The sequence below is a fragment of the Magnolia sinica genome, chromosome 14 (genome assembly GCF_029962835.1).
Source record: "Magnolia sinica isolate HGM2019 chromosome 14, MsV1, whole genome shotgun sequence".
Taxonomy (NCBI): Eukaryota; Viridiplantae; Streptophyta; class Magnoliopsida; order Magnoliales; family Magnoliaceae; genus Magnolia; species Magnolia sinica.
In genome coordinates this window covers 1,859,293-1,931,381 of record NC_080586.1, presented here as the reverse complement: position 1 = coordinate 1,931,381, position 72,089 = coordinate 1,859,293, and the positions used below count along the sequence as shown (strand labels likewise).

General features: G+C 41.2%; 4 protein-coding genes and 1 long non-coding RNA gene across 8 annotated transcripts in view; 2 read left to right on the top strand and 3 right to left on the bottom strand.

The window, feature by feature from the left end:
- Positions 1-8,151, bottom strand: part of LOC131225412 (guanosine deaminase-like) — an 11,619-nt gene extending 3,468 nt beyond the window's left edge. The window contains exons 1-3 of one of the 2 annotated variants that reach the window (XM_058220947.1): positions 7,944-8,151; positions 4,278-4,337; positions 3,512-3,702 (exon numbers count right to left, since the gene is read on the bottom strand). In XM_058220947.1, coding sequence (XP_058076930.1) covers positions 3,512-3,702; positions 4,278-4,337; positions 7,944-7,959 — 267 coding nt within the window. In that variant the 5' untranslated portion in view covers positions 7,960-8,151. Of the gene's footprint in view, positions 1-3,511; positions 3,703-4,277; positions 4,338-5,518; positions 5,553-7,943 lie in introns of those variants that run through there. The other variant, XM_058220946.1, reaches the window with a different exon arrangement.
- A 20,425-nt stretch (positions 8,152-28,576) lies between these two features.
- Positions 28,577-35,054, top strand: LOC131225548 (uncharacterized). 3 transcript variants are annotated; one of them, XM_058221087.1, is made up of 5 exons: positions 28,577-28,910; positions 32,092-32,142; positions 32,237-32,370; positions 32,458-32,561; positions 34,231-35,054. In XM_058221087.1, the coding sequence occupies exons 1-4, from the start codon at positions 28,629-28,631 to the stop codon at positions 32,546-32,548; spliced, it is 558 nt and encodes a 185-aa protein (XP_058077070.1). In that variant the 5' UTR covers positions 28,577-28,628; the 3' UTR covers positions 32,549-32,561; positions 34,231-35,054. The 3 variants fall into 3 exon arrangements, with proteins under 3 accessions (XP_058077070.1, XP_058077069.1, XP_058077068.1); XM_058221086.1 differs by having other exon boundaries at positions 28,578-28,910; positions 34,299-35,054; XM_058221085.1 differs by lacking the exon at positions 34,231-35,054 and having other exon boundaries at positions 28,578-28,910; positions 32,458-32,781.
- Positions 34,084-34,778, bottom strand: LOC131225549 (uncharacterized). The gene is made up of 2 exons (XR_009161394.1): positions 34,543-34,778; positions 34,084-34,494 (listed from the first exon to the last, which is right to left on the bottom strand). It is a non-coding gene; the product is annotated as an uncharacterized LOC131225549 (long non-coding RNA).
- Positions 35,055-40,286: 5,232 nt separating the features above from the next.
- On the bottom strand, positions 40,287-44,866 carry LOC131225798 (1,4-dihydroxy-2-naphthoyl-CoA thioesterase 1-like). Its single transcript, XM_058221392.1, has 3 exons — positions 44,553-44,866; positions 44,260-44,451; positions 40,287-40,974 (listed from the first exon to the last, which is right to left on the bottom strand). The coding sequence occupies exons 1-3, from the start codon at positions 44,673-44,675 to the stop codon at positions 40,822-40,824; spliced, it is 468 nt and encodes a 155-aa protein (XP_058077375.1). The 5' UTR covers positions 44,676-44,866; the 3' UTR covers positions 40,287-40,821.
- A 14,171-nt stretch (positions 44,867-59,037) lies between these two features.
- On the top strand, positions 59,038-59,940 carry LOC131225947 (uncharacterized). Its single transcript, XM_058221568.1, has one exon. The coding sequence runs from the start codon at positions 59,038-59,040 to the stop codon at positions 59,938-59,940; it is 903 nt and encodes a 300-aa protein (XP_058077551.1).
- The last annotated feature ends 12,149 nt before the right edge of the window (positions 59,941-72,089 follow it).

The following is a 72,089-nucleotide window of genomic DNA, read 5'->3' as shown; positions in this document are numbered from 1 at the left end:
GGCAGCTAAAATTAAAGGAATGGCCATTTCGGGGAATGGCATGGTTACATCCAAACACAACCTTAGTGATGTTTCTAAGTATTCATGCTGAGGAAGCAGTCCTCAAATCACCATTATGTTGCTTTTAAGTTCACCTTGCTTTCAAGTCCCAACTTGAAAGCAACGCAATTGCAATTTGGATCCCAGACACTCAGTACGGATGCTAAGGAGATTACAATCTGGTTATTTCCACTTTGATCAGACTAATAGTTGCAATTCAATTCCCATCCAACACACTCATAATGTCCTTCGAAATCTCTTGTTTTTCCTCATGCAGCCAAATTCTTGGCACCAGTTTGCTGTTTAGACAAATGAATCCTAGTCAGCACTGCAAGTTTGGTAGCCATGGCCAAAACATTTTGGTGTCAAGATTTCCATGGGGCAACAGCTTGTTTATGCATGCTCATCATAGATTTACAACCTCTTTAGACGTTTGTGTATGAAGTAACAAAATGAAGGGTCCATTTGTATCTCTGTTCTGAATTAGTCACTAAGCTGAGCTGGTTATCACGATTATTGGAATCACTTCCATCAATTGATGACCATAGCTGTCAATATCATTTGGTGGGCCATTTTGGTTTGCCAGTGAAAGATGTTTCTGAAATATCCACACTAGATTAGTCGCTAAGTTAAGCTGGTTATCACGGTTATTGGAATCACTCCGTCAATTGATGACCATAGCTGTCAATATCATTTGGTGGGCCATTTTGGTTTGCCAGTGAAAGATGTTTCTGAAATATCCACACTAAGAATATTAGAAAAGAAATTTTGAAGGGGTAGTTCAAGACAGTGTTGGAAATATCGATATCGCGTTACATATCGCACCCTTAGGATATGGATACGTATCGGTTATCGCATGGGATATATTGGTTGTATCGCGTGATGTATCGCTGTTGTTGGAAACATGGGGAAACATTAGAAATTGGTTGATTTTTTCAATGAAATTTCAATGATTGTTAAAAAAAAGATATCAATACACACTTACAAATCAAAACATTACAAAAAACAAGTGCACATAATAGATTTTCTTTATATGGGGTCCTAATTTATGCGTTGTCTAACTGAATTGATGCAAGCATATTCAAAGTTTATTCATATAATTTATAAATGTAAGAAGGCGTGTGGAAACACAAGCAATACATTCAAAAGCAAAAGAAAAATCACTAAATCAGGTTACATACATGTTTGATTTTATGTTTGGACACAGATTGCAACCAATTTGCGAGAAGTTGGGAAGATTTATTTTTTTTTTTCAAATTTCTGCAACTTGGTCCTTCTCCAAATCTCAAAATCGAAGCTCCCAATCCATGATTTTTCATGCAAAACATGACAAAACATGGATTTGTAACAATTTGACACTAATTTAACATGATTTACAGAAAAAAAAAAATTGATCGAAAATAAAAAAATGCTCATCGAATCAACCATGTGGGATATATCCCACTATTTGTATGTTTCGTATCGCATAGGTGGGATACAAGAAATATCATGGGATATATCGGCTGATATTGTCGATATTTAAAACACTGGTTCAGGATATTGGAGAGAAGAAAATTTCTTTTTCTTTCTTTCCCTGTTTTTTTTTTTTTTTTTTAATTGATGAAGAAACTCTTTTTCTTGAAAGAGAGATTCCATTCTTCCCATCTTCCACACTCAATTGGATGGCAGTGGCAGTATTCGAAATATCGGTATCGCATTCTTGGGATACGAATACATATCGGTTATCGCATGGGATATATTGGTTGTATCGTGTAATGTATCGCTATTGTTGGAAACATGGGGAAACATTGGAAAATTGGTTGAATTTTTTGATGAAACTTTGGTGATTGTTAAAAAAGACATCAATACATACTTATAAATCAAAACATTACATAAAACAAGTACACATAATAGGTTTTCTTTGTACGGGGTCCTAATCTATGCGTTGTCTAACTGAATTGATGTAAGTATATTCAATGTCTATTCATATAATTTATAAATGTAAAAAAAACGTGTGGAAACACAAGTAATACATTCAAAAGAAAAAGAAAAATCACTAGATTAGGTTACAGACATGTTTGATGTGATGTTTGAACACAAAGATTGCAAACAATTTGCAAGAAATTGGGAAATTTTGATTTATTTTTTTTTTCAATTTTTCCCAACTCGGCTCATCTCCTCCAAATCTCAAAATCGAAGCTCTCAATCCATGATTTTTCATGCAAAACATGAAAAATCATAAATTTGTAACAATTTGACACTAATTTAACATGATTTACAGAAAATAAGAGTGTCGAAATTCGAAAATGCTCACTAGATCAAACATGTCGGATTTATCGCACTACTTGTGCGTTTCGTATCGCACTGGTGGAATACAAGATATATCATGGGATATATTGGCCGATATCATCGTTATTTAAAACAGTGGGCGGTGGGCGGTGGTGAAGATCCCAAAAGAAATAATCGGCACATAGATTATCACAAAGCAAGTCAGCTTCGGTTGAAATGGATCGGAACGAAATGAAAAGGCAGAAGCTGATAGAAAGATACAGGATTCATTGGTATGTTTCAGGTCCCTTTTTTTTTTGGTTTATGTAGTCTAATACTGCTACAAAATCTTTCAGCTAAAATGGAATGACATTGATAGGTATGTTCTCAACAAGTTCAGCTATATTGCCTTTTCTTCCAAACTTTTACAATCAATCTACGAATTTTGGTCCAAGATAGTATGTTATGCACATGGGATCTCTGGTGCAGCTTCAAAGGATTTAAGGTCATAGAAAACCAACTATAGCATGTGAACTCAAAAGTTGTTACACATACTTCTACAAACACAGATTTATTTTGACGAATATTCCACAGAAAATGGCATAATTCGTACAAGCCACTTCCTAATTCCAAAAATAAATCTGAATTTCAAAACAAAAGAGAATCTCCCAAATAACGAAGATTAATCAAAGACAAAGGAACATGGTAATGTGAACACCTAATTGGAGATCAGATTATGGGAGGCCTTTCCATGTCCAACAGATAACTATATCCATCCTTTCTACCTTTAGTCATACAATATTACAAAAGATACTGTTGTGAAAAACCAAAAGTGAAAAGGATGGATGTATTCATTAGTCAGAACAGGTGTAGATAGCAGGTCCCAAGATTAATCACGGCAGAACCATAGGGCATGCTAGAGACTAGAGAGAGTGAAACATTGACTTCAAATGAACTTCAAGGATCAGAATAGATGATTTCCTTCTTTTAATATATAATATTAAAAAAAAAAAAAAACAAATCTTAAAAGCCAAAGCTGCAATTAGTATGAGGAATGAGAAAAGAATCCGACCATTTAGAATAACTCAAAGGATATATCAGTGGGCCCTAATATTGAAAAAAAGTTGTACATGCCCCAAACAGGAGATGAATAAACAATGAAAACCGTTTAAAAGAGCAACAAGTATCAAAATATTCACGTGACAAACTACTTTCACACTTTTACCTCTCTTATTGCTGTCACCTCCGCATGGGCTGTAGGATCTGTGTGCTTCAAGACCATGTTATGACAGCTCACAATTACTTCATCATTCCAAACAACAACTGCACCAAAAGGGCCTCCATCACCACAATTGACCCCATTATATGCTTCTTCAACAGCTCTTGACAGGAACTTCTGATCTCTATCCTGAACAGCTGATTGGCCCAAAGACCAAATCAAGCAGTCAACAACCACAAATTTCAATGTCATTCATCCTAGAATATACCAGGACAAAAAATAAAATGGAGAAACCACAACAGATATTTGTGGGAGGGCAATTGCAGGTTTTCTTCCTGGCACACATGCAAACATGACACATGAGTATGAGATCAGGCCATTCACTAGGTGGCACCCACCATGCCCTGGCCCAAAATCAGCAGACCACATGCATATGTATGATATGAACCCTCGGTCTTGTCTTCCAACCAACCATTTTTCTCATACATGTGTGGCTAATCTAATGAGTTGGCTGCCCTGATTTTCAGGCCAGGACTTGTTTAAATTCGACCCTGCCTGATGAATGACCCAGGTCTTGCATGTTTTCTATGAAGAAAGCCCTCAATCATCTGCAATGAATCTCCTCAGCATTTCTCGTTTAAAAGGCAGTGCATGATAATCCACAAAGAAAGCAGTGGACAAAGTATACCACAACCATATGCAAAGGTTTATTTTTCCCCTTCTTCATTCTCAACCTAGATACAAAATCAAACCCATAAGTTACATAGCTTACCTTCTTGATGACCAGGAAATGCGGAAGCCACAGCAATAGTTCCATCCTTGGACTCCAACACTGAAAGAAAGAACATGTCAACATAACATAAAGATGATTTGGCAAAACCAGAGACAATACGAGCGGACCCATTTGAAAAATCTCACTATAATACAACTCTCATTGCAAACCTATACACGCCATTAGGGTTGTACACGAACCAGGTTAGCTCGCTTGACTTGACTTGAAAAAGCTCAATTTGACTCGGTTCAAAATTGAGTTCGCGCCGAGTCGAGCTGATTTTTTGAGCTCGAAAAAATTTCGAACCGAGTTTGAGCTTGCCCAAGCTTGACTCGACTCGGATCGAACCAATTCGGTGACTCGATTACTTTGATATTGCTATTGCTCACCAAGCGTTTCATGAAATGACTCAATGAAGTGTGGCTGGTGGCAAGGAAGGTACATTTATGAAACAAATACTCTCTTTTTTTCTTGATTTTTATGTTGCTTACAAGGTGTTCGATGAAATACCTGTAAAACCACTGCTGCTGTTTTACATACAGTGACATTTTGAAGGTGCAGTCCATGTGTTTGTGAAAATGCTGTATAGGTGAATTGGGCTCGATCTTGGCTCAAACTCGGCTCGAACTGGCCCGAGCTGCTGACTGAACCAAGCCGAGCTAGCCAGTCAGGCTCGAGGACTGAGCCGAGTCGAGTTCAAGCTGGGGTCAGCAAGTGGCCGAGCCGAGTCGAGTTGTGCCATGCTCCACTCGGTTCGACTCGTGTACACCTCTACATGCCATAGAAATGAAAACAAGAACGGTTAAGATCAATTATAACAGTCGAAAAGAATCTGACCAAAATGAGACTCCCACAGTCCCACTCCTTAATTTACTAATAATAAGGCATCGTCTAGCTCCTTAGAATTTTAAAGGGCTTAAAGAATTTGTTTCCATGAAAGGGGAAAAAAAATCCCTAAGAAACAAGTTCTGTTTGTCATGTTTGCGTACTGGGCCTTTAATTCTGTGGAATCAAAAAACTGCATTTGGATACTAGGAAAAAATTGTCAGGTATTCTACTGTGCATTCACAAGAGAGGAAATTAGCAAAAAAAAAAAAAAACAACAACAAGGTGGCTGTTGGGAGGGAATCCATTTCCTTGGAATTTGCAAGCCAGCCACTGGCCAGGAATAAAAAAGAGTCCTTTAGCTGGATTTAGTGTACAAGTGGAAGTTGTCCAGGGTTCCAAAAAAGGAAACTCACCCATACTTATGGATTCCATTTCCAGATGGATATTTTCCCAGGGACCCCTATAATGTAGCTCTACTCTACAAAGCGCATCAACCCAAAAATTAATAGTAAGAAAGCTTCAAAACAAAAAAGGACAAATGGCAACATATAGATTCAAGATCATCTGAAAATTTCAATTCCTGATACTGTACACAGTCACTCCAACTTCTCGAATTGCAAAAGTAAAAATGCTTAATTAGAAATGCTTAGGCAATTTAGGTGAGGATGGATTGAAGAGCTGATTTGGGATAATGTGCTAACCTTAAACACATGCAGGAGCCAGGGCAATTCATCAGGTGGGACCCAATGTGACCATGCTCTGGCCCAAAAAACAGGTTGGTCCACTCATCAGGCAGGCAACACATGCAATTGGACCTAGACAGCTGGTCACATTTTTACTAACCAGCCATTTTTTTTTCTCAAACTCGTGTGTCCCAGTCGATGAGTGGGGACAGACATGCTTTTCGGTCCAAGGCTTGTTCAAAGAGGACCCCACCTGATGAATGGCCCAGATGATCATGTCCTACAAATTGCCTCTTCAATCTAATCCTAACGGAACCATCATAGCATTTCTCTAAGGGCCCGTTTGGCCAGGCAGATTGGAAGGGATTGGATAGTATTGGAAGGGATTGAAAGTTAAATCCCAGGATTGGCCGGGCGTGCCAAACAGACTGGGTGACCTAATCCCAGGATATAGCAATCCCATGGATCTTAAGACAATCCACTGACAACACCATCATTACCTTTAAATCCCATCCAATCCACCCTGATCCGTTCAAATTTGCCTGGGACGTGTTTGGTTTGAGGAATTGGAAGGGATGGAAAGGTTTAATCGCGGGATTGGCCAGGCATGCCAAACAGACTCGATATAGTAATCCCATGGATCTTAAGACAATCCATTGACAACACCATCATTACCTTGAAATCCATGCCATCCACCCTAATACCATTCAATCCCTTCTAATCCACCCGGCCAAACAGGCCCGAAGGTGTCATTGGCAACCTCTATTTGGGTGTATTCGGAGGTAATTGGGTGTGAATGCACCTTTTTGGTGTAATTGGAGGTAAATGGAATCGATGGTAAATGAAATGTCAGTCTTTGGTGTGTTTTAAAATCCCTTTGTTTTGCTGTGAATTCAGTGTAATTGGTGTGAAATGCCTTTTTGGTTCCCTTTTAAAGGCAGGAGAGTTGCACAAGTGACTAACGTGTCACTAGGCTACTAATCCTCCATACGTGTGGCATGCTTATATATATATATATATACACACACACACACACACGCACTCACACCCCACACACACCCACGCACTCACACCACAGTGGTTTTTCACCAGAATGGGTACTCGAACCCATGACCTCTGTGAGTCTACCACTGAGGCATGAGTAAGGACCCATACACATGGCACACTGATGATACCCTAAAACAATCAAAATTATCAACCGCATCACTAAAATCACACCAATAGAATGATCCAAACTGTCCAAATGTTGGCCATGTAAATGGACAATTAAAAATCGTAGGCAAGCCTCTCACTTGTAATCCTTACATTTGGGCCCACCTGAAGCTCGGAATTTCCTCATAGTTGGGCAAATTATATATTACAATGGGCTTATCACAATCATCCTGTCAAATATCACATACGTACACTAATTTGGGACATTACACCTGACTTAATCAAATTCAAGTTCTCGTGAATATCATAAAGAATTACAATGCATTCCAATTATAGTCATCCAAACACAATTTTTGGACTCTAATGCACTCCAATTGCAAGCTACCAAACACAACTGATGATTCTAATAAACATTGATTCCACAGTAATTGTGATTTGGATTCCAATTCATTTCAAATGCAAGCTCCCAAACAAGCTCTAATTGCAATTAGAAGCACGCCAATTTAAGAAGGAAAATAAAGAAAAACATAATCCTACCCATAGAAATAAGAGAACTGTTCCCCTACAGCAGGATGTATGCTACCTTAGCATCCAGCCCCATCTTTCCCGCCAACATACCACTTGCATAGTACATCCCATCCATGCAAACTGTGGGCCCCACATTGAAGATCACCTGGTGCAAGATCCACTCATCAGGCAGGCTACACCATCGAAATCAAAGGATAGCCGATGGTCTCACCAATCATACAGGTACGACCCACCTAACGCACGGATCGGCCTGATTTTCGAGAGAGGCGATCTTCACGGTGGGTCCCACAACTTACATGGCTCGGATGTCCTAAAAAACTAACATTTCAGCGGGAACAAAAAAAAGGATGAATCTGCATGCCAAACAGTACCTTTCCATGCAAAAAAAAAAACCAGTACTATACTATCAAAATCTTGTAATACTGAAAGAAAAGAGTAATAAAAGAAAAGGCGAGAGAAAATTCAAGAATCTGACCCTTGGCCTCTTCCATGGTGGAATCTGAGACGGATCTGTTTGTCCGAATCGAGGAATCGATAGATTTTCCGAAAAGGGGTAGTATTGGAAATGAGAAGGAAAGCGGGTCGGATAAAGAGATATGGGAGAGAGGAAACTGGTCCACAGAATATATAAAAGGAGATGAAAAGTACAAAAAGATAGGTCGGAAAATGGCAAGATTTCCGTTTCCGTTTCTTTCTCCGGAGGTCAGTATCCATCGACTCCAATAGTATTGGGAGTTGTTTGATACTCTGGCAGAGTTAGTATCTACACGCACGCATGCAGTTGATGAGCACGTGGAGTACGTGTGAACAATCAGAACCGTCCAAATATTGACGATAGCTGTGGATTAAGTATGCTTGAAAATAAAAGTGGAAGGATGATCTTAGCCTTTGGATTGGTGGCTCAGATCATCCTTTGGTTGTTGGATTTATATTTGAAGTTGGTTTTGATAAATGAGAAGATTATTTTTTGTAGTATGCCTCTACCAACAGTGGGGCTGCTATTTGGAGGGTTTAGATTAAGACACGTATAAACAACTAAACTACATGTCCGAGTGTTCGTGGGACGCGGATTGCCTACGAAAGCCTTTTCATGAACTTCCTGCCACATGAACTAGGTAGGCCCCCGAAAGTGTATCGCATGAACTCCCTATCACAGGAAGTTAGGTAAGCCCACCGTGATGTTCGTGAGAAATCTGCTCCTATACTTGTCTTGCCCAGTCATGTAAAGACAGGCGTTAAAAATGAGGTAGATTCAAAACTTAAGTATGCTGCACAACTGTGTCCTTACCCTTTCTCCAATGGTAAACTATGATGAGTTTCAACACCCAGTCAAGGGCTCCAGTACCTGCAGGTAGGGCTGAAAGTTGGGTCGGGTTGGCCCGTGACTGACCCGTCATTGGGTTGAGCTCGCACAGGATATATCGAGTCCAATCTTGGGCTTGGGCTATGCAAACACCAACTTGATAAAACTTGAGTCAGGCTCAGATTGAGGCCTTGAGTTGCCCGACCCAACCCGAACCCAATCAATATATAAGTTACTAATAAATTATAATTGAGTGTGGAACATCCGTGTTAAAGGCATAGGAAATTCCAGTGTTCGCGGGTCCATTAGTCCATATCATTTCTGATGACTTAAGCTAATGAGATATGCCAGATTTCTCTCGCCGAAATAGATTGCGTGCTACACAACAACACTACATTTAAAGAAATAGTTGTCCTATATTTTAGCTTATTTGTTTAGAAATAAAAATGAAGTTCTTTATAGTAAATAGTTACATATATAATTAAAAAAATCATAGATACAAAAAATAAGATGTGTATTGAAATACAATAAACTAATATAATAATGAAAATATTGACATGTATTCACTTGACCAACCCGACCAAGCCTCCTTGGGTTGGGCTTGGGTTAAGAATTCTCAACCCAAGGTTGGGTTGGGTTGGGTTGGGGTTGAGGTACAGGAACCTTAGATTGGGCTAGGATTGAGCACCAACCCGACCCGATCCGACCCAACCCGACCGACTTTCAGCCCTACATGTACGTGGTGAAATTCCATTGAGGCGTAAGTGTGTGGGGGTATGTATGCTTGTGTTAAAAAAAATTTAAAAATAAAAATTAAATAAACTAAATAAAAATTAAAATTAATAAAAAATTAAAAAATAAAAAATAAAAAAGAAAAAGAAAAAAAGAAGAAGAAGTAGGCCACACAACAGAAACCATGAGGATTGAATTAAAACATTCATAGGGTCACATAAGTTAGACGTGAGTAATACATTTGTATTTTCAGTTCATCCTAGTAGGAATGACATTATGAACTGCATGGATAACATATATAAGCAATACAGTAGACTTAGCAAAGGTATCAATAGTAGACTTACTAACTTGCTTTTTCATTGATGCGTCATTTTGTGACATGTACCTATTTTCATTTTGTGACATGTACCTGTTTTGTTTTTAAACCTATATATTAACATTATTTAATAAAACAGTTGAATGAGGTGAATTTTTCACAAACATCATGAAGAAAATTCTTGTAAAGTCCTTAATTTGGTAGAAATCCAGCCATTTGGATCAGAGAATTCCCTATCAAAGCCTTTAGCATGAACTTCTTGCTATGAGGAAACTCAGGTGAGCCGAAAACCACAAAGGTTGAACGTCCACTGGTGAAACATTCATAATATTTTTCTGTTTTAAGTTCATTCAATAAGAATTCATTAGAGTGAACTTGGCTGCAATCTCAAACCAATAATTGAGTGCAACCCTAAATGTAGTATTCACTTCAGTATCATCATTGTCCATCTGTTTTTCTAGATTATTTTATGACATGGCCAAAAAAATGAAGTAGATAAAATTTTCAGGTGGACCATACCACATAAAACTAATTATTTATCATTAAAAACCTTCGGTGGACCATAAAAGTTTTGGATAAGCTGTTTTTTTATTTTTTCTTTCATCAAGGTTTATGTTGCCTTTTCAACAGGTTGGATGGTCAATAAACATTAATAGTAGACCATAGGAAGCTTTTAGTGAGTGTTCAATTATCAATATTTCTTGTGTTGTTTCTATCTAATCTATTTTTTGAAACATTTCCTAAAATGATCTGTAAAAACAGATGAGCTGCGTGTGTATGGAATGCATACATCCAGTTGGGAACTAAGGTCAGGGTCGCAGTCAAGTCATACACATGGAGGGTGGAATCAATATTTTTTTATGGAAGGGGATTGGCTGGTGTACCACACATCAGCTATATCCGTGTCGTGCGAAGACGAGCGCTGACGCTACTCGAGCTACGAGTTGCACGAACGGTTCAAAGGAGATCAAAGTTACATGCCCCCACAATGATGTATTTGTTACATCCACACTGTTCATCCATTTTTCGAGATCATTTTAAAGTACCATGCAAAAATGAATCACATCCAAAAGTGAACTGGACCACACCAAAAATAGCAGCTGAGATAATGATTTTCACCGTTAAAATTTTCGTAGGGCCTACCACAACGTTTATTTTCCATCCAATCTGTTAATAACGTCACCAAAAACCTGGATGAAGAGGAAAAACAAATTTCATATTGATCCAAAACTTCTATGAACCCCAAAATGTTTTCAATGGAAGACGTTCAATCCCCCGCTGCTTTTTTCAGTGTGGTCCACTTGAATATTAAATCTATTTTATTTTTTGTCCCAAGCTTACGAGGAGCTCGCAAAATGGATGGACGGTTTGGATATAACACATACATCATTATGGGACCCACAGAACTTGCTGACGTCAATACACCAAGCTGATTTGTGGCACACCAGCCAATCCGCTTCCTTTGTTTATTGAAACGGACAAAGCTACGGTTGACCACCGTTTTCTTAGTTGTGGTGTCTTGTCCACGGTCGCAAGTCTAAGCCCGAATGTCCGCGAGATCCAAATCACAGGGCCATCCTAATGAGATTTGGCACGTGAATTGCATGCAAAGGCGGATTCCGATTGGCTAGTGTAGCACACATCACCAACTTTAGTACCGTGTGCTGCCGGAGAAGCTGGGCTTCTCTATAATATATGGGTTTTATCCATGCTATGTCAATTTCCCCTTATGGCATGAGCAAAGAAATGAGGAAGATCCAAATCTTAAGTGGACCATACTACAGGAACCAGTGCTGATTGAATGCCTTTAAAAACTTCTCTCAGGCGACAAAAGTTTTGGGTGAAGTATGTTTTGGTTCATTCTTGCCCGCGTGACTTAATCAACAGGTTGGATGACATACAGATATTATAATGAGTCTTAAAAAGTTTTTAATGGTGGGTGTTCAATCACCACTTTTTCCTATAGTTTGGTCCATCTGAGATTTAGATCTACCTCATTTTTAGGTGTTGGTACTCAATTTGTTTTTGTCGTGTGTGGTGTGTGGTATCTATAATTGATATTGTTGATGCAAAAAACCTGGTGCGCCCTCTTCCCACGTCCTACCACCTGCACAAGGGAGATGTAAAGGAGATAAGAGAGACCCTGGCTCAAGCCGAGGAACCTTCGATGCTTAAGTCAGTGACTGGATGAGAAAAAATGACCTTTTGAGATGTTTTCACCATACCTTTCATCTTGGAGATGTCCTTTTACAGGGATGAGAGGTCCCATCGTGCAGGGATTCTCTGCCGATAATTTCGGAGATTTGATTTGATTGCAATCTGTTTTACGAATACTTTTCGGGATCGGGAATCCTTTTACAAGATTTTCAGGATGGTATTTATGTTTATACCGTCTTTCTATAGCTTAGCTCGGCCTTAACCAAATCTAGTAAAAGATGAGTCTCGGCTGGCTTCAAAGATAGGGTTTTTCGCCTTCTGTCGGATGAAACAGAGTCGGTCTGTAACCGATTCCCCTTCTTACTCCGATAACCGATACTATAATCGACCTAATACGAGTCGATTTTATGATTGGTCAGGTGACTTCTAGCCTTCAGACTTTAATTAGTCCCCTTTAAACGTGGCTGGCTCGTAATTCGAGCCAACTTTATGCGTCTTATATATTTTATCTATGGCTCTTGACTCTTTAAATCTCGGTCAGGATTCATTTCCTACAATCCGAGCTAAGTCTCTCCTTTAGGATTCGTCTTGTCTCGGTCCGACTCGTTGCCCCGGATCCCCGGGCAGTGTTAGTAGAGTTGGTCCATTCCATAACCGGGTCTCCGGACTTGTCGTATTTTTTCCTAACAGTAAGCTCACTTACTCCTTGTGTCAATCGTGTTGACGTTGAGGAGTAACAAGTCTCTAAGTCGGTTTGTATTGGAGATAGGGGTTATGATGGAGCATTTAATATTCTTTAGGTCGTCCTTAACGCGCGTCGGTTCTTTACCCGAGGCCTAACGAGCGAACAGCCGTCAAAGCATTTTTTCCGCTTATCAGCGCTGGATGCGTGGCGATGGTGATGATGGCGTTAGTCGGCGTGCAACACGTGTCGGGTGGGGGAGTCGAAACAGGCGTCGATTCGACTTCTCCGTAAATGCCTCTGCCACGTGGCAGGGCTATAAAAGGAGGAGCGGGACGCCTCTTCCCCATTGTCGCATGTTAGCTCCTTCGTCTCTTGATTTCTCTTCTTCGTTGTCGCCATTTTCCCATTGTTTTCATCTTCCTTTTCCTTTTTACTTCCCCGTCTGTGTGTTTTTTGCCTCTCCGGTAAGTTTTCTCTCCCTCCCTTTTCTTTTCAATCTTAATGGCAATGCATTCTTCAAGTCCCCGGGAGGGGATTTCCGGTGATGAGGACGAAACGAGACACCTCTGGAATGTCTCGGAATCGCCCTCATTGCCGACGGAGATGGTGATTGGTGCCAATGAGGCTTTTCAGTTCTCTGAAAGAGTGTCTGGGACTTCAGCGAAGCGTCCTGCTTCGGCAGGTCCTTCTGGCAGTAGTGTGTCACTGACGACTACCCTAAGGAGACCTAATCCTCCTGGGGAAGACTTAGAGGAAGAGCTTGAGGAGTTTGAGGAAACCACTGAGTCGGTTCCTCTTAGAGGATCGGCACAGGCTGTTGAATCGGCAGACTAGGAAGGGGAGGCTGCCGAGGGAGGAGAGGTTGTAGACGAGCAGAGGGGTTCGGTCCCTTTGATCTTAACTAAGGCGGACTTGTACAGAATTCGAGTCGGGTACCATGTCCCCGACTCAGTTATTCTTCGTCTTCCCCTCCCAAGTGAGTTACCCAACCATCCTCCTACTAGGATGGTCACGATTTTTCAAGTCGCTATACAATGTGACTTGCGTCTGCCCCTTCAACCCGTTGCTCGGGATTTTCTTTCCCTACTCCGAATCGCTCCCGGGCAGATAGTTCCGAACGGGTGGAGGAACTTGTTCGGGTGTTCGGTGTTGTGGGCTGAGAAAGAGCAGCCCCCACTGACTATCGATGAGTTCCTCTATCTGTACCAAGTACGGCTAAATCCTCAATAGCCCGGCCGGTACTTCTTGTGCGCTTGGCGGAACAAGGGCGGTTCTTTAATAACCGACCCCCTACCTCCAACAAACACTAGAGAGAGAGATGGTTCTGGGCTTGCAGTCGCTGGGAGACTATCGAGTCTGGGCTCTTCGAACCTTGTGTTCCTCGGGCGTTCTCTGAAGCAGGTGACTCGGTGTGTCCTTTCTCTGTATTTTCTTGCTATGATATTTCTGAGTCTGACTGAATGTGTTTTACAGATACTCCCAAGAAAAGGCCGAAGCTAAAAGCTAGTGCTCTAGCTTGGATCAAGGATCTGAAGGCGCTAAGTTCGGAGGATTAGTCTTGGAAGACACTTCTTCAGCCAGAGCATTTTCTTCTCTCGGGCTTAGACTCGACCGTGACAGGTATCCCCTGATTGTTCTAACGCGTTCTTCCTGAATTTTATTTAACTCTGTTCCTTGTCTGATACAGAGATGGTTGAAGCTCGACCCCTTTTGAAACCAGCTTCCAAGATTAAGGCTCCTCCGAGGTCGGCGCTTCTGTCGGAGACTCGGCCTTCGAAGAAGCCGAAGATGGCTCTAAAGACTAAGGGGCCAGCCGCCCCAGTCATTCCGGCAGTGGTCGTACTCTCAGACCCGAAAGAAAGGGCGAAGGAGGTGGACGCCGTAGCTGCCGAGGCCCAGGTGGCTCCCGAGCCAGGACCCATTGCAGTGACACAACAGGAGTCTTCGCTCTTCCAGCGCGCTGTGTCGGACATGGTCCCCTGGGCCATCTCTCATGGGAGTGAGAAAGACTTCGTTGGCCTCTTCACCACCCCCTCGAGGCGGACTCTCGCTCACGCGGCGAAGGTGCTGCTCGAGGTAATATTTTTGATCTCGTGCTTCATTTTGAGCTTGCACTTATCTCGGCGATTAAATTTTGACCTCAAGTTTTCCTATCGCAGTTTGCCTCTTGTGTGCTTAAGAATAGCTCAGACCTTGCCGACATTGAGAAGCGGGTTGCGGAATTGAAGGCACAGCTCGAAGCTTTCATGACTCGGGTTGGCTTGCTATCGAGCAACTTGGGGCTCACCAGGAAGGCCGCCGATGATGCTAAGGCCAAGTGCGCCCATGTAGCCTCGCTGTTGAAAGATGCCCAGGAAGAGAGTCGACAAAATCGTTTGGTTCGTACCTCTTCTGAGGAAAAGCTGGCTCGGTTAAAGGCTGAGACTCAAGTTACAATCGAGAAAGCCAAAGAAGAGGCTAAGGACCAAGCCAAGAATGCTTTCCTTGAGTCCCGAGAGTTCTCGGAAGAGAGGGATTGCTTGTATCAGGAAGGGTACGTCGAATGTATCCGAGTGATGAAGCAATCCTTTCTCGACCTCGATCTGTCGAGATTTGATGACGATGCCGCTGGTTCTGAGGGCTTGGAGGCTGAAGCTACCGGGTCTGCTGATGCTGCGGCGGGTGTCGAAGTCTAGTCCGAAGCAGCTCCGGAGGTTGCTCCAAGTAGTGGTAGTAGCTAAGTCTGAGCCACCTCCTGAGTTAGCTCCTAATGAACCTTGGAGCTTGATTTTTGGTACTCACACCAGCACTTTAAGCAAACCAACCTTCAGGGCAGGCTCGAGAGTATTTACAGTCAAGGGAGAAGCTCGCACGTCACGACCAATCTTTCTTTTGCCTTTAACCCTTTTACTCCATCAATTTAATGCCGAAGTAGGATGTAACTCGATATAACAAACGTACTGATGAATGAATATACTTGGTTTTCTTTATTCATGTGACTTAATTTACACATTTTTTTTCCAAACGCTTCACTCAGCTGATTTAAGGGTAGTAAATTCTTAGATGCTCGACATTCCACGGATGAGGTAGTAATTGCCCGGTTAGGTCTTCTAATCTGTACGTTCCTGGTCGGATGGTGCTTGAGACAACATAGGGTCCTTCCCAATTGGGTCCCAGTGTGCTTGCGCCAACTTCTTTGGCATTGAGGAACATTTTTTGAAGGACCATGTCCCCGACTCGAAAACGCCTGACCTTGACTCGGGCATTGTAGAACTGAGCTACTTGTTGCTACCGAGCAACCATTTGTAGCCGAACTCTTTCCCTTTGTTCGTCCACAAGGTCGAGTCTGAGGGTTAAGAGTTCTTCATTATCATCTTCATTAAACGAACTGACTCGGGCTGAAGGCAACCTAATCTCGACTGGGGTGACGGCTTCCGAACCATAAGCAAGGGAGAAAGGAGTTTCTCTCGTAGCAGTTCGAACCGTGGTTCGATATGCCTATAGTATCTTTGGCAGTTCTTCTGCCCATGCTCCTTTAGCTCGGTCGAGCTTGGTTTAGAGATGCTGTTTGATGATCTTATTTACCGCCTCAACCTGTCTGTTCGTCTGAGGATGATGGGGCGATGAGTACACATTTCTGATCCTGAAATTATCGCACATCTCTCGATAGCTCTTATTGTCGAACTGCTTCCCATTGTCAGTGATAATAGTCTGGGGTATCCCGAACTGACAGACAATGTTTTTCCATACAAAGTCCGTGATTTTCTGTTTGGTTATCCTAGTCAATGGCTCTGCCTCGGCCCACTTTTTGAAGTAGTCCACTGCTATGATAGCAAACTTGGTCTGGCCTTTTCCCTTAGGGAGTGGTCCAATGATGTTAATTCCCTATTGTGCAAAGGGTCAATGACCTGTCATAGGAGTCAGCTCCTCCGGGGGTTACCTTGGAGTGGCCGCGAACCGTCGGCATTTGTCCCATCTTTGGACGAGTTTACGAGTGTCGGGCTGGATGGTTGGCCAGTAGTATCCTTGAAGTAAGACCTTGTGCGCGAGTGATCTCCCTCCTGAGTGGTTTCCACAGATCCCTTCGTGGATCTCTCATAGTACGTATTGGCTTCATCGGGATTTAGGCATCATAATAACGGAGCATAGAAACTTTTTTTTTATACAGCATCTCGTTAAGAATGGTGTAGCAAGAAGCTCGGATCTTCAATCGTCGAGCCTTTGCACGATCTTCAGGCAACTCTACATTTCGAGATATCGGACGATCGGATCAAGCCAAGTAGGTTCTGAATCAATTGTGTGTATGATCGAGCTAACCGAGTCAGTGATACTTGGCTTAGCGACATACTCGATTGGAACGGACCTGGGTATGTCGTTTTCATCGACAGAGGCAAGTTTTGCTAGTAGATTGGCTTTGGCGTTTTCTGTCCAAGGGATCTAAGTGACCACACACTATTGAAATCCATCGATTAACTCTTTGGCTTTCTCCATGTATGCTTTCAATTGCTCTTTACATGTCTGATACACACCGGTGACTTGATTGACAACCAATTATGAATCGCTGAAGACGTTGAGATGAGTAACACCCAAGCTGGCTGCGAGTCGAAGGCCGAGCAATAAAACTTCATATTCCGCTATATTGTTCGACGCTTGAAATCCAAGTCTTAAGGCATACTGCATATAAGTTTGATCGAGAGTTTTCAAGACGACTCTTGCCCCGCTTGCCTTAGAGTTGGAGGAGCCGTCGACATACAGCTTCCAGGGGATTGGGTCAGGTGCTGACTCGAGAGAAGAGGTCGTCGATTTCTCAATAAGTTCAGTAGCATGCTCAGTCATTGGATCGACTTGTGATGTCACTTCAACAATGAAGTCGGCCACAGCTTGCCCTTTGATTGCTACTATCAACTTGTATTGAATGTCAAATTCGCTGAGTTCGATTGCCCATTTTGTAAGTCTGCCAGTTGCCTCTGGTTTTTGAAGGATCTGGCGCAATGGGAGGTTGGTTATCACGATAATGGTATGAGCTTGAAAGTATGGCCGAAGTCATCGCGAGGAAATTACCAGGACTAAGGCCACTTTTTCATGAGTGGGCATCTTATTTCTACTGGTAACAGTACTTTGTTGACGTAATAGACCGGCAGTTGCTTTCCTTCGTACTCTCGTATCAAAGCCGAGCTAACCGCTGCATCGAACATAGCGAGATATAACAGCAGAGCTTCCCCTAACTCGGGTTTCGATAAGAGAGGTGGAGATCTAAGATAAGACTTCAATTGCTGGAATGCTATTTCCCACTCTTCTGTCCAATCTACCATTTGCCGTCTTTTCAGTTGTTCAAGGAATGGGAGACATTTGTCGGTAGTTCGGGAGAGAAAAAGGTTAAGTACGGTTACTCGTCCGGTTAGCCTTTGTATGTCTTTGATTATTTTCGGAGACTCCATGTCGAGCAATGCCTTGATCTTCTCAGGATTTGCCTCGATCCTTTGTTGGCTAACCAGGAATCTGAGGAACTTTTTCGAGCTCATGCCAAAGGCACACTTGCTCGGATTCAACTTCATTTGGAACTTGCATAAAATCAAGAACATTTCTTCTAGGTCAGCTATATGGTCAGCTGCATGTATGCTTTTAACGAGTATGTTGTCAATGTATACTTTCATGGTTCGGTCGTTTTGCCGAGAAAATATTTTGTTCACTAATCTTTGATAAGTTGCCCCAGCATTTTTCAAACCAAACGACATCACACAGTAACAATAAAGATCTTTGTCAGTGACAAAGGTGGTCTTAAATTTATCAAATTGATGCATTACAATTTGATTGTATCCTAAATAAGCGTCCAAGAAGCTAAGGAGTTCATGCCCTGCTGTGCTATCCACCAGTTGATCAATCCTCGGAAAAGGGAAACTATCCTTCGGGCAGACTTTGTTTAGGTCGGTATAATCAATACAGACTCGCCACTTCCCATTAGCTTTTTTCACAAGTACGACATTAGCTACCCATTCTGGGTACTATATCTCTTCTATGAATTTGGCCTTAAGGAGCTGGTTGACTTCTTCTTCAATGATAGCGTACCTTTCAAGGCCGAGCGACCGTCACTTCTGTCGGATCAGACTGTAAGTTGGATCGATGTTGAGTCGGTGAGTTATCCCCGAAAGATCGATTCCTGGCATATCCTCATGACTCCATGTAAATATATCAGCGTATCATCGGAGCAGGGCTATCAGATTGTCTTTCAAGGATGATTACAGAAACGAGCCAATTTGCATCGTTTTGGATTCATCTGTCTCGACCAAAGGTACCAAGATGAGATTTTCCACCGGTTGTCCTTGTTTGTGAGTTTTGACCTGAGGATCCAGTGACTCAATCATGGATACTTCGGTGGAGCTTTTATGGCTGTCGTGTAGCAACGTCTTGCATTTTGCTGATCTCCTTTGACGACTCCTACTTTCGACTCAGTTGGAAATTTCATGGAGAGGTGGTAAGTAGATACAACGACTTGGAGGAGATTCAGAGAGGGTCGGCCGAGTATAACATTGTAAACGGATGACTGATCGACTCTCAGAAGGTCGACCATTACTGTCATCTGATGCAGAGGGTTGCCGGCAGTAAGAGGCAACAAGATGATTCCTTCGGGGAGCGTCTGTCCACCTGAGAATCCAATCAGTGGGGTACGAACCGAACGTAATGCCGATCGTTCAATTCCCATTTTGTCGAATGCTTAAGTAAACAGCACGTTTACAGATGATCCTGTGTCAACAAGTATGTGGAACACCCTACGGTTTGTGATGGTGAGAGTGATGACCAATGCATCATCCTGGGGATGGAAAATGCCTCGAGCATCTTCATTGGGGAACGAGATGCAGTATCTTTCTCTTTTCTTTTCTTTTAAGGGCCGAGCCATGATCAGGATCTCGGATTCGGTTCGATTGATGCTCCTAGCGTGATTTTTTCGAGCATTGTTTAAGTCGCCTCCGCCTCGGGGACCACCGATAATTGTTCGGATCTCTTTCATGAGTCGGTTATCACCTGGGCGTTCTTCCACTGTCCCAGTTCTTTCGACATGTTCTCTAAGTCGGTTTTCTCGAATGAGCCTTTCGATCTCTTTCTTCAGGTGATAGCAATCAGTCGTATTGTGTCCATGATTGCGATGGTAGTGGCAATACTTGTTCTTACTTCGTCGGTTAGGATTACCTCGGAGTTTATCTGGCCAATTAATGAATCTTTCACCCTTAATCTCCATCAGCACCTACTCTTGGGGTTTATTAAGCGGGATGTATGTAGAAAACTTTCGGTCGGGTCGCTTACCCGACTTACGCTCATCACGTGTTTGGTCGTCCTTGCGCTTCTTCCCTTTAGCCGAGTCAACTTCCTTTTTGCCTGACTCTTTGGCTGGGGCTTTTGCGTTCTGGAAGGCCTCACCCATAATTTACGTTTCCTCGGCATCTGCATACTTGTCCGATTGAGTCATAAACTCGGCCAGAGTCATAAGCGGATTCTTATCCAGGGATACCAGAAACGGCTTATCCTTGACGCCTTGCATGATTGAATTGAGTGTTGTCTCCTCTGAATGTTTTCGAACTTGGAGCAACTCAAAATTGAAACGCTTGATCTAGTCTTTCAATAGCTCTCCCTCCTTCTGAACTATGTTGTTCAGATGTGCAGGGGGGTTTAACTTCTTCTTCCTACCAATGAATTTAGTGAGGAACGCATTACCGAGCTCTGCAAATGAACTAATGGACTTTGGTTTCAGCTGCTTGAACCAAAGTAGAGCTACGTCGGCTAAGGTGAGGGAGAAAGCTCGGCACATCACGACATCCGAGGCGTCGTGTAATTCCATATATGTTCAAAAGCATTCAATGTATTCAGTTGGGTTGGTTTTACCGGTGAGAGGTGTAATTTGTGGAAGGCGAAACCGTTCCGGTAGCCGAGCCTTCATTACTTCCTCCACAAATGGGGTTGCCTTTGTTTCGGGCTTATTTTGATGTGCATCTCGACTTTGCTTCATGTCCGCAATCTCTTCCCGTACTTCTTTCCTGAAGTCCTGGAGGTCGACTTTCCAGGGCTCGTTGCTTTCTACCCTTCCTTCAACCGGAGGTCGGTTGCGCCTCTGTTGATCTATCCGTGTCGGATATTAGTGGGGGGTAGCATGGCAGTCATGAAATGAGTGGGCGCTGGCTTGAACGGACCTTGGGGCTGACGTCACTGATGGATCGATCGTAGAGCGATAGGCTCAGGGTCGGTGACTTGTTGCGGGACGTTCGTCGCCTGACAATAGGGCTGAATTTGCTGCCGATGTATCTGCTCCAACATTTATTTCATGATGTTTACGTCGGATTGGAGTTCCTGGACCTCTTTATCCAATCGCCCATTGCCTCGATTCCGCTGGGTATTTCTTGTCGCAGCAGAGGTTGCTAAACGAGCAGCGGAATCCTGGGGGTTGTCAGGTTGATTCTAGGCTCCTTGGGCTTCGCTCGCACCTGGTGGTCCAGTGACAGTGGCCTCATTTGGCTCTTCTTAGACCGTTCTTCTATTTCTCGCCATTTGTACGCATTTATAGCTTCTGAATAAAGCGTGAAAAATGACTTTTTGTACTGATTCCCACAGACGGCGCCAATCTATTGATGTAAAAAACCTGGTGCGCCCTCTTCCCACGTCCTACCACCTGCATAAGGGAGATGTAAAGGAGATAAGGGAGACCTTGGCTCAAGCCGGGGAACCTCCGATGCTTAAGTCAGTGACTGGACGAGAAAAAAGGATCTTTTGAGATGTTTTCAGCGTACCTTTTATCTTGGAGATGTCCTTCTTTTATAGGAATGGGAGGTCCCATCGTGCAGGGATTCTCTGCCAATAATCTCGGAGATTTGATTTGATTACAATATTTTTTACGGATACTTCCCGATCCCGAGCTTTTCGGGATCAGGAATCCTTTTACAAGATTTCCAGGATGATATTTATGTTTACACTGTCTTTCTATAGCTTGACTCGACCTTAACCGACTCTAGTAAAAGATGGGTCTCGGCTGGCTACAAAGATAGGGCTTTTCGCCTTTTGTTGGATGAAACAGAGTCGGTCTGTAACCTATTCCCCTTCTTACTTCAATAATCGATACTATTATCGACCTAATACGAGTCGGTTTTATGATCGGTCAGGTGACTTCTAGCCTTCGGACTTCAATTGGTCCCCTTTAAACGTGGCTGGCTTGTAATCCGAGCCAACTTTATGCATCTTATATATTTTGCCTATGGCTCTTAACTCTTTAAATCTCAGTCAGGATTCATTTCCTGCAATTCGAACTAAGTCTCTCCTTTAAGCTTTGTCTTGTCTCGGTCTGACCCGTTGCCCCGGATCCTTGGGCAGTATCAGTAGAGTTGGTCCATTCCATAACTGGGTCTTCGAACTTGTCGTATTTTTCCCCAACAGATATAGCGGCTTGATTCAAACTGATCAACTTTGATCCCAAGAGCCAGATATGTTCAATATAAATGTATATGGCCATAATCTGAGAAGATTAGTCACCTACTTAGCCACTTATGGAGTTTTATAATGAGCGGGCAATAATCGAAGGGTGAGGTTTCCTTTTAGTATTCAATGTAATTCGACAAAAGGAAAAAACTCACAATCAATCATTGGGAGCGACTACAAGAATGCATCTATTGAAATAATTGCTTGATATTGGATAAAAGACAAATCCAACATATAAGCATATATTTGGATTACAACTAAAAAATATAATTAATTAAGAATCACTGTTACTGGATTATCACTACTCTTAGGATATATAAATTGAGATAAAAGATAGATTCGTTTTGATTTGATTGTGTGTTGGATTGTATCATTCTCTGTTGATTTCCTCTGTTACTTATAGATCCCTCCTGTAGCCTTCATTCTAGCGTTTATTATCTTCAATTCTAATTTGATAATTATGATAGCTGAGGAGTCTCCATGTCAGCCTTCCAAATTCTTCATTCCTTTCCTGATATATATATCTCTGACCATTCCTCTTTCGTTCGACCGCTTTTTGCTTCCGGGCACCTCTTGGTCGCTTATTTCATTTTTGGATGCCTTTCGACCGCTCGATCTGCTTCTGGATGCCTCTCGACTGCTTAGTCCCCCTCTAAACGCCTCTCATCTACATCTTTCATCTCGACCATACCTTGCTGGATGCCTCTCGGCTACTTAGTTCGCTTTTAAATACCTCTCAGTAGCTTCATGTCTTATCATCCTGCCAACTGTGATTCTGTAAAAAAAAAATGCAAGTATCTTTGAAGATCTTTAGCATATTATATCTTTCTTTTATTATAACATGTGTTTATTTTTTTATTAGAATTGTCAGAAATAAATACAACATTAGGTATAAGCCTTAAAAGAAGCTAGTAAAATAGGTGGAATGCCAAACACATGCATAATGGAAGGGGTAAATAGCTTTCTGAGCAGCAGTACAAATGGTCCTCGAGCCTGACTAGCCAGCTCGGCTCGGTTCGGACAACAACTCGAGCCAATTCGAGCCGAGTTTGAGTAAAGATTGAGCCAAGTTCGCCTGTGCAACATTTTCACAAACACATGGATTGCACCTTCAAAATCTTACTATATGTAAAACAACAGCATTGGTTTTACAGGTATTTTATCAAACACCTTCTAAGTAACATAAAAATCAAGAAAAAAATTACCTTCCTTGCCACTAGCTATACTTCGTTGAGTCATTTCATCAAACACTTGGTAGGCAACATTAATATGAAAGTAAGCGAGTCACCGAATTGGTTCGATTCGAGTTCGATTCGAGTTGGGTTCGATCCGAGTTGAGTCAAGTTCGAGCAAATTTTTTTTTGAGCTAAAAAAATCAGCTCAACTCAGCTTGAACTTAGCTTTGAACCGAGTCGAATTGAGCTTTTTCGAGTCAAGTCGAGCGAGCTAACCGAGGTAGCTCGGTTCGTGTACACCCCTACCCAAGATGGTGTAGCCTTTACTGTGGGGCCCATCATGATGTATGTATTCTGTATCAACATCGTCTATCTGTCTTTTCAGCTCATTTTATGGCCCGCATTGATGTGTGTATTATATATCCACATTGTCCATCCGTATTTTCATATCATTTTAAGACACTATCCAAAAAAAGTAGATTGAATTACCAGTAGACAATACCATAGGAAACAATCATGATTGAATGCTTAAACATTAAAAACTTCTTAGGTCGCACCTTAACATTTTTATAATGTTTATTTGCAATTCAATGTGTTGACAAGGTCACGGAAGCCTAGATGAAGAGAAAAACACAAATATCAGCTTAATTCAAAGCTTTTGTAGCCCATTAATAGTCATTCAACATTGTTTTCTGTGATTTGGTCCACGTAATAATTTGATCTGCTTTATTTTTCTAAAATGATCTAGAAAAATGGATGGACAATTTGGATACAGAACACATACATCAAGGTGGGCCTAGGATAAGGGCCACACTGACCTCGGTGAGTACGGGATCCCACATGATACATTATGTATTGTAACACCCTGAAAATCGAGGGTCGCGCATACGCTCAACTCCCAAGTTTCCGAGAGTCACTTATAATCGATTTTTATTAATGTGCATTTAATCTGCTTTAATTGCGCAGCCTGGAATTTCCTGGAACATGAACATAATCACACAAGTCTACTGAGATGAAGAGATCAAATATATATCTATATACATGTCCAAAAGAATAAAAGGGGCGCACATGGTGCCACCCAACAAAATCACAAAAAGAATAGAGAGTCCAAAAGAATAGAACTGAGCCCCCTGCTCAGCGATCCAATCCCGCCTCTCAAGCTGGCGGTGAACTGTCCATCAACTGGAAGTAAGACAGCTCGTCCTCCTCCTCAAAGCTCGCCTCACCAGGCTCCTCCAACCCTGAGTCACCTGCATCTATGAACGGGTCTAGTTGGTGTTTTAAAACACTGTCCCAGAGTGGGAGTGAGTGATCAACTCAGTGGGTGCTATTAGTCTCAAGTTATAACAGACATCAATTATAATAGGAACTTAATGAAAAACAGTCATTCATAAACACCTAGCTAATCTTATTACTGCGCATGCATGATAAATGATATGATGCATGCCCTCTCCACAACGCTCCCTCGGGCGACTCCATCTAACGATCGCGTATGACAACACTCCCTCAGAGTGACCTTGACTGCCGAGTTGCCACCCTAACTAATGCGATGCGATACGATCGTGTTAACCTAGTTATTAGTTAAGTCCATTCATCCAGCAAGTTGGGGAATCTGGTACACCCCATGTATCAATGCCCTAAACTGGTTGCTAGGCCAAGACCCCCCAACTCGTGAGGCCGAGACCCCGCGGTCCGTGATCCTGTCGGGTTCCTCATCCCCAACTTTAAGCACATGAGCAGTGCCGAGAGAAAGGAATCACTCGCGGTCACTACGGGGAGGCGTGGTACCCCAGCATAGGCCGACAGCTCGGACATAGTGTCCCATTCCACCATACCCGGCTCACGAGGCTGTGGACCAGTTTCAAGTGGGTTATTAATGGGCTACATCGGTTGTAGGATGGATCAGGTTCCATACATAGGTGAGCAAACAGGGTTAACAAACAAGGTTGGTCAGCCCGTAGACTAGACCGCACGAGTCCAGGCAAGTACGTGATGGAACGACATCGAGTGCAAGTAACCCATATAGTCTGACTACTGTCGCCCACGCGCACTTGCCCAAACCCATGGGTTTAGCCTCGAGGCGGTCCTTCCAACGGGACCACCTTTGCTCTCCTCCTATTCTTGACCAACCCAATGGTACAAATAGTGATTCATAGCATGCCGACTACTAATGTATCACCTAGCATAAACAACATCATGACCTCATACTTCTCACATACAATTCATATTCTCATAGCAAGCAAGACTAACAATATCATGAAACAAGTGCATGTGAGATGTGGGTGTGTGTGAGGAAGTTAAACACTTCTTCCATCTTAAGAAATTATATACACAAGAGTAATGAAATCATACATAATATGAAGCAACAATATATGAAAAAATCAACACGGCATGAGCACGTAATCATCCATACACAAAATCATATGAGAAACACGAACAACATCATGAGAGAGAGAGCCAAACATGCAAATCCATACAATTCTAACACATACAATTTCTAGGGTTTCCCTAGACTTTCAAATATAACATCCAAGCAATCAAAATCATTAAGCTCGTACTAAAATTGGTGCTAGGCCACCTAAGAACAATAGTCTGCACCTTCAGATTTGTAGAAGGCGTGAGATCGACCTAGGAGGGTGGATTTCGGGGGTTGATCGGCTGGAATCCCTAAAACAACATTTATATGTTAGAACCCAAGCAAACCCCTTCTCAATCACATGGGTTTCAACGAAAATGGGTGATGGGTCTTACCTAAATAATTAACGGAGTGAAAAGGGCGGACGAGGATGAGGGGTTTTTCTTGGAGAAGATGTAAGGAGTTGTGGGGTTTGATTTCGTTGGGCCCCACCTTGATTTAGGGTCCTCCTAACTCTCTTCACACTCTCATTCTCTCTCCTTTGCTCCTATACTCTCTCTCTCTCTCTCTCTCTCTTTAATCCTTAGTGGTTATAGTAAAGGAGGGAGTTATGAGAGAGCTAAGGCTTTATCTCCTAGACTTGGGCCCTTTGGCCTTAAGTTTATTTAAATGCATACAATGGCCCACTAGGACCCCAATTGGCCTAGGGGCGGCCCTAACACCCCTTCGGCCACCAAATTTGGTGGGTAGGTGCCCTATGGCCCAATGAAGAGCCATATAAAATTTGGGAACAAACGGATGAACGGTTATGGGGTTTGAGTCAATGGTTCCGATCCTTAAATGGCCCTATGGGGGCCATTTCGGTGATTGAAGCGGTTCTGGTGGCTCTCTGGCCATGAAATTTATAGGATAGCTGCTCCATGGCCCGATGAAGGGCCATACAAAATTTGGGGACGATCGGATCTGGGGTTTGGTCGTATGGGTCTGATTTGCGATCAACGGTCACCGCTCCTCAATATGGTCCCAGAGTTTGTGGACGGGTGTAGGAAAATTCATTAGACCTTCACCATAAATGTAGAAGAGATCCGACAGCTGGATAACCAGGTATCTCGGTTTCATTTGCAAGTGCCGGATTCCGATCCTAGCATTGGTGAGGTGCGTTTAGGCAGTGCCAGATCCCACTTCTGGGTGACTACCGGTTCTATGGTCTGCGATGGTCCCCAAGCCCAGTGAGATCTATGCCTCCCTGAATTTCTATAATTTTCCGACCTTCCCGCGTCGCGGTATAGCCCGTACGGGCTGTTGCTAAGTGCAGATGAGCCATCTGGCTTGACGGCCCGCACCGAGTCCTGTCATGACCTGTCTGGTCTATTCTAATGGGCTAATCCCATGTCAATTAATTTGTGGTACCCCACCGCGAGTGGTTTAAACGAATGGTCTTGCGAAAAATCATACGTGGATGCCTCAGGACACTGTGCTGGTTGGACGGGATGTTACATGTATGCTTGTTATAGAATATGTCATTTTATCCTTATCTTAGGGCCCACCTTGATGATACGTTGTATATCCACTCCATCCATTTGATTTTCCAGTCTATTTTAGGACACGGTCTCAAACATTAAGCATATCCAAATCTCAAGCGAACTACACCAAAAGAAATAGAGGTGATTGAACGCTCACCATTAAAAACTTTCTATGCCCACTGTAAGTAGATCGGTAATGTTTATTTGTGATCCAACCTTGTGATAAAGTCAACCAAAACCAGATAAAAGGAAAATAAAAACATTAGCTTGATCCAAAACTTTTGTGGCCTACAAATGACTTTTAATAGTTATTCCATACTTTTTTCTAGTTGTGTGGTCCACTGAAGATTTGTATGTGCTTCATTTTTGAGACAACATACTTAAATCAGCTGAAAAAATGGATGGGCAGCGTGGACATGAAAAAGATTCATCTAGGTGGGCCCCACACAACAAAGGTAATGCCCACTAAGTTATTACCCAAGTAACAACTAATCTGCTCCCTTAGTGCATTACTTTAGGTTAGCCCGGGGCCTAAAAGTCACCCCATCCTTAATTACGGTAGACGACATAATTGAAACAATATACAAGTAATGATTACCTTCCAAACTATTTCCCATGATATGGCCCACCTTAATCACAAATGAGCCTGAATTTTAAGTCTGAAGCCTAAAGTTTTATGTGGATTTCATATAATTAACATGGTAGGCAGTTTAAAATTTAAGGGTAGACATCTTTCTTGCAACTAATTTCTTTGTTGTGGCCCACCTAAATCACAAGTCATTTAGATTTTTTAGTGCTGTCATAAACTAAGATTTCGCATCCAATAGTTAGAGTAGAATCTTACAAAAATATTACGGTGGACTCCACTCAAAAAAAGTCTCAACCCCTCCTACCCACACAGTTAGAGCTGCACACGAGTTGAACCGAGTTGAGCTTTGCACAGCTCAGGTGAGCCAGAAGGCTACCCCAGCTGGCACTCAGCTTGACTTGATCCTTGAGTTTGATTGGGCAGCTTGGATTGGCTCGTTTAGCAGCTCGGGCCAGCTTGAGCCAAGTTCAAGTTGAGCTTGAGCTCGATCTTTCTAGCCAAGTTTGAATTTAGGTTTTATAGTTTTTAATATATATAATATATAATATATAATTTATTTAAATATATAAATATATATAAAATATTTATATTAAGTGAACATGATCCGAGCCGAATCTATTCGAATCAAGTCAAGTTCTGAGTCGAGTCGGGCTACGTCCGCTCTAGCTTTGGCATATGCTCGAAATTTTTTCAAGCTAAAAAATTCAGCTCGAACCCAGCTTGAGTCGAGCGAAACCGATATAAGTCGGCTCGTGTAACACAGTAATTGAGAAAGGCACCAGATGTAAATTTCCTATTAGTTAGGTAGTTTTATGTAAAATTCCCTTTCCAATAATCAAAGGACCGGTTGTGTGAGGAGCACGTGCATTGCTCTCTCCCTCCCCCTCTCATGTCTCGGTTAGCGACTCTGCTTCCATCAAACCCCGTCCCCCTACAACGGACGAGCCTTCGTCGGATTCCGGCGCTTTTCCGCCGGACAACCTCAATATCCGTCGTCTCAGCTCTGGAAGACCGGAATCCGAGGTCGATTCCAGAACCTTCGATCTGGAATCCGATCCTTCTCAAACATCAATCTTTATCGATCTCTCCAACTACGCATTTGGCGAGAAACCTAGGGTTTCGTCCGAGTCGAGAACTCGGTCTTCTTTCCCTCCTTTTCGTCCTCTCTACGGTAAACTCTCCAAACCCTAGATTTTCTGTTCTTTTCTTCTTCTTCTTCTTCTTCTTCTTCTTTTTCCTGATGTTTTATGTCTTTTGTGGTGAAATTAGTAGAAGAACTGGGGCTGTTTGATTTTTAATTTTCCTAGTAAATACGTGTAAATAAGTAATTATGACTAACTTCACCTGAAATCGGCCAGGAATTACATATTGGAAATCGGTCCACAAAAACCATGTTATTACCGATTTAAACTTGTGGGCCCCATCGTGATGTATGCGACTTATCCACACCATCCAACCTTTTTAACAGCACATTTTAGGGTATGAGTACAAAAATGAGGCAAATCCCAAGGTCAAGTGGGCCACACCTTAAGAAACAGTGATTGTAAAGACGTCAACGGTTGAAAGATGTTTTCTCCCTAGGGGCACATTGATGTTTATTTTCATCCAACCTGTTCATAAGGTCACAGAGTCATATGGACAAAGGGAAAACAAAAATATCAGCTTGATCCAAAACTTCGAGGGCCACCAAAAAGCTTTCAATGGTAGGAGCTCAATTCCCATTGTTTACTATGGTGTGGTCCACTTGAGCTTTAGATCTGCCTCATTTTTTGGGTCATGCCCTAAAATGAGCTGGCTATAGGGATGAACGGTGTGGATGAGACATATATATCATGGTGGACCCCACAAATGTAACTTTTTTTTTTTTTTTTCTTTGGGTGATGTTAGTGTGCTATAAATGAAGGCGTCTGTTAACATCACCTTGAAAATGCAGCTGCAAATTCAAAGGTAAATAATTATTACTCATTTACCTTGAATTACCACTGCAATTAGGAAATCAAACAGCCCCGAAGAAACATATGTACTGAGCCTATTGTTAGTGTGAGAGTGTCCACGTGTCAGGTATTACAACATCCAACCCGTCCAAAAGGTTGGCCCCACCATGTAGAAGCATGAGTTTCGATGCATCAGGTGTGTGACTCGTGCTCACTGGTATGCCTGGCAAGTGCTGGACTAGTATGATAGGTCACCGTTTTTTAAAATGGTGGTGATTCATCTTCCTCACACGAAACAATGATGTACAGCTAACCGGACCATACAAATTATGGGTCACATGGTGGATGGAGCATATCTTGAAAATCTCACTGATCAAGGAATCCTAGCCATCCAATTGATGCCAATCAACTGGATGGTTGGAAGCAAAATAATGTGTGGTTCGAATTCGAAGGGAAAAAATAGATGGTTGTTTGGATGCCTACTAAGTTGGGCTAAGCTGTAAATGAAATACAGATAAATGATTCACAAGCAGTGTTTGGATGCTGAGAATTGCGTGTAAATCATTTACAGCTTTTAGCTGCAAATGAAATCCCTCTGAAAAGTTGTGATTTCATTTACCTGTAAAGCATTTACAGCCTAATAGCTATAATTTTTTTTGCTGTACTTACACCTACAAGTCATTTACCACTTACAAAATTTATAGTCATCCAAATGAGCCCTTATAGTAACCATCGAATGGTAATCATTTATTTCTCATTGTAAATTTTGGGTTATGCTCCTTCCATGGTTCTAAATATCGCTATCATGATGCATATTGGTTGGCCAATAACCAATATGATGTGTATTGGCCTGTATTGGACCATATTAATCAGAATTTTTTGAAGCTAAAGAATTAAGGAATACATATATATATATATATATATATATATATATATATATAATTTAAGAATCTATCTTTTGTTTGATCTTTTTTTCAAGACTAATAGGTAATGGTGTAGCAGACAATTCTTTTGATAAGAATGCTGCCTGTCGGCTTGACCTATTGAAAGTCAACCAAATGCGCCCTAATTAAAATAAATCAACACAAATGATAACACGGAAAAAAGAAGATGCATTCTTTTGCTCCTCTTTTCTTCTTTCCAATTACACCCTAAACCATCCTTTCGTGTGCTTTTCTAGTCTCCATTTCCACAAGAAAAAAAAAAAATGCAGCAACCAAATGTATTGCTAAGAGATAATCCTTTATTTGCACGAATGATTTCATGTTTGGGGTCATTTGGATGCGAGTAAAATCTCACTATGTAAAGTCTTTACATGGGTAAACTCTTAAACTCTTCAGTGGTAAAGAGTTTCAATCTGTCATGTTTGGGTGGGCTAGACTCCTATGAAAGTTCACCACCATTTTGAAAATGGTGATGATTCCTCCTCACATGTGGTACTCATGAACAACTATTCCGACCATCCAGATTGTGGTATAACTTGTGGTTGGATCATATCTCTAAAATGACACTGGTCAAGAAATCCTAACCATCCAATTTATGGTCATCATGGTATCACATGATGGTTAAAACAAAAATAGGGAGTGGTCCAGATTTGAAGGACAAATCAGATAGTTACTACTTACTACCATATTCTCCATTCAAGGTTTTGGTTGTGCTCCATCCACAATTGGTTCAGAGGTTTGGATGGTTTGATTGCTGTTTAACTTTGCCACATACGTTGAAGAGTGATTACCCTTTTCTAAATGGTGATAGACCATCATAGGAGTCTAGCCCAGTATGGCACTGGGATAGCCTTTATAGGTAAAGAGTTAATTGTGTTTAGGTATTCCTCAAGGCTCTCAACCATTCACCAAAAAATAAAAATAAAATTGAAAGAAAAGAAAAGAAAAAGGTCAAGGGTTGCTAAGAATCAATGCATTTTTCAAGAAACTAGCTGTTTTGTGGTAAAGATTTGTATGGTAAACTCTTAGCTATTGAAATGAAAGAGCTTACAGCTTTCTTAAGTAAAGCCTTTCATTATGTAGCTTCTAAAGACTTTAAGATCACGTTTGGATATCAAGAATCCTGTGGAAAAAAAATGGAAATTAATCATGTTTTACCAAAACTAAACAGCATAGGCGTAAGAGCAATTTCTGTTGGAAAGCAGGTATTACACATCATTCCCAAACAAGCACTTTCAATTTGGAATGGAAAGCATGAATAGAACTATATGAACAATCGTTGGTTAATTATTTAAGTTTTACCTTTCATCACAATGGATTCCTAATCCAAACATTGCCTAAAAGTATTTTTCTAACACCCACATGTAGATGACCCCTCTTTCACTGGAGAAAATTCGCACATCGCCAGATAACCCCTTAAATTCAATTGGGTTCATCGGTGGTATCAAATTTTCTGACTCAGGCTGTCATGCAGGCAATTGGAGCATTTTTCTCTGTGGCTGTCATATCTCTTCCCATGATGAATGTAAGAGAATCCTTTGTTTTTTGCATTTCTTTCTACCCATAGCATCTTATGTGAAGGTTTCAACTGAATTGGTTTCAATGCCTTCAAATGCTAGGCTTTTAGAAGACTAGCAGTTTCAGCAGATAAACTGTCCAAAGTAGTTTCGGAGGAAGTACCTGTAACCTTATCTTCACTAAAGCTTTCTGGCCTGGAGATTAACGACTTGACACAGCAACTTAGCAATCTCAGGTACACTTGTATATGTGGTTATTGATGACTTATGCCCTAATGGATTTAGATTCATTATTAAAGACGTCTTTTTTCTGGATTTTGAAGGCAAAGAATATCTGGAAATCGGTATGGGAAGAAAGAAAGAACGAGTATGCCGAGGTCTAATGGAGGAAGGAATAATCCAATTATAAATTGATTTCCTTCGCAAGGTAATGCTGTTAGTGGCTTTGATGATTTTGTAAATGATGAGTGACCCAGAGCTTAGTTTGTAATCCAAATGCTAATATTGCTTAAGGATGATAGGATTGAAATCTAAGCATTTGTTTGTTTTCGTATATATAATATTCAATCCATGAATATTTTCATGCTTTCAATGAGTTCTGTTTATTCCAATTAATGTTGTTCTTACCTGATTCCTTTGTTGTTCTAGGAGTCTGAGTTCTTTCATTTCTCTTGAGCTTTTACTTGTTGAAGGCTTATCCTAGTTTCTTTTTTGAAATGAAGCTATTTAAGGTTGTGTTTGTTTGCAGCAAATGTCCTGAAAATTTCATGATTAATCAGTCTAATTTGGTGCAAAATATCATGAAATGTGATGAAATTTGGTGCAAACAAATGCACCCTAATTGATTAAAAAGGAATATAAATAAATTCCATCCTCTCTAAGCAAGGTGTTTGTTAATCTAATCAAGTTCCCGTTTCCATTTGAATATCCTCAAAACCTGTTGTACATCAGGTTCCAACTCCATGGTATTTTGTCATACCCATCAGCCTTTAACATCAGTCCTTGCCAAGTTATCTTTCCATATGCAATTGCAGCTTTAACTGTCCTTCCTATTACTGTATGGGAGACTGTAGACTGTCAAAAAAAGTCCTCTTCCATGCTGCTCCCCAAGTTAACCTGGGAGTATTTGGAAGGCCACTCATCTATTCCAATAAAGGAGAATAAAACTAGCTTCACAGAGTCTCCTGTTCTGGCATGTGACGAACCTTATAGTGGGTTTTCCATCCAGAGAGAATTTTTATATTGAACTTTGATAGCATCTTGGAAGGCCCATTTCAGATGAGTAGGGCATTCACGCATTATCGTGATTCTTGTTGAAGAGTTGTCCAGGATTGTCCAGTCCTGGTTCGTGAGATAAACTCAATACTTAGGGTTTCTCTATAGGTCTTATCAAGGGAGTGCCGAGGGATGGACATTCAGATTTGTGCAAGTCAACCAATGCTCTTGAAGGGAGGCATATTTGATGGCCCATATTTCGGCTAAGGGTTTTATCAGAATACATCCCAACTTACTGCTATAGGGGGGAGACCCTAGCCTGATCTGAGTTCATATTTCAATAATCCAAACTGTTCAGATGATGGGTCTCACGTTGGATGGGGGATAAGCATTAAAAGGAAAAAGAAAGAAAGAAAGAAAGAAAACTTTTAGATTGGAACATTTCAACACTTGATCATTTGCGTGTTTTCCTTTGAATATGGAAAGTCTCCTAAACATTTGAATAATCAAATAGTTTAAATATTTCAATTGGAGATTTTTTCCTTTGTGTATCCCCCAACCCATGGCGAGGCCCATCATATAAACCATTTGGGCCATCCTGACTTTTTGCGACTGCAATACGTCAGGATGTATTCAAGCAAAGCTCTTCAGCTAATGAGCATTTCAAGGTTCCCCAAATCTCTGCATGCAGGACCAGTCGTGGTCTCTACCACATTTATTTGCAATCAACTCCATTTCTTTCTGCAAGCCACTACTAAAATTCCCAGAAACTGTGAATCACAATTACATATTTCATATCCGAACCATGGGTGGGCCAAATTCATGTTGTAAATTGTACGTGGTCGGATGTCTTGATCTGTTTACATTGCACTTATATGCAGAGGTTGCATTGTCCATGACTTGCATAGATGCATGATGTGCATATATATAAACGCATGTATGCATGCAGGTGAGTCTTGATGTGATCAGATGTCCAATGGAGCATACGGCAGGATGCCCACACCACTCATAGTTTGACGTACTTCTTGAGAGCCAACCAATGCATTCTTCTCTGGCACGGGCATGTTGGTGAGGAGTGCCACCCTGGATGAGGATATCAAGACCTTGTTCTCTGATGCTGATGGATCGCTTCTCCAAAGTTTCACCTCGACCTTGTTCTCTGATGCTGATGGATCGCTTCTCCAATGTTTCACCTCCCACGCCTTATCAAGAGACCATCTTCATCAGTAATAACTGATTATCGCATCTACGAATTTAATTTATCATAAACAATCGACTTATTAAATGGAAGTAGGCAGGGTTAAAAGTTTGGGGCACACCCGTACACGTGCTGCCCCATTAGATTGACAATCTAGATGACCGTCCTAAAAGGGTCCCAGACATGGGGGAATTGGGAACTTCCAATTCAAAATAACAGTTTTAGAAAAAAAAAAAACTATTTTTAGTAAGTTTTAAGTTGGACGTATCTCCTTTGTTTAGAGTTTTAGTACACGTAGTTTTCTTATGATTTGCTTCTTATTATACCAGTAATCATTTGGCAAAAATTAAATTAGGACTTTTTATTTGTAGTCAATATTACTAGTTTGGGTAAGTTCCAGTTTAGTCACATTACGACGCCTAATTAGGGTTTGCTTTTCTTTAAAAGTGATGTAATCGGAAGTGAGGATGATTATTAATTAATAAAATTTCCAAATCTCCTTTTTTTGTGGATTCAAGAATAACATTGTAGATTAAGGTTTTACACACTTGAAGTAGATGGTGATCTTCCTTATAACACTCTTGCGTCAATTTTATGTTATCATGCAACGTGATACAGTTCAATTCAATTAAATAGTAGATCCAAACATGCCCCTTGATGATTAGAATTTTAGAAGAGAGTGTATTGAATCATTTGTGCTTTGCAGGGCAGCTAATGTGCACATAACATAACATATCCAAATGTCATGTTCGGTTGGTATGGCATTATATATGGGTGTAAATGTCAACTTGCTTTTCGAAAAATACATGCATGGGAGTTTTTTTTTTTTTTTTTTCTTTCTCCATAAGGTACGAAAAATGGAGCAAAACCTGGCCCATTAAGACTCTAATTAAGGAGGCCCATCCGTGTGCATATGTCCGGTTAAAGGTTTTCGAGCTAGGTTTCCCAACGACTATACCCCCACACACCCATACGGGCTTGGGCATAATTCAACATACTTTACAAGTTTATTTTGAGTAAAAATGTATATAAATCATTTTTCTACTCTCATTCGATTTGATATAAGACTAAAGAAAAGCACAAAAAGACAAAAACAGGGTAAAACATTTCTTTTTTAAACTACCAAAGTTTTATTGAAATACATGTAACAATAGAAAGGGCTGTAAGAGGTAGGTCCAAAATGACGATTGGTCCATATCCATGATTAAGCATTCTTCATAAATGATATGGATCATCTACTTTGTTGGTCATGGATCAACTAGCTATTAGCCCCAAATGAAGGTGGATCTGGAGAGCAACAGGAGAAGCAAAAGTAGGGGCTAAAAGGTGGACAGTTAGGCCAATTCATGACTTAGGTGGGTCACAATACGAACAACGGTTGAGAGTGGATGCCTGCCCATTGAAACTTTCCTGATTATATATGGGGTCCAATGAGATGTTGTTTAGACATCCAGTCCATCCATCATGTGTGTTCCACTTGGATGAGGGGTCACACCAAATTTTAGGCCATTCCAAAACTTAGTTGTGCCTCACCAAATAGTTTTAAATGTTCTAGGCATGATTTCCTTAAGTTTCAGGTGGTACGGATGATACTGATTTTTGGCACATCTCACAACCTAGAGGGGAGGAAACTATTTCCTTTTTCCATGGCCTACCAAAATTTTGGATGAGGGTAAAAGTTCGGCCCTAATAGTTTCATGGGGTGCTGCATTAGGTGGGGTTTAGATTTTGGGCTCATATCACTCGAACTGACTTTTCAAAAAGTTTTACGAGAACCAGTCATAACTAGTGAGCAGGTGAGCAATCCTCTCTCTATATGTGTGTGAGCTAGAGCCGGTCTCCTGCAAACCTGACAGCACGGAATACTAAAGTTTTAAGGATATAATGAAGTAAGATCTTAATTGGCAGATGGTTAAAGTGGGCTGTACCATGATGTCTATATGAAATCTACTCCAACCATCAGATGTGTCATCCCATGTTATACCCAAAGGACAAATATCAGCCTTATCTGTTATTCAAGTGGACCACACCAAAGGAAACAGTTTGGAGAGTAAGTGTCACCTATGCACTTTGGATGAAACTGGTTTTTCATCCCTAAGACTTAAATTTGGTCAATCACCTGCTGAATGGAGTGGATTATGAAAATAAGTAATGGTGGGCCAGACAAATACATCACTCTTCATCTCAAATTTAGTGAAAGTCAGACTGGCAGTGAGGCTGCCACAGCTCTTTAAAGTGGTATAAAGGCTCTGTGGGGCCCACTGTGAAGTATATGTTTTATCCATGCCGTCCATATGCTTCTCCAGCTGATTTTACAGCATGAATCCAAAATTAAAGCATATCTAAAGCTCAAGTAAACCATACCACAAAAAACCAATGGTGATGATGACATCCACCGTTGAAACCATTCTAGAGCCCACAGTAATGTTTATTTATCATCCAAAATGTTCATAAGATCATACAAACCTGGATGAGTTGAAAACACAAATATCAGCTTGATCCAAAGCTTTTGTAGCCCCACTGAAGTTTTCAACAGTAGGCGTTCAATTCCCATTTTTTCCTATGGCACGATCCACTTGAGCTTTGGATATACTTCAACTCTGGACTCATGCACTAAAATGAACTCGAGGAAATAATGGACGGTGTGGATAAAACACATACATCACAGTTGGCCATAGAGTCTCATAATATAGTATAGCTGGATGAAACACTTGGGATGAGCATCACCATCATGTATTTTCAAAATCCACTTCAAGCAGCCGGTTACTGACCCAAATTTAGGTCCAAGGATGAAAAATTAGTCACATCCATGATTCAGGTGGACCACAAAATTGGAATCAACAAACAGTCCAGATTAACCCACCAAATTATTTCCCTTGGTGTGGCCCACTTGAATCACGGAGAGAGCTAATAATTGGGACTTGGGCTTAACATAAGATGAAACACTTAGTGGTTAGAGTGGATTTCACATAAACAAACACCCCTACTTTGTTGGCTATTGAAAGAATGATAAATATCATACTATCAAAGTCCTGAGAAGAACGAGGGAAGGCTTATAAATCATATACATGATCAAATGGCTTTTTTTTTTTTTTGTGAATAATCCAGATTTTCTATTTTGTTGGGCATTGATTGGGCTAACGTAATCAATCCAGAGTGACTCATGAGAGTAATGTGTCGAAATCACCGCAGCGATTCTAGCGATCTTTACTAGCATCAATTTAGAGAATTCAACACATTTCCATACATACTTTGATCGGCCATTACACCGTCTGTTGAAGCTGGTAGATGAAGTGATGTCTCGTCGATCATCCGCCTCTACCATACTTATGCCCATAAGCTCTCCAATGGGGGACCAAACACTCTTTATCATAGGGTGGCTATGGAAGAAGCCCACCCATCATAGGACTCTTCCATCCCCACGTCTACTCTTTCCAAGGGCTGGGTGAGAAGCCAAGTCCCAATGTAACTCTATGCAAAGTTGTCTATTGTTCTTCATGCGCATAAACCAACTACACCTATTAACAATGTGGGTCCCAATCTGATAGTCATGCGATTGATCCAAACCGATCATTGCATTGCCAAATGGAATTATGCCATGTATGGCCCACAATTACAACATAATGTAGATATCATACGTGACAAACATCAAACATAAGATGAATAGTCCAATTTCATTTTAAAAGATTTTTCATTAATGATTTAAGAATCTAGCTATTACATAGTGTAACATTTTTTTGGCAATCCTTTACTTTGATTGCATCTAGTATTCCTCTCCAAGTAAATGGTGCTACATCATTAACACTTGGTGATATTTATTAAAGATATAAAAAAAAAGTGCAGGTGGGCCTCACATTCAAATAAGAGAAGAAAATGGAGAGAGAGAGAGAGAGAGAGAGAGAGAGAGAGAGAGAGAGAGAGAGCTTTTGGAGGCTTAGTTTTTCTTTGTTTCACTTGAGCTTTTACTTGTTGAGCTTATCTTATCTTATTTTATCTTATTTATTTATTTTTTGAAATGAAGCTATTTAAGGTCTTGTTTGGTTGCAACAAATATCATGAAAATTTCATCATGTTTCATGATTAATCAGTCGATTTTAGTGAAAAATATAATGAAATATCATGACATGTGGTGCAAACAAACACACCCTAATTGATTGAAAATGAATATAAATAAATTCCATCCACTCAAATCAGAGTGTGTTTGTTAATCTAGTCAAGCTCCCGTTTCCATTTAAATATTCTCAAAACCTGATCATGGTACTTGTTCGTTGCCAAAGTATCATTTCCAAATGCAATTGCAGCTTTAACAGTCCTTCCCATTACGGTATGGGAGACTATAGGCTGTGGAAACAGTTCATCTTCTGTGCTGCTGCCGAACTTGATTTGGGAGTATTTTGAAGGAGACACTAAAACTAGCTTCACAGAGTCTATTCCCTTCTACCATGAGGTGAACCTTATAGTGAGTTTTCCATCCTTCGAGAATTTTATCCTTAACTTGTGTAGCGTCTGATAAGGCCCATCTCAGATGAGTAGGGCTCGATTGTCAGCTTGTACATGAAAAGATTCAATCCAGGTTAATTCAGCCTTTTTTACATTCCATCACAACTTCATGAACTTACCGATTTATTTACCAAACTGCTAGGTAAGGAATCATTTCAACAATTAAACTCTAAGTTGGGCGTTCTCAGTATAGCTGTACATGAACGGAGTTAGCTTTGGCTTGGTTAACTTGCTTGACTCGACTCAGAAAAGCTCGACTCAACTTGGCTCAAAATTGGGTTCGAGCCGAGTTGAGCTGATTTTTTCAGGTCGAAAAAATTTCGAGACGAGTCCGAGCTAGATGGAGCTTGACTTGACTTGGCTCGTAACTTGACTCAATTCGATTCGATTTGACTTGGATCAGGTTCACTTAATATAAATATTTTGTAAATATTTTTATAGTTAAATTTTATATATATATATATATATATATATATATATATATAATATTATAATGTATTAAAAACCCTAAAACCTAAACTTGAATTCAGCTCGTAGGCTTGAACTCGAATTTGACTTGAACTTGGCTCGAACTGGCCCGAGCTGCTGACCGAGCCGAGCCGAGCTTGCCAATCAGGCTTGAGGAACGAGTCGAGTCGAGCCGAGTTCGAAGTGGGGTTGCCTGCTGGCCGAGCTGGGCCAAGCTTGACTCTGTTCAGATAGTGTACAGCTCTAGTTCTCAGTGCTCACTCTCCAACTTGAGGGGAAGTATTAGATTGTAAATCTGAATGTTGATCTTGATTGGATTTTAGGATTTATGATTAGTAATTGTAAAGCTATTCCTATATTAGGATCTTCCTAAATATAAAATGTATTTTTTCCATAAGAGGATCACCCCACTTTCGATGAAAATTAAAAGAGAGATCTCCACTTTACACCTGTTGAAGAGTTTTCCAGCCTTGTCCGGTCCCAGTTCGTGAGATAAACTCAATACTTGGGTGCCGCTGAAGGTCGTCATTGGAGTGCTGAGGAATCGGCATCCAATTGTAGATTTTCAACTCATTTGTGCTGATCCTCAACCTATACTCTCCAAGGGAAGCATGATTGATGGCCTGGATTTCAGCGAGGATGTTTTCCAGTATACATCTCGACTTATTGCTATAGGGTAGGGTGAGATCAATTATCCAAACTGTTCACATGATGGGTCTCACCTTAGATAGGGGATAAACATTTATAAATTTTTTTTAAAAAAACCAACTCTAAGATAGGAACATTTCAACCATTGATCATTTGCATATTTTTCTTTGAATATGAACAGTCTCCTAAACATTTGAATAATCAAATGGTTTAAATATTTCAATCTAAGATTTTTCCTTAAGTGTGTCCCCCAATCCATGGTGGGGTCCATCATATAAACCGCTTGGGCCATCCTAACTTTCGCTACAGCAATATGTCCAGATGTATTCTAGCAAACCTCTTTAGCCAGTGAAGATTTCAAGCTTCTTCTCAGTTAACCACATTTATTTGCAATCAACTCCAATTATGTTTGCAAACTGCCACTAAAATTTCCAGAAAGCGCGAATCACCAATGCATATTTCATATCCCAACCATGGGTGGGCCAAATTCATGTTGTAGCATGTGTGTGGGAGAATGTCTTGATCTATTTACATTGCACTCAATTGCAGAAGTGGTATCTTCCATGGCTTGGATAGATGATGTGCATGTATAAATGCATGCGTGAACACAGGTTAGTCTTGACCTGATCAGAGCATACCGGCGGGATTTCCACACCACTCATAGTTTGGCGTGCTTTTTTAGAGCATCCCCAGCATTCATCGCCGTCTCTGGCACAGGCATGTTCGAGAGGAGCGTCACCCTGGATGAGGATATCAAGACCTTGTTCTCTGATGATGATGGATTGCTTCTCCAAAGTTTCACCTCCCACACCTTCACATCAGTAATTACTGATTATTGCATCCAAAAATTTAATTTATCATAAACAATCTATGTATTAAATGGAAGTAGGCAGGGTTGAAAGTTTGGGCCACACCCATCTACATGGTGTCCCATCAGATCAACAGTCTAGATGACTGTCCTGAAAGGGTCCCACTTGTAGATGAAATATTGGGAGCCTCCATTCAGTATCCCCATTACTCTCTCCTAACAATTGATGCAGAGGAAACAAGTTTTCTCAACAGTAACAGCTACAACACATTCTCCAACTCTAAAAACTGCAGACCATTGTCATGCTGTAATGCATCTGGTTGTATTGATGTCCGGACTTCATCTTTTGGATCTTGGGTTATCTTTCCATGATCCAATCTTTTATATGATTGGCCTTAAAATGGATGGGGAATATCCATAAACCAGAAACTCTTATAATGGAAATATTCCAAAATGATGACTTTGCTATCTTTAGGTTGATAATTCATTGAGTGGAAAGATGAACCCCATAGAGTTCAAACTGGGTGGAAGAAATGGAGATGTTCATTTACCAAATCAAACTAAAGACCAACCATTCTTTATAGGATAGAATGTTGGGCAGTTAAGAAACAACATGTTCATATGATGAGTGTAGGTGAAATGAGGACGTTGAAATGGATGATGGGTGGCAAGACAATAAAGGATAGAATTAGAAATGAATGAATTCGAGGGAACTTAAGAACAAAGTGATGCAGGACAACTAATCACTTGTTCTAAAAGCTCAAACTGATAGACCATGGCGAATCAATCCCTTTATCTCTAGCCCATGCCCACATCGCATGGATTAGGACCTTGGCCGAACTCCCCTCGTGGGCCCTACTTCACATGGGTTCTGCCTCACACGAGCCACTCACCTCACAAGGGTGGGGCCCACCGCACATGAGCTACCCACCTCACACGGGCCACCCCACTCGAGCCCGGTGTGAAAATGCCCCTACATTACGGAGCCAATGGGTAATAAGACAAGGAGAAGTAGACTTCAGTGGTTTGTTCATGTGTAGGGGAATTCAACATATGGCCTTGCTCATTATGGAACCTGAGACTTGCAGGCAACTGCGACCTTGCGCTTGCCGGCAAGTAGACTTACCATACCCTACTTTGCCAGCCTTCTTATTTTGGTAAGGTGTGAACTTGGGAGGAAACTAGAATAGGTGCTTGCTAGGACATCCCTGTACATTCAAGGCTAATCTGACCAACTGTTTCAAGGTCACTGAGCCCAATAGAACTATAACTTACACTTCTTAAGGCCCCGGGACTCTACATGAATCCTCTTTGTAGTGGGAAAATGTTGGAAATGGGGAGGGTCTTTAAAGCCCAAATCCGATTCACATAGGCATCAGCATCTCTATCTGTTTCTAAGCCCAAACCTGACTTGAAGGTGGGCCTTAAAAGGCTAACAGGGTGAATGACAGAAGCAAGAAAGTCAGACCAGGATGAAATCTGGTCAAAACCTTTCAGCCCGAGCGTGGAGCCAAATGGGGTGCTCTTGGGCTGGTGGTTAGTCTTATACAGACCATCAAAATCATGTTTTTTATTTTTATTTTTTAATTTTTATTTTACAAGAATATATGGAGCCCAGCATGTTGGGAAATATAGGAGTAGAACGTTCTCTTAATAATATAATTATTAGCAGTATTTGGTTGTGGGTCATTAAGATGGTGCATATCTCTAAAGTCAATCGAACCATCCAATTCAATAGGTTTGAGACGTATGGCTAATGGTGGTGTTTTGACTCGGCAACACAAACAACTTGGGCAGTCTTGAGTTGAGTCATGAGTCGATCAGCCGAGTTGGTGGTTGACTTGAACTTTGGACAACTAGATCCAAGGGACTCGGTCGGATTTTTATCGACCCCTCCAGTGCTGGCCTGGGTAATTTAAAAGATATGTAGGCTTCACTAGGATGTGTGTGTTTTATCGATACTGTTGGTACAGGGAGATGTGATGATGTGAACACCGTCTTCCTTAGCGGATAACGACGAATCCATAGAGCTCTCTAGACTTCTCAAAGAACTTCCTCGAATTCTCTAGACTTCTCAAAGAACTTCCTCGAATCAACGAGGGATAAGAATAGTTCATAATAAATTTGGAATAACTTTATTGATGATAAAAAAAAATGAAATTACAACTCTTTAAATAAGGAACTCAAACCTAGATTGGAGTTTAGACTTAGACTCCAGCTCAAACATCTTAAAAACATGACTTATTATAAATAATAAACTTACTATTTATAAACAACCTCTATTCCTCTCAAATTTTGTGGTTTTTGGCCAAAAATAGTAAGTATCGAATTTGGCCCAACTGTTTTACTCTCCTAACTTTTCTAACCACTTTTCATGTCGGGCACGACTTTTACAACTCAAAGAATCAAAAGTTATACTCAACTAAAACTCGTTATTTATAGTTAAAAAGAAACTAAATGAGACTTTTGACTGTTGGTTTGATGGAATCTTACAAATCCGGCGTGGGAGACCCAGCATCACGGCTTTGGTTGGCTTAGGTAGGTCCGCCTACCCCAAAATCATATATAATATATCGAAAAACTCGTCCTAATTTGCGAGATAGACTGATTTAAGGTCTGATGGTCCAGATAATTTCCACCTCTGATCAGGCCTTCTCTGATCCATCCTTACCATGAAAGTGTCTGTGTCCTGCTCTACATCAGTCGTCCATCCACATTTCCATCTAATTTTAATTTTTAGGCAGATTCTAATCTCAGGTGGACCTCGTCACAACAAACAGTGGTGATTGAACGTCCACCATTAAAAACTTCTTTGGTACCACCAAAGTTTTGAATCAAGCTTATATTTGTGTTTTCCCTTCATCTTGGTCTGTGTGACTTAATCAGAAGGTTGGATGGCAAATAAGAATTATAATGGGCATTAGGAAGTTTTTAATGGTGGGTGTTCAATCACCACTTTCCTGTGGTGTGGACCATCAGAGACTTGGATTTTCTTTATTTTTGAACTCATGTCTTAAAATGAGCTGGAAATATGGATGGACGGCATGGATAATATACATACATCATGGTGGAGCCCACGGAGGACTGACCAGTACTAAAGGTTGGTAATGGCAAGGCATTAGGCAAGCTGCTTCATATCCAAGTGGCCATCTATTCTCAATACTGACAAGTGGTGCTGAACCGGATCCAACTCGAAAGTCATTAATCAAAATCACTATAAGATTTTATTTTATTTAAAAAAAAAAAAAAAAAACTTAAGAGTTAGTAAAAGTCAAATGAAATGCTAACCTGCATGGTCCTGCCAACTTTGATTGGATGTGCTTCTGCCACAATATCATCTCCAAGCTTAGAGGATTGGAGGTGATTGATACTGAGCTGTACTCCAGCAACCCTCTTGAACCCAGATGCCATGTGGGCCCCCATGCTTGCTAGGGCCTCTGAGATGAGGGCTGATACGCCTCCATGTAATACCTTAAAAGGCTGATCATGACCATCCAACCGATCAATGGATGAAAATTAAAAAATAAAAATAAAAATAGAGGAGACGCATGTTATAGCTGTGGTTGAAAGATATATGGTACCTGGCAGCATATCGCAGTCACCTTCAGCCGTCCGGTGACCCTTGTCGGTGATAATTCATCGATCTCAAAGCCTAGCGAATGGAGGAGTGGATCGAGGGACGCTGTCTTCGACGCTGATTCCATCTCTTTGAGATTCTTGGGATCTCTTTATTTCTATCTCTCTTCTTCTCTTTCTTGGGGAAAGAATTGTTGGGATCTCTTTTTATATCTTTCTTACTCTTTGGGATTGTTGAGATTGATACTCTCTCTCTAAGATTGTAGGGATTTCTCCCTCTTTTTATTTCTCTTCCTTTAGAACTGTTGGGTTATCTCCCCCTTTATAATCCTCTTTCTTCTTTCCTGTGTCTCTCTCATGCTGTTGGCTTTACAAAGCCTTAGAACCGCACACACCACAAAGCTATAAAAATAAAAACCTTTTTTATTTATTATTATTATTTTTTTTTGCTTTTCACTTGCTGCACTGTTGCTGCACACACTTGCTGTAATCGGCTACACAATGTGCCTCTTATAGGCTATTGCACCTAATGTGAAATACCTAATATGCCCTCATTCTATACCATTAACTACATTTAATCCATCAGCTTCAAACGTTTGGAAATCCACCAGCCACAACACGTGCAAAATGTAGAAATTCCAATAACCATAACGTGTGGCTGTTTCAAATGCCATGAAAACTTTAGCATATGAGCCGTTCATTTGGTTTGGACGTTTCAACACTCCCCTTCAAACCAAAACAGGCTTCATTCCAAGCATCGATCTTAGTTGTCTGAAAGTATCAGTCGGTAATGCCTTGGTGAATATGTCCGCAACTTGTTTAGTGGTGTGACAGTACTCCAATTTCACCATTTTCTGTTTTACTTGATCTCTTAAGAAGTGATACCTAGTATCAATGTGCTTGCTCCTTCCATGCTGCACCGGATTTTTGGCAAGTTCGATTGCCGACTTATTATCCACATATATAATGGTGGATTCCTCCTATGGATGTTTCAGCTCTTTTAGCATGTTCTTCAACCATATTGCTTCACAGACTGTTGACAATGCTGCCACGTACTTTGCTTCACATGTGGACAAAACGGCAACACTTTGCTTCTTTGAGTTCCATGTGAAAGCAGTTGATCTAAGATAGAAAACATATCCCGTGGTGTTTTTCTTTTCATCTTGGTCACCTCCCCAATCACTATCTGAGTATCCATACAGTATTGCTTCATCTTCGTATGGATAGAAAAGACCAAATTCCATCGTTCCTTTGACGTACCTGAGGATTCTTTTTGCAGCTAGCCAGTGTGATTCTTTTGGCACTTCCATGTACCTGCTTAGAAGTCCAATACTGTAGACGATATTTGGCCTTGTGATTGTGAGATATCTTAAGCTTCCAATCAAACTCTTAAATAGAGTCGAGTCCACGCTTCTTCCTCCTTCTTTTGTCAACTTCAGGTCCGTTGCTACAGGCGTGTTCACGGCATTACAGTCTGCCATCTTGAACTTTTTAAGCAACTCCTTGGCATATTTTTTCTATGATATATAAATGCCGCCGACTTGTTGTTTTACTTTGATGCCCAAGAAGAAGGACATCAATCCACCATCAGTCATCTCGAATTCATTGAACATAGCATGCTTGAATTCTTCAAACATTACCTGACTGTTTCCTGTGAACAGCAGATCATCAACATATAGGCATGCTATGATGATGTCGCCATGAGCATTTTTCTTGATGTAGACTGCATGCTCATATGGACATTGGGTGAAGCCGTTCTCTTGAAGATAGTTGTCGATGCGTGCATTTCAGGCACGAGGAACCTGCTTCAACCCATAATGGGTTTTCTTCAGTCGATACACTTTGTGTTCCTCCCCTTGAACAACAAAACCTTTAGGCTGGTCAACATAGACATCTTCTTCCAGAATTCCATTCGGGAATGCAGATTTCACATCTAGTTGCTAAATCATCCAACTATAATGGGCTGCAAGGGAGATAATCATCCTTACAGTGTCAAGGCGAGCAACATGAGCGAAGACTTCTTCATAATCCACCCCGTATTTCTATTTGTAACCCTTTGCTACGAGCCTTGCCTTGTAACGATTTATTTCACCATCAGTATTTCGCTTGATCTTATACACCCATTTGACGCCAATAGTTCTTTGGCCTTGAGGAAGTAAAGTCAGATCCCATGTACTGTTCTTCTCAATGGCCTGGATCTCCTCTTCCATAGCCGTCCTCCAGCATTCTTCTTCTACGGCCTCCTCAAATGTAAGAGACTCGTGGTCCGCATACAAGCAAAACAAATTTACTTCCTCAATTTCGGCGTAGATATCGTTTAGGCTCCTCATTTTGATAGGAGTCAAGGGTGAAGGAGAACTGGATGATGACGTGCTGGCTGAATTTTGATTTGTTGGAATACTTCTAGAGGAGATGGAACGTATCGCTGGACTTCTGCTTGCAGACGTTTCGGCGGAAGAGGGTATTGCAGGTGTCTGCTCTTGGTTCTCATGCTTCTCTTCTTCATGTTCTTCAACCGTGACTTGATTTTCTTTGGCTGAATCTTCCTCGTTCCATTTCCAGGCATCTTCCTCGCAGAATACTACATCTTTACTCACCACTACTTTATTGGTTAGTGGGTTGTAAAGCTTGTACACCTTCGATACTTCACTGTAGCCGACGAAGATGCACTTCTCGCCACGATCATCAAGCTTTTTCCTTCTCGCTTCTGGAACTTGAGCCTAGGTGACACACCCAAAGATCCTTAGGTGCGCCACGCTTGGTTTGTAACCACTCCATGCCTCCTGTGGTGTCATATTTTTTACGCTCTTGGTTGGACACCGATTGAGCAAGTAGGCAATACATGCAACTGCCTCTGCTTAGAAGCTTTTTGGCATTCCTTTCTCTTTGAGCATAGTTCTTGTCATGTCGAGGATGGTGCGGTTCTTTCGTTCCGCAATGCCATTCTGCTGTGGTGTGTAGGCTGCGGTTTGCTGTTGGTTGATTCCTTGATCCCTACAATACTCTCGAAAGGCATTTGAGGTGTACTCTCTACCTCTATCAGATCTAAGGGTTTTGATTTTAAGACCACTTTCTATTTCAACAAGGGCCTTAAAATTTTTAAAAATAGTAAAAGCAGCAGACTTTTCTTTGATTACATATACCCACAATTTTCTACTGAAATCGTTAATGAAGGTAATAAAGTATTTATTGCTTCCAAGAGAGATTGGCTCCAATGGTCCACAGATGTCAGTGTGAACCAACTGCAATGGTTCTCTTGCTCTTCGGGATACTCTACTCGGAAAGGAGTTCCTTTGTTGCTTGCCGAGTGTGCACACCTCACACACATGTTCTGGAGCTTCAATAGCCGGCAAGCCATGCACAATACTTGATGAGGACAAGAGTTTAAGGCAACTGAAATGGAGATGCCTAAAGCGAAGATGCAATCTCCATGAATCATTCTTCACAAGTCCATAGAGACACTTCTCAGCTTTTGTGTTAATATGGAGCAGAAACATGCGATTCTTTGCCATATGGACTTGAGCCACAAGTCTCCCGTGTGCATCTCTTATAGAGAGAGAATTGTTTTCTATGTGTATGACATACCCCTTCTCAAGGATATTACTTTTCATGTTTGGTACGTAATACACATTGGAGATAAAATTCGTCACACCATTCTTCTGATAGATTTTAACTTTTCCTTTACCTTTCACAGGAACTTTTGATGAGTCTCCTAGACTCACATTGCCACGATCATTTTCCGCCAGTTCCACGAACAATTCCTTCTTTCCACACATGTGGTTACTTGCACCAGAGTCGAGATACCACACGTCATGTTGATCACATGCTTCTTCTTGTGTAAGAAGAATTGTGGAGTCTTCTTTTTCATGATTTGATGCTTCTGCATAATTAGAATGCTCATCTTGATCCACTGGTTTGCCCTAGCAGTCTGAAGCATAATGATTGAACTTGTTGCAATTGTAACGTTGAATATTTTTTGTATTTCCATGTCCACGCATGGATTGTCCTCTACCATTTCCTCTTCCATGGAAATTGGTAATCTTTTGGTGATTTTGTGATTGGCTTGGATAATATCCACGCCCTCTGCGTCTTGCACGATTGCTAGTGCCACGACCCCCTCGTTGTGTATGACCATTCTTTTATTCATTTAGAGTCAACTTAGACTCATGTTCAAGCATTGAACCCGCATTCTTTTGCATTCGTTGCTCATGTACTTGCAACGAGCCCATCAGTTCTTCAATGGACAGATTTTCCAAGTCTTTTGATTCTTCTATGGCAACAACCACATGCTCAAATTTGGTTGTGAGGGATTGAAGTACTTTTTCAACAACCCGTACATCTTCGATCTTTTCACCATTTCTTTTCAAGTTGTTAACAATAACAAGTAACCTTGAAAAAAAGTCAGAAATGATCTCACCTTCCTTCATGTGTGAGGTCTCGAATTCGGCTCTAAAAGTTTGGAGACGAACCTTCTTCACACGATCAACTTCTTTGAAGATTATGTTAAGAATCTTCCATGCTTGCTTGCATGTTGTCGCTTCAGTGATCCGTTCAAAGGTAGACTCATCCAACCCTTGATAGACAAGAAATAGAGCCTTCTTGTCCTTCTTTCTTTGATCTTTGAGGACCGCCCTTTGATCAACGGTATATAGAGCTTCTTCTTCCGTTGTGGGTTCTACATACCCATCATTGACGATATCCCATAGATCTTGGGATCCAAACAAAGCCTTCATCGGATGCACCAGTTTTCATAGTTATCCTTAGATAACTTTGGAATCTGTGGCTGGATGGACGCCATCACTTTTTCACACTTCGGATCAACAACGCCTTTTTCTTGGTGTAGCAGTGGCAATACCTTGATCACACGATCTGAGCCTTCAAATGATACCTAGTCCCACAGGATTGTCTCGCTCTGATACCAGTTTGTTGGCTTTACAAAGCCTTAGAACCGTACATACCACAAAGCTATAAAAATAAAAACCTTTTTTATTTAATTTAATTTAATTTTTTTTTTTGCTTTTCACTTACTGCACTGTTGCTGTACACACTTGCTGTAATCGGCTACACAATGAGCCTCTTACGGGCTTTTGCACCTAATGTGAAATACCTAATATGCGCTCATTCTATACCATTAACTACATTTAATCCATCAGTTTCAAACGTTTGGAAATCCACCAACCACAACACGTGCAAAATGTGGAAATTCCAATAACCATAACGTGTGGCTGTTTCAAATGCCATGAAAACTGTAGCATCTGAACCGTCCATTTGGTTTGGACGTTTCAACACATGCGTGGTCCCTCTCTCTCTCTCTCTCTCTCTCTCTCTCTCTCATGCGTGGGCCACAAACGTGCCCCTCGTACCTGGACTTATGGCGTAGGGTACTTTCTCTCTCTCTCTCTCTCTCTCTCTCATGCGTGGGCCACAAACGTGCTCCTCGTACCTGGACTTCTGGCGTAGGGTAGTTTTAGCATTTACGTTCCTTAGCCCAAAGTTCTTCCCACCCAGTCCATTCAAAAGATGGGCCATACATGCACCTACCACCCTGTTTTGTTTTTTATTTTTCAATGATGGGATGTTAGGAAAACCGTCCACATTGGGGTGGGATACATCTGTCTGTAATCAAATTGCAAGTAATCAAATTACATACATTGTTTGGATGGGTATATTTATCTATAATCAAAGTGTAGGCTGTAATCTAATTACAACTTTTAGTTGTGATTTAAAATATGAGAAAAAGTCATATCTTAAATTACAGGTAAAGAATTTCAGGTAACAACTATAATTTTAAAAATATTTTAAAGCAGGAAGAGTTGCGGATTCTCCATCTTTCTCTCTGTTGCTGTAACTAGGGTTGAAATTTCTCATATAGTAGGATGTTGTTAAACTTTAATGCTATATCTGAATTGGTGGGTTCACTTCTATGGCACATCAAATGATTTGTTTATTGTAAAAGTTGGTCTCATGCTTTATCAATTGAACTATCCCAACGATATATCTTACATAAATATTTTATGTCATTTAACTATTTCTAAAGGATTTACCATTCCAAACTCTATTGTAAGTGAATACCTAAATAAATGCTATAAACAAATTTCAAGTTATCCGCACACAAATAAGTATTTTCTTGTAATCAAATTACAGTTTAAAGCCAAATAAAACTACAAATAAACACTTCTTATAATCAAATTACTTGTAATGGAATTATAACTTAATAAGTTTATAAGCATCCAAACACCCTCTTATGAAAATGGATGGTTTCATATTAGATAGAGCACACGTATATGTTGGAAAAGCTACATGGGTTTGCTATAATGTATGTGTTTTATCCATGCGGTGCATCAATTTTTATAGCTCATTTTTGTACATGAGCTAAAAAATGAGTTAGATACAAATCTCACATGGACCACACCATAGGAAATGGTGGTGATTGAATGGTCACCATTAAAATGTGCTTGGGGCTCGCTGAAATGCTTATTTCCCATCCAATCTACTGATTCGGTCAAAGACCTGGATGAAGGAAAAATAGAAATATCAGCTTGGTCCAAAACTTTTGTGCCCCAAATGTTTTTAGTGGTGGGCATTCAATCACCACTATTTCCTCTGGTGTGGTCCACCTAAGACTTGGATCTATCTCGTTTTTTGCATAAAGCATTGAAATAAGCTTGCACAATGGATGGACCGCATGGATAAAACACATACATCATTGTGGGACCCACAGCACCTACCAATACTGGAAGGGTCACTACGGAATCCAAGCCCCATTTTGATACATCGCTTGTTCACAGCGTGTACCATCTGCCGTGATGTCTGACATGTGATCCACTCACTAACATAATCATAGCCTTATATTATGCATGGGATGTAATAAAAAAAATGATAACTAATCTTATATTATCCATGGGTTGTAATAAAAAATTATAATGGTACAACGATGGTAGGTATGCCTATGCATATATCTATATATTATATATATTATATCTAATTGCATTAATTTTGGAATTTTATCCTTACAAGTGACAGCTCAGTTTTATAAGAGCCATGAATCATGTAGCTGAAGTTCTCTTTATTTCTTCTTTTAATCCATGTAAGCTGCATTGACCTGTCAACCTTTTTAGGTGTGACCTTATGATTAAGTAAAGCATTATCAGAAGCTATGTAGAAATTTATGGCTTGCTTGCAATTCAGATCAGGTGGTATGAAATTGCACTAGCGACATGTCAACTTATAAATAATTAGGTATTTTGTGACAAGTTATTAGATCATTACAAATGATTGAGTCATTGGCGACAGGTTAACGTTTTCATCGTTAAATAAAATTTGTGACACAATATTTGTAATAAAATTAACGACTAGCAACAGTCGTCGCAAAATTCTTTTAGTGACGAGTTTAGGGTTTTTAACTATGAGTTGACTTGTCACAAAAAAACTAATTATTATAGTACCATGCCAATTTTAACATTTGGAAATGATTGAAAGAATTGAATTAATCTATATCCCATATCAATCGGTCCCAACAATAGATACATCCCCTACAATTGTGGACCTTACGGTAGGTGCATATCTTTTGCTCATGCAATCCATTCATATACACCTAAGTTAAACATACTAACAAGGGGCTGGCATTTGTTGTAAAAGCTAGTGTGTTGATTAGATATATAACTATAAGATTTGACTGTCAAAATACCATGTGTTTCCATACATGTAATCATTGTGCAATATTGATGTTACTTGGCTCTAATGTAATTCCATACCATTTAATCCAAAGTTCCAAATAGCCTTAATGATTATGTGACATAGCTTAGATTAGGTTATTTACTTAAAAACTAGTAGGATGGAGGACTTGTATGGGCCATAGCAAAGAAAATACTAAGAATCGGTCGCTCACCGGTCTCCTCTTTTTCTCGCCCCCTCATCTGCATTTCATTCGTACCCTTAACTGTCTAACAATGTTCCACTAATCTAATAGGCCAATGATCAAATAATCATAATTTCCTTTTATACACGGACCATTTAGACGGTTTCGTTTGAATTACTTATATTCTAAGTACGCAACATCCAAGTGCCCGTGTATCATCCATGACATTCTTCTAGAGTATCAAAGGTTTTCTCTTTTAAGTTTGCTCATGCTAGAAAGAAAGGCCTCTTTTTTGTAACACGCAATAATAGTACAAGTCAGGGCAACCTTTGGATTAAAGTAGCCCATTGATCTTGTGGGCCATTTCATGTGTGATGGCCAGTGCCTCGTTATCACTCCTACCTAATTATCCTACCCATCTGATTATATTGGAAATTACAGTAGATTTAATGGGACCGATCGAATGGTTAGGAACAAAGGAGATTGCAAGGCTGTTTACCATCCATTGTATGGTCCACCACAGGAGTGATTTGGATCACAAAAAAGATAGGGTCCACATGAAAGTGTGTTGCTCAATAATCCAATCCTTTTCCTTCTTAAGTAAACCAACATTTATTAATTGTGGCAATCCATCCATCATAAAGGAGGGCGTACACCTATATCAATCCAGACCGTCAAATCATGTTCTTCAATGCCGATGGTTCATAGCATGAATATCACACTGACCCAATAATCCTAACCATCCAAGTCATGGCCAGTAAATAGATGATGTGGACTGACGTGCCTCGTGACGTATACGGTGAGTGAATTGCCACAATTTCATTCCATTTGAATGGGTCATGATCTGACAATATGGCCATTATTAATGTCTTTAAAATTCCAGCAAATACATGGACCATTAAATAATTTCTCAGCCCATTGCGGGTAGGTGGGCTGGGATTGATTGGGACATATATTACATAAGATTTGATACTCTGTAAGTGTGTGATGATCCATACACATGCACTAAGAGATTAACCATGCACCATACATGTTCCAAAAATTGAACGGTCCAAATTGTTATCCTCGCTGAGATGGGTCATAATTCTAACTGATTGATTGGTGGACATAACGAATGGTTAAAGCAAACACAATCAATGGGCTCAATTTAACTAACGGATCGTCACTAATTTAAAGGTCACGACGGTCTATTCAATCCTGGCGATATGGCCCATCTACAATGGGACCCTCTATTTAAACGGTTTGGATTTGTCACACGTATGGCATGTGTGCCACGGCCGAGTGCATGCCCATGTGGTGGGCATATCAACTAACTCATCCGGCATTTTTTCCACGGAAGGAGTTAGGTGGGCCTTTTTTGTTTACGAAAGCGATGGAATGGAGTAGTTAGAGTGGGAATTCACACGCGAGCGGCCGTTAGGATCCTGATCCATCAGCACGTGAAAACGTGAAACGTGTGTGGGATCCGGCCATGGGCCCCAGTGTGAATGCTGTGGGGCACAAAAGCTAGGCTGGTTGGGCCATTAGGTGGGCCTCATGCATGTGAAAAAAGGAATTTGATGAAAGGTTGATCTTTGAAATTCATCAGCTGGGCCCACCTTGTATGTTCCATGGTCCGATCATCAGGTGGGCCGTGTTGAATTTGGATGGATGGTCACTAATTTATAACTAGGCTGATTTCGGTATCACGAAATCAGATGGACGGAGTGGATTTGTCACGAAAATCTATTTGGCCCTCTGGTCACACCTAATCCCCTCCCGGATATATGTAGTACCCTCGTTGTCGTTGCGCTTTCTCCCGGCCGTCTCTCACCACGAACGGGCAGTTCCGTTGCCGGGCCCACTGTTATGTATCTGTTTATCCACGCCGTCCATCCCTTCTCTCATATCATTCTAATTTATGAAAACAAAAATGAGGCAGATCTAACGATCAAGTGGACCACACCATATATGACTCTTGCATTTAATGCTTTGTGCACTAAATGCAACCCAAGCTTATTATTTGGTGTGGTACCCTTTAGCGTTGTATCTTCTCATTTTTTCTGTACATACTTTAAAATTATCTGATAGAAGGGATGGACGGCGTGGATAAACCGATAAATCACGGTGGGGCCGCCCGCAGAACTGCCCGTTCGTGCCTAGAGACGGGCGGGGGTGGGACGCAATCCCCGTCCGAGAGGATGGATATTTTCGTAATTTGGTCAAATATTCTTGTAAATCGAGCAAAAAGGATTGACGGCGATGGAAGTGGATTGCGTCCGAACCTCGGTGGGATCAATAAGCCGTACGACCAGAGCGCTTGTGGTTCCAACGTGATGTATTTGTTTATCCACGCTGTCCATACAGTTTCTAAGATAATTTTAATATATAAGATAAATAATGAAGAAGATCCAACGCTCAAGTGAACCACACCAAATAGTGAGTTTGGGTTGAATTACTGCACAAAAAATTAAACGCAAGAATCATCTCTGGTGTGTTCCAATTGAGCGTTGTGTCTGCATCATTTTTAGGACCACATATTAAAATGATACGAGAAAATGGATGTACGGTGTGGATAAACCGATACATCACGTTGGGCCCCACATGAGACTTGGTCACACGGCTTATTGGCCCATCCAGGTTTGGACACAATCCCGTTCCGACGGCGATAAGCATGTGCCGATGGTTGGTCAGTCTTACATGGGTTAGTGGGTGGCTGTATGTCTCACTATGGTGCACTTATTTTATATCCATGCCGCTCATTCGTGTTGCCAGCTCATTTTAGGTTACGAGACCAAAAGTAAAGTGAATTCAAATATCAGGTGAATCACAGTATTAATTGAATGCCTACCGTTGAAAACCTTTTGGGACCATAAAGTTTTTAAAACAAACTAATACTTAGAGTTTGCTCTTCATCTAAATTTGTGTGACATTATCAACGGATGGATGGCAAATAAACATTACAGTGGGCCATAGGAAGTTTTTTAGGGTGGGGTTCAATCAACATAGTTTCTTATGGTGTGGTCCACCTGAGATTTGGATCTGATCCCTAAAATGAGCTGGAAAAACGGATGAGTAATTTATGACTGTACGACCCATTTATGGCCCAATTAGGAGACTAAGCCCACCTCATTTTCCTTTGCGAGAATACGCCCCAGCTGTACGGACGCCTTTCCAAAGGTCGAAAATGCCCCTCCTTTTTCAATTTTAGCCTACCGTCTCATTTACGCCCAAAAACACGTTCGGACTCGTGTCTATCAACCCTCTCTCTTCTTTTCACCTATTTTCTTCACTAAATCGCCATACAATCTTCATTTTCTTTACTAAATCGTCATATAATCTTCATTTTCTTCACTAAATCGCCATATAATCTTCATGATACTATCACATTACATATTCCCTGTTACATTCTCCTTGAGCCCAAGCGCATTCTTTTTACGAATGCACGCGAAATCTTGAAGACCTCTCTCCGAAGAACGTGTTTGACATCAACGCACTCTTATTCTTTTTCTCAAACACGGATTTCACTGAGTGTCAGGGAGTGATTGTAGTTCGCGGTCAACTACCTTGAAGTTTAAATTTTAGGTAAATTTGTAATTGTTTACATAGAAGACCATGGTCAATTTCACGTGGTCAATATCATGCATTGCTGAGTCAAATTTACGTGACCATCCAATTAGATGAAGTATCGTGGTCAATTTCACTCACTTTCCGGTCAATATACTGAATTGATTGGTTAACTTCATACACTACTTGGTGATTTTCACGCAATTTACTATCAAATTTTAGTGCGTTTCTGTAATACGACGTTGAATCTGTAGTGCATTTAGTGTAATACGTTTGTGAATGTTATATATTGAATACATCCATTGCTTTCTTTGAGCCTGTTTGGTTTTCCATAATCCAGTTAAATCGCCGTAAAGAAGTAATTATTACATTTTTTCACTTGTTTGGAAACGAGTGAGTAATTTCACCTAGAAAACCAGTCTGAAAATGTTGCCTTAAATCCATGGGCCCACCATAATGTATATAATATATCCGTGTCGTCCATCTGTTAATTTAGAATATTTTGAGGCTATATGCGAAAAAATTTGGAAGATCTAATGTTCAATTGGCCCACGTGAAAGGAAACAATGGATTTAATTTGTCCACTGTTGAAAGTTGATTCTTTTACTGGGCCCACATTGAGGTTTATTCACCATCTAACCCATTCATAGGGTCACATGGACATGGATAAGTGAAAAGTATAAATACAAGCTTGATCTAAAATTTCTAAGGCCCTCAGCAAGTTTTTAATGGTAGGCATTCAATTCTCATGATTTCGTGTGTTGTGGTCCACTTGTTGTTTTGATTTGCCTAATTTTTGGGGTCATGCCTTGAATTCATTTGGCATAATGTATGGGCGGTAAATTCCTCAATTTATGAGTCAGCATTGGGAAAGATCTTACCTTGATAAATAATGATTACTCATTTACAAGATAATTACACTTGAGCCAGAAAACCAAATAGGCCCTGAAATTGCGAATTGTTATCACTACGATTCAAATTTCCAATAAGACATTCATTTGACGGTCAATACCATTCATTTGACGGTCAATCCCCTTCACTCCACGGTTTATTCCACGCATTTGTACGGTTAATTCCATGCGAATCCCCCTAACCTCACGGTCAATTATATTCATTTCACGGTCTACATTGGGAAAGATGTTGTAATTACATAGGTAAATAATTATTACTTGTAATTACATGGTAAATACAAGTGAGCCCAAAAATCAAACAGGACCTGTTCACTTACTTTGCAGTCATTTTCAATCCTTTCAGGACCCAGAATTGAATGATAATTCATCGCGAAAAATGCGAACATTCCCTGGATGTGAGTAAAATTGACTGTGAAGTGAGTAAAAATCATCGCGAACTGAGTGGCATACATTCCTGTAATTTAAAACTTTGCGAATCTGACCGATAAGCCTGTCATATTTGAGCTGGTACAATGGTGGATTTCCTACTACTCGGTCAAATCCACCATATACATGTGAACACTAAGCGAGTTATATTATTGTGTTTGTTTTCAGGAAATGGCTTCAGTAATCATCTTATGCTCATATGGTGGGGAATTAGTTTGTGAAAATGATCATTATACGTACAAGGGTGGAGAGTCGAAAACTACAGCTGTATGTGTTGACATTCCATATGAACAACTTCTATCGAAAATGTACAAAATTGCAAAGAGTAGAACTGAGGATTACAATATAAGGTTGAGGGTATTGTATCCTTGCACAAACCAATCAGTCCCTCCAGTTGTAATTGAAGACGATGACGATGTGAGAATATTCTTGACAGCACAACTGAAGCACCCGGATCACTACATCCCTTTATTCATCGAGACAATGCAGCGCGTTAATGAACCAGTACTCGAAGACCAGGTCGGTTATAGTGGGTTCGAACATGACACCCCAGCAGTAGGAAGTTTGGGTGAGGAACATATCTTTACTTACAAATATAAGTGTTCACCTTCACAGGTTCCTCCAAGTAGCACTCCGGTACCCGTGCCGACTCATACACCTAACTTGATGATAAGTCAAGGTCATACATCAAACTTCATAACAACTCCAGTTAGGTTGTCGGCTGACGTGAACCTCAAACTTGAATACATGGTAACACCTTCACTTACGAGAGTAGATTTGCCCTCAACATCCAACATCGGAAATGTGAGTGGAAGCGACATTTCATTGCCTGAGCAGGGTCGATCATTGGACTTCACCACCAGGCTTCCCATCGTGCCTTTCGATGATGCTGGTTTCACCAATGCGGACTTGTCACTGTATTCATGTTCTGTTGATGACCCAATTGATATAGCCGTTAACCAAACGTTCGAGGACAAGAGCCGGTGTCAGTATATTTTGAGGCAATTTGCAATCCGCAACAACTTTCAATACAAGGTGTTGTATTCCACAAAGAAGAAATTCGCCGTGGCATGTATAGAAGATAAGTGTGAATGGAGGGTGCACGCATCTAGGGTGAACGGTGCGGGAATATTCAAGATTAAGACCTACAAGGAAAAACATACTTGTGGAATGTCATGGATGAAGAGTGATCATCGGCAAGCAAGCAGTAAGCTGGCCAGTGAACTGGTTGTCAATCGCATTAAGCAACGCATGGGGTTAAGGCCGAAGGACATAATAGTCGCAATGCAAGATAAGTATAATATTGTTATTAGCTATAATAAGGCATGGCGCGCTAAAGAGATTGCAATGGATCGCGTAATGGGGTCTTATGAAGACTCTTACAAAGAACTCCCAATGTACTTACATGAGTTGAGGATGGCGAACCCGGGGACTTTGACTTCTCTGCTTGTGAATCAACAGACGATGAGGTTTGAGAGATGTTTTGTTGCGCTCGGACAGTGTGTTAGAAGTTTTCAAATATCTCTGCGAAGGGTCTTGGCCATTGATGGGACGCATTTAAAAGGTAAGTACAAGGGTATTTTGTTTGTTGCTACGGCATTGGATGGTGACAATCACATCTTTCCAGTCGCTTTTGGTATCGGAGAATCAGAGAATAGCAACAGTTGGAATTGATTCCTTACATACCTCAACGATTCGTTAGGGAATTTACCTGGTCTTGTTATCATATCAGACCGTCATAAAGGTCTAATGAAAGAAGTTCCACAGGTCTTCCAGGCAGCAATCCATGGGTACTACGCCTACCATATATACCGAAACTTGGTGGATACGTTCAAAGACAAGTCATTGGAAATCTACTACTGGCAGGCTGTAAAGACTTGTAGGAGGGCTGATTTCGATAAATTCATGCATCATATCGAACTTGCCAACCCCCTAGTACATGCATGGCTAAGGGAAATAGGTTATGAAAAGTGGGTATCTTCGCATTTCCCAGGAAAAAGGTTCAATTTGGTGACTACAAACATAGTTGAGTGTGTTAACGCTCTATTCAAAGAAGCACGAGAATATCCAGTGACTATGCTGATAGAGACGGTCAGATTGAAAATTCAAGAGATGTTTTGTAAAAGAAGAGAATTAGCCTCATCATTTGTTGGACCGTTGACACCGTGGGCCGAGAAACAAATAAAGGATCTCATACCGAAGGCACGAGATGTTCGTTGCCACGCAATTTCCCGAGATGAATACTATATTGTGGGAGACTACAATGATACCGTCAAACTCAATGAGTTTTCATGTACTTATCGCGAGTTTGAAGTAAAGGGTTTGCCTTGTTTTCATGTTCTTTCAGCATGTATAAACTACAATCTTCTTCATTACTCGTATTGCTCCCCGTTGTACACGGCGAGGAATTATCAGATCACCTATGAAAATTCGGTGTACCCAGTACGGGACCAAAGTCAATGGGAAATTTCTCCTGCATTCAAGGAGTACTGTTCGAGAATCCGGCCTCCGCTACAGATGAGGTCAGCTGGAAGACCAAAGAAGGCACGAATCCTTTCCCGTGGAGAGGAACGAACTACAAAAATATGCGGACGTTGCAAACAAACGGGTCATAATCGTCGGAGCTGCAAATTTCCAATACCTTCCAAATAATGTAATTTGAAGTGCATTTTTTGTAATACGACTGTAAATGTTGTATATTGAATACATCTGTTGCTTTCTTTGAAATTGTTAGAGTATATTGAATTATGCCCATTCACTTCATGTTGTGAGGGCACTTCATGGTCATTTCAATGCATATCACGGTCATTCCTGCCTATTCCGTGTTGATTCACGGTCGTTTCGAGGCATTTCGCGGTCCAATCGCCTCACTTCATGGTCAGTTCCATGCATACCACGGTCAATCCCGCCTATTCCGTGTTGATTCATGGTCATTTTCGAGGCATTTCGCGGTCATGCCTCTTCATTTCGAGGTCGTATTCTTGCTTATTCCGTCAAGCGGATGGGTGGTCGAAAATAATTCCGTGGAATGCATGGAATTGTCCGTGAAGTGGAGGGAATTGACGGTGAAATGCATGGAATACGACCATGGAGTGAAGGGAATTGACTGCGAAATGCCTCAAAACGACCGTGACTCAACACGGAATTGTTTGGGATGACCGTGAAATGCATGGGAATGATCATGGTTTGAAACAATTTGAGCGCGAAATGCACGGTCATGACCGTGGAGTGAAGGGAATTGACCGCGAAATGTCTCGAAACGACCATGAATCAACACGGAATTGTTTCGGACGACCATGAAATGCATGGGAATGATCATGGTTTGAAACAATTTGAGCGGAAAATGCATGCAAATGACCGTGGAGTGAAGGGAATTGACCGCGAAATGCCTCGAAACGACCGTGAATCAACACGGAAATGTTTTGGATGACTGTGAAATGCATGAGAATGATCATGGTTTGAAGCGATTTGACCGCAAAGTGCATGCAACTGACCGGGAAGTGAAGGGAATTGACCGCGAAATGCCTCGAAACGACCGTGAATCAACACGGAATTGTTTCGGAGGACCGTGAAATGCATGGGAATGATCATGGTTTGAAGCGAATTGACCGGGAAGTGCATGCAAATGACCGTGAAGTGAAGGGAATTGATCGCGAAATGCCTCGAAACGACCGTGAATCAACACGGAAATGTTTTGGACGACTGTGAAATGCATGGGAATGATCATGGTTTGAAGCGATTTGACCGCGAAGTGCATGCAACTGACCGGGAAGTGAAGGGAATTGACCGCGAAATGCCTCAAAACGACCGTGAATCAACACGGAATTGTTTCGGATGCCCGTGAAATGCATGGGAATGATCATGGTTTGAAGCAATTTGACCGCGAAGTGCATGCAAATGACCGTGAAGTGAAGGGAATTGACCGCGAAATGCCTCGAAACGACCGTGAATCAACACGAAAATGTTTTGGATGACTGTGAAATGCATGGGAATGATCATGGTTTGTCGCGATTTGACCGCGAAGTGCATGCAACTGACCGGGAAGTGAAGGGAATTGACCGCGAAATGCCTCGAAACGACCGTGAATCAACACGGAATTGTTTGGGATGACCGTGAAATGCATGGGAATGATCATGGTTTGAAACAATTTGAGCGCGAAATGCACGGTCATGACCGTGGAGTGAAGGGAATTGACCGCGAAATGTCTCGAAACGACCGTGAATCAACACGGAATTGTTTCGGACGACCGTGAAATGCATGGGAATGATCATGGTTTGAAACAATTTGAGCGGGAAATGCATGCAAATGACCGTGGAGTGAAGGGAATTGACCGCGAAATGTCTCGAAACGACCGTGAATCAACACGGAATTGTTTCGGACGACCGTGAAATGCATGGGAATGATCATGGTTTGAAACAATTTGAGCGGGAAATGCATGCAAATGACCGTGGAGTGAAGGGAATTGAAAGTGAAATGCCTCGAAACGACCGTGAATCAACACGGAAATGTTTTGGATGACTGTGAAATGCATGAGAATGATCATGGTTTGAAGCGAATCAACCGCGAAATGCATGCAACTGACCGAGAAGTGAAGGGAATTGACCGCGAAATGCCTCGAAACGACCGTGAATCAACACAGAATTGTTTCGGAGGACCGTGAAATGCATGGGAATGATCATGGTTTGAAGCGAATTGACCGCGAAGTGCATGCAAATGACCGTGAAGTGAAGGGAATTGACCGCGAAATGCCTCGAAACGACCGTGAATCAACACGGAAATGTTTTGGATGATCGTGAAATGCATGGCAATGATCATGGTTTGAAGCGATTTGACCGCGAAGTGCCTGCAAGTGACCATGCAACTTAAGAAACTAGAAGAAGCACACTACAAACACAACTTGGATAACATGTAGTGTGTACCAACACGGGCGTGTACTAACAAGCTAACCTATAAAAGCAAACTAAAAAAAAATATATTTCAAACACGTTAGAAAAAAATACAAAAAAATTACACTTCGATATATCGAATGTAACACGATATATCGAACATTATCGATATAATCGAAACTTAATCGATGAAATATATAGCAAGTTGTCGATTATATCGAAATGTAGTCGATATAATATTAGTAAGTCATCCTTACAACCAACCGATATATCGACACTTGTTCGATTGATCGAAAATGGTCACACACTGTCCAGCGTCATAATGCATTTTAAATTGTATTATCGATATAATCGAGTACATGTCGATATATCTAAGTATCGATATATCGAATAGTATTCGATATATCGAATATAGTTCGATATATCGATAAGTTTCAGAAAATGTCCTGCTTTTTATAGTGGTATGGGGTTTATGCCAGGGCTTAATGGAGATGACCGTGGTAACAGTCAATAATATTTACAACCTTAACCTGACGAGCAATAGTATTTGGAGTGCATAAGCAATGAGATGCCCTTTGGCTGTTAATCTAAAGTTTCGGTTGAAATTCAGATTACACACACAAACATGTTGATGGTTCGAAATTATTTGAGGAGACCTTTTGCCACGATGTATCATAAAAGGTGTCCCTGGGCATGCCATTTCTTACAGATGGAGTTGAGTGGAACCTTTTTCTTTTATATTTTTCGCATGCAACTGGAAGGTTTACATTCACCATCATTAAATTACCTTGGATTCACTAATGACCGCACTTTTTTCCATACTTCTCCTAACCCACAATATTGCAAGATATCAGTCACTGCCTTTGACTGTAAACACACAGTATCGAGATCGTCGATATCGATTCAAAATACGAAAAACTTTCATGGTTTGAAGCAATTTGACCGCAAAATGCATGCAAATGACCATGGAGTGAAGGGAATTTACCGCGAAATGCCTCGAAACGACCGTGAATCAACACGGAATTGTTTCGGAGGACCGTGAAATGCATGGGAATGATCATGGTTTGAAGCGAATTGACCGCGAAGTGCATGCAAATGACCGTGAAGTGAAGGGAATTGACCGCGAAATGCCTCGAAACGACCGTGAATCAACACGGAATTGTTTCGGACGACCTTGAAATGCATGGGAATGATCATGATTTGAAACGAATTGACCGCGGAATGCATGCAAATGACCGTGAAGTGAAGGGAATTGACCGCGAAATGCCTCGAAACGACCGTGAATCAACACGGAATTGTTTCGGATGCCCGTGAAATGCATGGGAATGATCATGGTTTGAAACAAATTGACCGCGAAATGCATGCAAATGACCGTGAAGTGAAGGGAATTGAGCGCGAAATGCCGCGAAACGACCGTGAATCAACACGAAATTGTTTCGGACGACCGTGAAATGCATGGGAATGATCATGGTTTAAAGCGAATTGACCGCAAAGTGCATGCAAATGACCATGAAGTGAAGGGAATTGACCGCGAAATGCCTCGAAACGACCGTGAATCAACACGGAAATGTTTTGAATGACTGTGAAATGCAAGGGATTGATCATGGTTTGTCGCGATTTGACCGCGAAGTGCATGCAACTGACCGGGAAGTGAAGGGAATTGACCGCGAAATGCCTCGAAACGACCGTGAATCAACACGGAATTGTTTGGGATGACCATGAAATGCATGGGAATGATCATGGTTTGAAACAATTTGAGCGCGAAATGCACGGTCATGACCGTGGAGTGAAGGGAATTGACCGCGAAATGTCTCGAAACGACCGTGAATCAACACGGAATTGTTTCGGACGACCGTGAAATGCATGGGAATGATCATGGTTTGAAACAATTTGAGCGGAAAATGCATGCAAATGACCGTGGAGTGAAGGGAATTGACCGCGAAATGCCTCAAAACGACCGTGAATCAACACGGAAATGTTTTGGATGACTGTGAAATGCATGAGAATGATCATGGTTTGAAGCGATTTGACCGCGAAGTGCATGCAACTGACCGGGAAGTGAAGGGAATTGACCGCGAAATGCCTCGAAACGACCGTGAATCAACACGGAATTGTTTCGGAGGACCGTGAAATGCATGGGAATGATCATGGTTTGAAGCGAATTGACCGCGAAGTGCATGCAAATGACCGTGAAGTGAAGGGAATTGACCGCGAAATGCCTCGAAACGACCGTGAATCAACACGGAAATGTTTTGGATGATCGTGAAATGCATGGCAATGATCATGGTTTGAAGCGATTTGACCGCGAAGTGCCTGCAAGTGACCATGCAACTTAAGAAACTAGAAGAAGCACACTACAAACACAACTTGGATAACATGTAGTGTGTACCAACACGGGCGTGTACTAACAAGCTAACCTATAAAAGCAAACCAAAAAAAAAAATATTTCAAACACGTTAGAAAAAAATACAAAAAAATTACACTTCGATATATCGAATGTAACACGATATATCGAACATTATCGATATAATCGAAACTTAATCGATGAAATATATAGCAAGTTGTCAATTATATCGAAATTTAGTCGATATAATATTAGTAAGTCATCCTTACAACCAACCGATATATCGACACTTGTTCGATTGATCGAAAATGGTCACACACTGTCCAGCGTCATAATGCGTTTTAAATTGTATTATCGATATAATCGAGTACATGTCGAGATATCTAAGTATCGATATATCGAATAGTATTCGATATATTGAATATAGTTCGATATATCGATAAGTTTCAGAAAATGTCCTGCTTTTTATAGTGGTATGGGGTTTATGCTAGGGCTTAATGGAGATGACCGTGGTAACAGTCAATAATATTTACAACCTTAACCTGACGAGCAATAGTATTTGGAGTGCATAAGCAATGAGATGCCCTTTTGACTGTTAATCTAAAGTTTCGGTTGAAATTTAGATTACACACACAAACACTTCACAGTCATTTACATGCATTTCGCGGTCAAATCGCTTCAAACCATGATCATTCCCATGCATTTCACCGTCGTCCGAATCAATTCCGTGTAGATTCATGGTCGTTTCGAGGCATTTCGCGGTCAATTCCCTTCACTTCACGGTCATTTGCATGCATTTCGCGGTCAATTCGTTTCAAACCATGATCATTCCCATGCATTTCACGGTCGTCCGAAACAATTCCGTGTTGATTCACGGTCGTTTCGAGGCATTTCGCGGTCAATTCCCTTCACTTCACGGTCATTTGCATGCATTTCGCGGTCAAATCGTTTCAAACCATGATCATTCCCATGCATTTCACGGTCGTCCGAAACAATTCCGTGTTGATTCACGGTCATTTCGAGGCATTTCGCGGTCAATTCCCTTCACTTCACGGTCATTTGCATGCATTTCGCGGTCAAATCGTTTCAAACCATGATCATTCCCATGCATTTCACGGTCGTCCAAAACATTTTCGTGTTGATTCACGGTCGTTTCGAGGCATTTTGCGGTCAATTCCCTTCACTTCACGGTCATTTGCATGTACTTCGCGGTCAAATTGCTTCAAACCATGATCATTCCCATGCATTTCACGGTCCTCCGAAACAATTCCGTGTTGATTCACGGTCGTTTTGAGGCATTTCGCGGTCAATTCCCTTCACTTCCAGGCCAGTTGCATGCATTTCGCGGTTGATTCGCTTCAAACCATGATCATTCCCATGCATTTCACGGTCATCCAAAATAATTCCGTGTTGATTCACGGTCGTTTCGAGGCATTTCGCGGTCAATTCCCTTCACTTCACCGTCAGTTGCATGCATTTCGCGGTGGATTCGCTTCAAACCATGATCATTCCCATGCATTTCACGGTCGTCCAAAACAATTCCGTGTTGATTCACGGTCGTTTCGAGACATTTCAGTTGCATGCATTTTACGGTCAAATCGCTTCAAACCATGATCATTCCCATGCATTTCACGGTCGTCCAAAACAATTCCGTGTTGGTTCACGGTCATTTTGAGGCATTTCGCGGTCAATTCCCTTCACTTCCCGGTCAGTTGCATGCATTTCGAGGTCAATTCGTTTCAAACCATGATCATTCCCATGCATTTCACGGTCGTCCAAAACATTTCCGTGTTGATTCACGGTCGTTTCGAGGCATTTCGCGGTCAATTCCCTTCACTTCACCGTCAGTTGCATGCATTTCGCGGTGGATTCACTTCAAACCATGATCATTCCCATGCATTTCACGGTCGTCCAAAACAATTCCGTGTTGATTCACGGTCGTTTCGAGACATTTCAGTTGCATGCATTTTGCGGTCAAATCGTTTCAAACCATGATCATTCCCATGCATTTCACGGTCGTCCAAAACAATTCCGTGTTGATTCACGGTCGTTTCGAGGCATTTCGCGGTCAATTCCCTTCACTTCACCGTCAGTTGCATGCATTTCGCGGTGGATTCACTTCAAACCATGATCATTCCCATGCATTTCACGGTCGTCCAAAACAATTCCGTGTTGATTCACGGTCGTTTCGAGACATTTCGCGGTCAATTCCCTTCACTTCCCGGTCAGTTGCATGCATTTCGCGGTCAAATCGCTTCAAACCATGATCATTCCCATGCATTTCACGGTCGTCCAAAACAATTCCGTGTTGATTCACGGTCGTTTCGAGGCATTTCGCGGTCAATTCCCTTCACTTCCCGGTCAGTTGCATGCATTTCGCGGTCAATTCGTTTCAAACCATGATCATTCCCATGCATTTCACGGTCGTCCAAAACAATTCCGTGTTGATTCACGGTCGTTTCGAGGCATTTCGTGGTCAATTCCCTTCACTTCACCGTCAGTTGCATGCATTTCGCGGTGGATTCGCTTCAAACCATGATCATTCCCATGCATTTCACGGTCGTCCAAAACAATTCCGTGTTGATTCACGGTCGTTTCGAGACATTTCGCGGTCAATTCCCTTCACTTCCCGGTCAGTTGCATGCATTTCGCGGTCAAATCGCTTCAAACCATGATCATTCCCATGCATTTCACGATCGTCCAAAACAATTCCGTGTTGATTCACGGTCGTTTCGAGGCATTTCGCGGTCAATTCCCTTCACTTCCCGGCCAGTTGCATGCATTTCGTGGTTGATTCGCTTCAAACCATGATCATTCCCATGCATTTCACGGTCATCCAAAACAATTCCGTGTTGATTCACGGTCATTTCGAGGCAATTCGCGGTCAATTCCCTTCACTTCACCGTCAGTTGCATGCATTTCGCGGTGGATTCGCTTCAAACCATGATCATTCCCATGCATTTCACGGTCGTCCAAAACAATTCCGTGTTGATTCACGGTCGTTTCGAGGCATTTCGCGGTCAATTCCCTTCACTTCACGGTCATTTGCATGCATTTCGCGGTTGATTCGCTTCAAACCATGATCATTCCCATGCATTTCACGGTCATCCAAAATAATTCCGTGTTGATTCATGGTCGTTTCGAGGCATTTCGCGGTCAATTCCCTTCACTTCACCGTCAGTTGCATGCATTTCGCGGTGGATTCGCTTCAAACCATGATCATTCCCATGCATTTCACGGTCGTCCAAAACAATTCCGTGTTGATTCACGGTCGTTTCGAGACATTTCGCGGTCAATTCCCTTCACTTCCCCGTCAGTTGCATGCATTTCGCGGTCAAATCGCTTCAAACCATGATCATTCCCATGCATTTCACGGTCGTCCAAAACAATTCCGTGTTGATTCACGGTCGTTTCGAGGCATTTCGCGGTCAATTCCCTTCACTTCCCGGTCAGTTGCATGCATTTCGCGGTTGATTCGCTTCAAACCATGATCATTCCCATGCATTTCACGGTCGTCCAAAACAATTCCGTGTTGATTCACGGTCATTTCGAGGCAATTCGCGGTCAATTCCCTTCACTTCACGGTCATTTGCATGCATTTCGCGGTTGATTCGTTTCAAACCATGATCATTCCCATGCATTTCACGGTCGTCCGAAACAATTCCGTGTTGATTCACGGTCGTTTCGAGGCATTTCGCGGTCAATTCCCTTCACTACACGGTCATTTGCATGCATTTCGCGGTTGATTCGCTTCAAACCATGATCATTCCCATGCATTTCACGGTCGTCCGAAACAATTCCGTGTTGATTCACGGTCGTTTCGAGGCATTTCGCGGTCAATTCCCTTCACTTCGCGGTCAGTTGCATGCACTTCGTGGTCAATTCGCTTCAAACCATGATCATTCCCATGCATTTCACGGTCATCCAAAACAATTCCGTGCTGATTCACGGTCTATTCGAGGCTTTTTTATACATTTTTGTAGTATAAATTAGCACAGAACCCTCTTATATCTTTACTATTTTGAACTAAATGAAGGGCACCGATAACATGATCTGTTCTTTATGTATAGATTTGTTTAATTGTGTGAGTGTACAATAAACGTATCTTCATAAAATAATAAAATAAATAAAGTAAAAATAAAAATTGATGTGACGTGAAGGGCATGACCGTGAAATAAGCCGAAAGGACCGTGAATCAAGACGGAATAGGAGGGAATGACCGTGAATGAACATGGAGTAGGCGGGAAATGACCGTGATGTGTGAAGAAATGACTGTGAAGAAAAGATATCATTTACTGCAAAATGTTGTCTTAACCATTCATAATGAAAATAATATTACAAATACATCATTTCCTTCAAATTTATGACAAAATATACAACACATCATTTACATCCGTTCACCATGAATGTTTTACCGTACATCATTTATAACATTTCATAAAATTTTCCGATTCCTCTCAAGCCTAAGACAAATATATCATATTTTCAACTCACTAAGGCAATCATAGGCTATTGACTCCCTAAAGCTGGAAGTGAATGGCTGCAAGTCTCTCCCTGTCAAAATGTGGTCGCTGCACAAAATGTCGATATATTTCATGACAAAAATGCCACAGTCATATCCATTCGTCTGCTTTGGTATAGATGTATCTTCTCTGACCGTCCAAGCATTTCCTTCCAGCGCAGCCCTATCTCCAGTGGCGTAAAATAATATAGGCAAGGCCTCCTTTATCAGATCAATATGTTGCCTGTATTGATTAAGTGCCCTCGAGTATAAACTGTCAAGTATAATGATTTCTCGGTCTCGAGGGTGGATGACCATCAGGCACCAATGACTGTTGGCGTGATTGACTGGTACATATGCCTGTCCATGTTTGGCAAGATAAGATATTAATATCCAGAAATTTAAGATTTGGGTATACCTAGCATTGATAACTTGTAACGACACCATTACCTCTTCATGTTCCCACATGGCCTTCTGCCCTTCATGCGGCTTGACAATGCTGATCGGAGAGAGTTTTTCTAGCCCTTCAAATAATAAACGTGAATCGTCACTGCCAACATCCCGATATATTCGCAATGTCGACATTTGCATGCCGATACATGGCTATTACAAACAACATAGTAAATTAGAACATATATCATATAATGGAATAACATATTAACGATGATCCAAATCATATAGTCACCAGGAAATATGTGGGACAGAACTTGCAGTCCTTTGTATATAATAGAGGAAATGATCGGTGTCTTCTCTCCAAGAAATCGACGTACTTGTCAATAGCCTAATCAATAAAGAAGGAAAATTAACCTATATACTCTTTTATATACAAATTCCGAAAATAACCATATATGTATGTGTGTGATTTTCTTACCACGCTGTTAACCGAAGCATTCTTCTCCCAAATGGTCTTGAACCATCGAAATTCAGGTGATTCTTTGTTTGCGTTGGCCCAGCTTTCCAATTCATGGAGTTCGTCCTGCGATATTACCCTAAGTGGATCGATCATGGCCTGGAGGGGTATCGGAGAAGTCAAAAATTCTCTCTGTTTCTCATCGTTGGCGGCGTTGCTTGGAGTGGTTTGCACGGCAGAGATAGAAATGAATGGAGAACACTTGTAGACAGACGGCTTCAGCACCCTCTTAGGTCTCCTCGTATATACTGGAATGGATTGCAGTGATTTCTCACGTATATCAACGCCCAACGCGTCCTCGTCCTCCTCAGACTCTTTCTTCTGATTCTCACAGTCCTCCTTCCAGAACCGAATCTTCTCTATACGAAATGCCTCCATCTGCTTCTTCAACTCCACTTTACCCTCCTCCAACTCTTCCCTCTCCTTCTTCAATTCTTCCTTCTCCCTCAGCAGCATTTCCCTCTCCTTCTTCAAAACCTCCATCTCATTCAACTCCTCCTTCTCTAACCTCAAAGCTTCTTTCAGTTTCAGCATTAGTTCAACCTCATTAAGTACTACTTCTCTCTCCCTCTTAATCGATTCTTCTCTCTCTTTTAGTGTGCGTTCGAGAAGCTTCAACTCTTCCCTCTCTCTCTCCAACTGAAGCCTCTGCGCCTCCAGCTCCTCCCTATCTTCCATCGACTCCCCAGTGAGTTGCAACTCCGCTCCCTCTCCCTCTCCATCACCAGTACTATCTTCCTCTCCCCCTTCTCCCTCTCCACCCTCTTCACCCTCTCCCTGTCCCGATTTTCCCTCCATAACTTCATCATCTTCATCTTTAGTGCTCTACAGAATGAAGCAATGTATGTATCAGTTATATAACATGTCAAATTAAATATAAAATATCAACATAAAGGAAGACGTTTCTGACATCTTACATCAAATATATCACGGGTCAAACGAACAGACTCTGTTTCCAACTCCTCTGTGGTTGGCTCTAAGTTAACAATGATCTTAGCCTGCAAGAGAACATCTTCATTTTCTGTCTACAAAAATACACACGCAAACACACAAAGACACACACACACACAAATATATATAGTTAAATGAGTGACCACTTAGTTTCATAGAAATTGACTTACATCTTTACTCTCTATAATTTCATGAATCTTCTTATACCTCGGAAGCTTCCATCCCCGATATTGTATGATTCGTGGAAATTGGAAGGGAACGTATGAAATTATACATTGTTGGAGAGCTGGTACTCTCTCAACGGCCCATATCTGTTACAATGAAATAACAAGATTAAATATATTTTCCTATAAACTATGAATTAAAAAAGACCAGGAAAGAATCCGTACCTGTAGGGGAAAAATGCAACCGGCGACATTATAATGAGGCCCTTGGGATGCCATGAAGGCATTCTCGATCCCTTCTGCCATCGTTTGGTAGGCCAAACTACCCCAGGGGTAGATATTAAAGTCTTCCAATGAGTCGACAAGGTCAATAAACTCTTTACAACATTTAATTTTCGTGTCGGTATCCTAACAAACCACTCTACACATAATATTAGGGCTAACTTCACGACATCTTTGTGCTCATTGCTATCAAGTATCCTATTGAACACCTCCTGTACATGCTTCTTTAGGATAGGATATGTATGGAAGTATTTGTCTCTTAATGACTTCTTCGAACAATGGATATTGGGTATATAGAGATCACTAGTCTTCAGCCCTGTTATTAGGGTGAAGTCCATCTTGGTAAATTTTATACGGTTCCCCTGTATCTTGAATACAAGGTTGCCTATATATCTGTTAATAAGTGCGTGAAAAATGGCTCCTATAAACTTGAATGATGGAATGTCTAATAAAAATGAGAATGGGGTCTGCCTAAATATATTTAATCTAGTGTTATTCTTCTCCAACCCCTTCTTCACACTATCAAACCACCATGTCAATGAACATCTGCATGAGATGGTAGGGGCCGACTCGCCAATTCCCTTATGTAAGGGTTTGTCATCTGCAATGATGAATTAGAAATTAAATCAACGATAACATTCTGTATTTAACGACACATAATGTAAAAGTTGACTTACTGTGGTGAAAATTCATAAAGTATGGTGTGACTATATCGAGTTAGCGGTCAGTTTTTGGCGAATTCCAAATGAAAGTACAAGACTTA

Coding starts and splice junctions, on each gene's coding strand:
- LOC131225548 (XM_058221087.1), top strand. CDS start 28,629: ATGTCTCGGTTAGCGACTCTGCTTCCATCAAACCCCGTCCCCCTACAA. Junction 32,143..32,236: donor TATCTCTTCCCATGATGAAT/GTAAGAGAATCC, acceptor TTCAAATGCTAG/GCTTTTAGAAGACTAGCAGT. Junction 32,371..32,457: donor CAGCAACTTAGCAATCTCAG/GTACACTTGTAT, acceptor TGGATTTTGAAG/GCAAAGAATATCTGGAAATC.
- LOC131225798 (XM_058221392.1), bottom strand. CDS start 44,675: ATGGAATCAGCGTCGAAGACAGCGTCCCTCGATCCACTCCTCCATTCG. Junction 44,452..44,552: donor TGACTGCGATATGCTGCCAG/GTACCATATATC, acceptor GGTCATGATCAG/CCTTTTAAGGTATTACATGG. Junction 40,975..44,259: donor AAGTTGGCAGGACCATGCAG/GTTAGCATTTCA, acceptor ACTGATGTGAAG/GTGTGGGAGGTGAAACTTTG.
- LOC131225947 (XM_058221568.1), top strand. CDS start 59,038: ATGAAAGAAGTTCCACAGGTCTTCCAGGCAGCAATCCATGGGTACTAC.